At 34.3% G+C, this 72,089-nt stretch overlaps 4 protein-coding genes across 4 annotated transcripts; all 4 read left to right on the plus strand.

Moving 5' to 3' along the window:
• The first annotated feature begins 12,469 nt into the window (after positions 1–12,469).
• LOC133196167 (brother of CDO-like) lies at positions 12,470–23,561 on the plus strand. The gene is made up of 8 exons (XM_061332097.1): positions 12,470–12,716; positions 14,672–14,932; positions 19,487–19,780; positions 19,924–20,229; positions 22,813–22,914; positions 23,070–23,091; positions 23,216–23,304; positions 23,404–23,561. The coding sequence occupies exons 1-8, from the start codon at positions 12,470–12,472 to the stop codon at positions 23,559–23,561; spliced, it is 1,479 nt and encodes a 492-aa protein (XP_061188081.1).
• A 10,405-nt stretch (positions 23,562–33,966) lies between these two features.
• LOC133196168 (hemicentin-1-like) lies at positions 33,967–44,098 on the plus strand. The gene is made up of 10 exons (XM_061332098.1): positions 33,967–34,015; positions 34,170–34,478; positions 38,660–38,926; positions 39,740–40,009; positions 40,087–40,356; positions 41,017–41,286; positions 41,864–42,124; positions 42,772–43,065; positions 43,213–43,518; positions 43,971–44,098. Exons 1-10 carry the CDS (start codon positions 33,988–33,990, stop codon positions 44,096–44,098), a joined length of 2,403 nt encoding a protein of 800 aa, XP_061188082.1. The 5' UTR covers positions 33,967–33,987.
• Positions 44,099–50,969: 6,871 nt separating this feature from the next.
• On the plus strand, positions 50,970–53,691 carry LOC133196169 (membrane primary amine oxidase-like). The gene is made up of 2 exons (XM_061332099.1): positions 50,970–50,977; positions 51,068–53,691. The coding sequence occupies exons 1-2, from the start codon at positions 50,970–50,972 to the stop codon at positions 53,466–53,468; spliced, it is 2,409 nt and encodes an 802-aa protein (XP_061188083.1). The 3' UTR covers positions 53,469–53,691.
• A 2,205-nt stretch (positions 53,692–55,896) lies between these two features.
• On the plus strand, positions 55,897–58,065 carry LOC133196170 (uncharacterized). The gene is made up of 4 exons (XM_061332100.1): positions 55,897–55,935; positions 56,075–56,144; positions 56,645–57,316; positions 57,803–58,065. Exons 1-4 carry the CDS (start codon positions 55,897–55,899, stop codon positions 58,063–58,065), a joined length of 1,044 nt encoding a protein of 347 aa, XP_061188084.1.
• Positions 58,066–72,089: the final 14,024 nt, after the last annotated feature.

Raw genomic sequence — 72,089 nt, forward strand, 5'->3', positions numbered from 1 at the left:
CCTTAGTATAGCACTTTACATCTTTCATTTTCATACTCATTAAGTTCTGTTTTAAGTTTTTCGTATTTTTCAATGTCTACATTAATACCATCAGCAATATATTGTGACATTCTTTGTATATTGTTTTGAATTCTAAAATACTCTCTATTCCTTTCTCTAGCTCTATTCTGACTATAACTTTGTGATAATTTTTTTAATTTTGTACTTTAAATTATCCCACCAGACTAATATTGACTGTTCAAATAAAATACAAGATTTTTCTCTTTCAATTAATTCTTGGATCTTATTTTTATAATATTCATCACATAAAAGCAAATTGTTATGAATCCAAACACCTGGTCCTCTTTCAGACACATCTGAGTTAAAATTCATTACAACCATAGAGTGATCGCTCATTGTTGTTTCTACATAAAAAAATATTTCTCACATAGGTACACAAAAGTTTTGAAACCAAAATAAAATCAATTCTACTTTGCACAAGCACTTCTTCTATAATTATCTTCCTAGGAAAAACTTTTATTCTTTCATTCCTTCTTCTCCAAATATCGATCAGATCATGCGCACTCATCATTCCTATCAGTGATCTATAGCTCTGATCATACTTGTGTAATGTTTTGCTACATCTGTCTATTTCAGCGAAAGTATTATTGAAATCTCCTAAAATTATTAAACCTGTGGAAAGTGGCACTGTACGTGTAACCTTTTCAAAAAATAAGGCTCTCTCTTTCATTTCTTTTGGAGCATATATATTGACAATATCATATTTGTTATCATTTTTCTTGTATGTAATATGTAAAAATCTACCATCTAATCCATTTATACATTCAATGCTTGTTTTAATATTATTTCTTATCAAAAATGCAACCCCTTTGGATGACATGTCTACACTATCATAATAAATTTCACCGTTCCATAAATGTTTATAATTTTCTAAAAATCCACAAAAAAAGCCACAATATCATATTTTCTATCTTCAAATAAACTAAATACCATTTTCATTTTATCAATATTGCACAATCCGTTGCAGTTCCAAGAGGTAATGAAAACCATTATTGGTATGAATGATGTAATATTTATTCTCATCATTTTATTTGTTCTTTTTTGCTTTGCTCTTGATCTTTCCTCTCTTTTTCCTCTTTTTCTTGTCGATGATGGTAACTTCTGACTCAGGATCAGACTCTGAACTAGACAATTCCTTTTCATGTTCACATTCGCGCATTTCACTATCAGTAATTTCTAATGTGTCTTTTTCATGTGTGTCTTTGTTGATTTTCTTGTCAGTTTCGATTTCGCTTTGAACATTATTATCTGCTCCCTCTGCTTCTTCTTCTTTCTCGTTTCCTGGAATGTGCCCTTCAACTTGCTCCCCCAGGATTTCCTGTTCCCCTTTCTTGGCCTCAAGATCATCATCAATGTTTACGTTAGAATCGTCCTTGTTCTTCACCTCCTCGACCACGCCCCATTCACTATTGTCAACTCTGTCCGATTCTTTTTCACTGTGTTCACTCATCTGGCACGAACATTTATGTTGCCATTCTCCACATTCGTCACAGCGGACGGATTTACATGCCCTAGCATAATGTCCTTGACTTTTACACCTAAAACATGTGAATTTAGGACATGATCGAAACAAATGTTCACTGGAAAAACATAGGGAGCACACTTTGATTTGTCCATTATGAAGACATCTATAATAATCTTTCTGAAATTTTATTGTATATGGAAGTGAGCTTTTTTAATTTAATTTAATTTTTTTTAATTTAATTTTAATTTAAAATATAAATTAGAAAAATATGGGTTTGTGGGAGAGGTTCTTGCATGGTTAAATGATTATCTTTCTAGTCGATCACAACAGGTTAAAATAAAATCATCAAGTTCCACAGTGGGAAGAACCAAAGCAGGAGTTCCCCAGGGTTCTGTTCTTGGTCCTTTACTTTTTCTCGTTTATATAAATGATCTGCCGTGTGGACTCTTGGGTCTCTCTAGACTATTTGCAGATGACACATCTGTGTCAAACACCTCTAAAAACTTGCAGGACTTTTTTACTAATTATGATTTAGAAAAAATTAACGAATGGTCAAAAACTGGCTTGTAAAATTTAATCCTGATAAGACTAAAATATTAACATTTGGTTGTAAAGAAGATGATGTATCTAATTTACGGTTTAAGTTTGACAATCAAGAAATAGTCCCATCTTCTACTCACTGTCATCTTGGACTTACGTTTTCAAATTCTGGCAAATGGACAAATCACATCGATAACATTATTAAAAAGACTTCAAAAGAAATTGATGTTCTTCGTAAATTAAAATTATCATTGAATCGTGATTTTTTTAACTAAGATGTATATCACATTTATTAGGCCACTATTTGAATATGCATCAGAAGTATGGGATAACATTTCCGCAGCTGACTGTGATAGGCTGGAGAAATTACAATTAGAAGCTGCGCGTATTGTCACTGGTCTCCCTATTTATGCTCCTCGTAAGTCTCTATATTTCGAAACAGGATGGGAAACACTTGCTTATAGACGGGAAAAGAGAAAATTATGTTTAATGTATAAAATAAAATATGGCCTCGCACCAGACTATTTATTAAATCTATTACATCCTGATGTCTCACAAACTACCCATTATGATTTACGTAAAAGCAATAATATTTCTATTCCCCAATGTAAAACAAACTTATTAAAAAATTCATTCATTCCATCTACAATATCAGTATGGAATGCTTTGCCTACAGAGATTAGAAACCTTGATACTGTAAATACTTTCAAAAAAAAAAAGACTCTTTAAAGGTGAATCTCCCCCAAAGTATTTTTCTTATGGTGATAAAAAAACAAACTCAATTTTAACAAGAATGAGACACAATGTAAGCATCCTTAAGTCAGATTTATTTAAGGTTAGGCTTTCAGATAACACTCAGTGTTCTCGTGGATATATTAATGAAAACACTGAACACTTCTTCCTGTACTGTAAAAATTATGCCGAAATTAGAACAGAATTATTTCTCACCGTACAAAATAACAAAGGAGCAATAGACCTTGACATAATTCTATTTGGGGACCCAAATTTGGGTCAACAAAATAATATCATCATTGTTAAAGCCGTACATAAATATAATAAAAAATCGAAAAGATTTTTATGAATAACAAGCGTAACCATTCTGTATCTTTACAACCCCTCCTTCTTTCTTCGATTCTCTCCTTGCACTCCCATTACCTTCCTTTCTTATTTCTCTGCACCCTTTTCTTTCTTCTTTTTTTGTATTGTATATTTGTTGCTTGTACATCACGTGTATATAATTTTGTTATTTTGTTTGTGTTGGAGAGGACAATCTAAGTTGGTATAACTTGTGTCCAATCCCATTGATTGTGTTCAATAAAATATGTTTAAATCAGTGAGCTCATGTTTTCAGGCAATTTGACTTTTGCATATCTTGTGCCGTCAGCTATCGTCGTTCCAGGATAGAACCTTCTGTTTATTGGGGATAAAAGTTCAACTCCCGTGGATCGTAATGTCATTTCTATTTCCATGTTATCTACATAAGCGGGCAGGTGCATGAAACTTACATCTAATGAACTTGGAACTACCTCGTGACATTCGAATGTATTCTGTCCTATTTTTATCCCCTCTAAGAGGTACTGCAAGGGGGCTTTCCCATCCAATGTTATTTCATATAAATTTCCTGATTTTGGAACACAAGCTAACAAACTTCCTACACCACAATGAGAATGAATGTACTGAATAATTTCCTCTGGTTTAACTGAAGAGTTGTCTTTCACATTTACAAACAATGTATTCTCGCGACAGTATTTTCTGCCTGAAAACAAATTTGTAGATCCGCCAAGATGGCGACCACTTGACGTGGCAGCCATCCTCGCTTTTTGAAAGTTATATACACCTTTTGATAATTCAAAAATATATACAAACAGCAAAGAAAGTCAAAGTATATACAAATAGTCTTCCACTGGAAGCATAAATATTTCACTGGTTCACCATATAAAGTAAACACTAATGGATGTATTCGAACAGCCAAAATAATACGTGCTCACCTTGCCATAAGCAAACCCATTACCCTCGACCTTTAGATTGGAGGGCGAACGCTTTAACTATTGAGCTATCGGGGCTGTTGACAATAATGTGAAATATAACACCTTAATTTTTAACAAAACTTTTTTGGACTGTTACCTGTACATGTATTTTTTTTTCTAATGTTTATATTTACTAATCAATAATACGAATAATTATATTTAAATATTTTTTCAAAAAGAAATTTTTATTAAGTTTTATATTACGTTAATATTTCTTAACCGTGGACCGGAGTTCGGTGTGATGGTGTGAAACAACTTTTTGATTTTAACTGATTTCCTCATTCTGTTATTCGCAGATTTATAAGCATGAAAAGATTGAAATTCAACAGAAATAACAAAATTTTGTTATTAAAAAGGAATATATCATTGAAAGAAAATGATTGAAAAAAAAAAAACAAAAAAACAAACAGATTATAGTTCTTATAAAAATGCTGCGGATATTTCCCTTTTTTTTTTGCAATTTAATTGACAATCTTCGCGTAACATTTAACTTATAAAATATTTTTTAACATATCATCTTCAGTTTTAATTCTTTTTAAATCCTTATGGGTATCAAAATAATTGTCTTTTTGTCTACAATCATAATTTCTAATTTGTTATATGCTTGCGTAAATTTTAAGTTTTGTAAAAATAATAGATCATCAAAATCTGTCACTGTACGTTCCCGTGTATAGTTTCCTGTTAGCTGACCGGGACTGGTTGGGACACCTAATTAAGGTCTATTGTCTAACCAGTCGATATACTGTACACTGTTTATTTTACCCCGCTTCCCAATGTGTGTAAATCTGGTCGAATGCAATGTTTAATCTGATCGGCTGTTCTTCTGAAAATTGATTTTGAAAAAAACAATCATTGAAGACCGACTATATTTTGATCAATTCTTACTTCTGCATTATTTTAAATAAATTCTTACTTCTGTATTATTTTGAATAAATTCTTACTTCTTCAGTATTTTAAAAGAAAAAAAAAATACTGGCACTTACATGTATAGCTAGAGGATTTTCTATGGGTAAGTACCCGCAATGTTGACACCTATAGTAAGCCACATACAAATTGGGTATTGAATGCCGCTTTCATGAATGCATTGGAATTTGAACTGAGAAATGTAATGCCTCTTCTCCATTCTTTTCCTGGGGGTGTGACTTGGACGGAACATTGATGATCCGTATTTACGTTTTTCTTACAGATTTTACATTGTTTCTGTCTTTCGCAGTGGTGATGTGGGAGTTAATGTTTTGTCATCCATTTCTGACAAAGGTCACAGCGGCCAATTAATCTATGCAAAAGTAGGGTTGTACTGGTTTTCTTGCTGTGAGGTCCTTTATGATTTTCTAGCAGGCCCTGTTCTGAGAAAAAATATGACACTGGCTACATTGAATATGGGTCCCGTCTGGAGCACTAGCTATAGGCGTGTCGGTTAACCAAAACGAACAGCGATGAGGACACTTACATGTAGTACGATAGTCTGTTATTTTCGTGTAGCTGACTTCGCAATGTTCACAGTAATTTTAGTTCTAGCATGGACAGAATGGCGTCGAAATGAATGTCGTGCAACAGAATATTTAAACAGATATTGTACCCATATTCTTTGTAAACGGGCTTTTAGGTCCATTGAGACAAAATGTATTTGAAATATTTTTACTCGATAGCGGGGCCCCCTGTAATTATAACCCGCTCCGAAGGAGAGGGTGGTATACTGTTTGATTCTTGTTGTCTGTCTGTGTGTACGTCCGTAACAAATTTTTGTCGCAGTTTTCTCAGGAAAATACTCATTGCAGATGCTTGAAATTTTAGCACACTCTTTGTTGTTGCATGCTATATTGTGGGATTCATTTTTGTAGGAATCCAATGTCAACTTCCTGTTTATCTGTGCGTCTGTCCATACTAAATGCCCGTCCTATTTTCTCAGCAACCACTAGTACTCATCGCATGTGCTTGAAATTTTGGTAAACTCTTTGTTTTTGCATACCATATGGTGGAATTCATTTTTGTACGAATCTGATGTCAACTTCCTGTTTATCCGTGCATCTGTCTGTACCAAATTTCCGTCGCAGTTTTCTCAGCAACTACTCAAGGCAAATGCTTGAAATGAATATGGCATGCCATATGGTGGGATTCATGAGAGCGTATATTCACATCTGAGCGAGGGTACTGCTAGTGAGCATAGGCTCACAGACTTCTTGCTTCGTTCATTCTTGAAGCCTACAGGGTCGAGTGATATCGAAGCTGCATTGTTCATATGAGTTCTAGCTTCTTTTTTCTGATCAACCATTTAAAATTCCCTTACAGCATAAAAAGTATGGCAATTGTTCTCCGGGTAATTCTTGGGATTTTCCTTTTTTTTTTTACAGTGTATCCGGATACTACAATGACATGGGGTAAACACAGGAAATCCCCAAAAATGTCAATCTGAACTATCGATCGTTTTGCCTCCTTGAAAATTTCCTTATTTACTATAAAGAGCTTGACATTTAGTCAACCACAATTTTGATGATATTTTACATGAATCCTGTCAAATTATATGTTTTTTAATATGACTTCATCTTTTACTTATTTATGTAGTAATATTCCACTATCACCTTCATGCATTTGATGTTTATGTCTCCCAACTTAGACGATACTCAAAAACCTGCTCTGAGTACGATCAATTTTAAATCGAGGCTGGTCACTGAAAAATAAGTTGGTATTACACGGATTTCAACAATATCGGTAAAATAAGCATTTAATAACATTTGACATATGTCGACTCAATGTATCCGAGTAAATTTGAAATAAGACACCACAGAGTCTGCCACATCTGTTTCAAAGTTGGACGTTTTACTAACTATAGACGATTAAAGCCAACTAACAACTAAATGACAAACGAGATGACTTCAGCTTTAACCATCGACAACTTTCCTTATCTATGTAGTAATGTTGCACTATCATATACTTATGGCGTTTATGTCCCAACTTATTCGCTACTCAAGCGCTTACTCCGAGTACGATCAAGTTTTTAGGCGAGACATGCTTCTCACTGATAAGTTGATTTTACATTAATTACAACAACCTCGTTTAAAGTAAGAATTTCGTAAATTCTATGCTTGTTATTATGACCTTGTTAGCAAATATAACCTATCATTGGGTCTTTTTTTGTTTGTTTGTTTTTTGTATTTTTTTTTTTTTTGGTATATATTTTTTTTTTTGCTGACATGTTTCATACCAATTGTTAGGCCTTTGTTTTTATACTGAATTTGACTACGGAAAGTTCTGTCTACCTGATCAATAACTATTGGCAGGTGTGACCGGTCAACAGGGGATGCTTCCACCTCCAAGGCACCTGCATGATCCCACCTCTGGAATTTCCAGGGGTCCATCTTCATATTTTTTGTAAAAATTTTTTTAGATTGATCAATGTTTGTTATCTTCACCTTTTACATTGTTAGCAAATAGAACCTATCACTGGAGTCGTATTTTGAAAGACATATCTCATTCCAGCTGTTTAGCCTTTGTTTTTAAATTTGACAATGGATAACCTCGTTTACCTGATCAATAAACAGGGCTCATGGAAGCCTCCTAAGAACCTGATTTCACCTCTGAAATTTCAGGAATCCGTGTTTTATGCCCTGAACACGTTTTTGCTTTGTAGATTTTTTGAGATTAATCCCTGTCCATATTTTTATCTAATTCATTTTAAATTGTTTCGCGGCTTCTCTTTTGTTTGAAATGAGATCCTCGTTGAGATTTTTTTATTTCTTAAACAATACTCCGTATATTTTTAAGCGACAAAATAAAGAAATCAAAATTATCTTTGAAAGATGATTCAATGAAACTTGTAAACATTGGACATAGTTATATATTTTAAAAAAAATTATTTGGTCAAGCGGAATTAAATAATAACCAAACAAAAATGCCTTATATCATCGATTCAGAGTAAATACGTTGCCTCAGCAGTTCGACACAGGCAAAATTGTGTAATGTAAATGGAACGTTTGCAATTGTGTTATTTTATTTTTGCTTTATTGAACTTGTTAAAATAATATTTACTCGCTCGGCTGTCGACCGAATGTACAATATATGAACGAGTTGACTGCCATGAAAATATACACTAATTCAACTATACTAATCAAAATTTCTAAGTACCCGGGCAAGACGCAGAAACGTATAAGTACCGTAGAATTTAGAAATTGCAACTTCAGGTACCGCATGTGTTCCCCATCCAATGAATAACTGCAAGTCATTCGATCCTCATAGAGTTCACATAATTTAAAAAAAAAATCTTTGTGGAAGATTAATCCATGTGTTGACGAGGTTTCTATCTCCTCTCATACATGCTTTATAGAGTTGAGGTCTAGATTACCAAAGGGGCTAACCGAAATTGTCTGTGCCTTGCCTCCAATGCCAAGCCTACTAAAAGTCTCCTTACACGCAATCCCCACTCCTTCATTTTTTTCTGTACAGTTTGGTCACCGAAAGGCCAAAGTGTGCCGTGCAGTTGCACATGCGGTTAAATTCCTATCACATAAGTGAGTAAGCCTTATGTAGTGGTCCTGTTCATGTGTCGTTACACGACGTTTTGGCCATCGAGGTCATTAGGTCGTATACACTTCCGATTCCATTGAATTTCCGGATAAACATTAAGATGGTTATGTAATCTTTGTTAAAAATCTAGAAATTTGTAATAATTTTAATGAATTTAAGTACTGTAAACCTACTATTATTCGCAACATCTTTTATTTGCAATTCTTCAGTTTGAAATCATCCGCGATTACTTATCTTCGCGACCCTGACAACATTTTACATAAATACACAGGTGAATTATTGGTTCGCGACGAGAAGTGTTCGCGAATAAAAGAAGGTCGCGAAACTTGCGGATATTTCTCGCTCGCAAATAAAAGCTGGTTTACAGTATGCTCTTTCAGACGGTATTTTTAAAGGTTGTAAGCAAAATACGTATATGTAGTGAAAGAAAACAAGCCTCTCTTGAACCATACCAACATCTCTTAAACGTTCTGGTGCGGATATGCGATGCATTTTACTCGATTTCTCTTTAATTTCTCCTTAACAACTAAATTTTGAGAACACGTGGAAACCAAAAAAAAAAAAAAAAAAAAAAAAAAAAAAAAAAAAAAAAAAAAAAAATGAAAAATACCCCTCCCCCGCAAAAAACATAATTATCTAACTTGCATTTCATGCTTTTCAACAAAAAGGGTCACGGTAGAGTTATTACACATTCTATTACAATTTAATTTTTTTTAGCCTTGGCAGTTACGCAATGTAAATACATGTTACCTGTCAGGCGATTTTGTTAGCCACAAATAAATTGATGCAAGGTTGTTTTTTTTTTTAAATTTTTAAAACAATAAAAGTGGGGGGGGGGGGGGTGAGGGATGAAATTTTGACCAGTATAGCTGAATAAAGCAAATTGTAAAATCACAAAATATGGGTACTGTCCACTAGTACATTTCCCATAAGCGACACAGCTCCTCTCCTTATATTCATTGAAGGGTGAGGCAACCCTCACATGAATCACGTCAAATTCTCTTCCACTTGTTAAAATCCCGAGATGGTGTGTCAAATTTCGTTTTTTCCGGCAAAATGCACGTGTTCGCTAAAACATCTGAAATGAAATATGAAGATAATGAACAGTAATTAACTATGGAAACAAAGAACATGTAATTCAAAAGTAATGTTTATTCATTCATTTTTATAAAGCCATACACTCAAAAATAAAAACATTATAGGTTGAAATTCAACCAAATAATAGACAAAGATCTTTGTAACATATACGAAGGACGAAATGTAATATTTCTTATTGGTTGGCAATGGTTGCCATAGTTTTAATATCGAAAAGGGATTCAAAATTTGATATCTGTATGTTTTAATCTGATCCTTTCGTTTTAAAAAGCAGATTTCTATACAATTTGTGATAGATTTTTAAAGGCATTGGTAATATCTTAATTTTAACATTTCAAAAAATCAAATTGAGTTCTTTAATAGAGCGTTGCTATGAAAATAAGCAGAAAAAATATGTGTAAAAAGCTGAAAAATATTTTGTTTCCTTGGATACACACCCCCTGTATGCAGATTCCAAAACTTTGATGTTTGATATTTTTGATCAAGTAACCTGATTTTCAATTTTGACTACCATACAATCTCTAACTGGATGCAAGAAACTACCACACTGGGTTTAAGACTGCTATACAGTGAACAAAATCAAACAGTTTCTTGGTAACCATAGCAACAGTTTTATTTTCTTCATTAAACTTTACCAATATATGATATTCAACTTAAGTTCTATCAGATAAGAATTATTCAAATTGAGTCAAATAATGTTTCTTGATTAAATGGTAACAAAATTTCTAAACAACAAAAATATCACTTTAATCCACTGGTACATTTCCATGGTTACACCGCAAAGCAGCAATTAATCCATTTTCAATGTTATCTATGTAACAAGGTCCTAACGATGTATAGTTGCAAGTCTTTCATTTCCATGTTTTTCCTTAGGATAGTAGCATTGACCAAAACTTAGCAGAAAATTTTGTATGGCTACACTTTGTTACCATGGCAACCATGAAATTTATTTTCAGAAAAATATTGCCAATATCTTATTATTATCTTATTATTATTGAAAGAAAACTATTTTTATTGTTTTTCTTGAGTTGCTGATCGAGTTTGATCATGTTACACCTATAATTAGTGAATTTTGAGCATCTCACAGCATTTTTCTGCATTTAAAATGTATGTCAAATGTACCCATGGATACCACTTACTTAGAGACATTTTCTAAATAGTTTCTTTTTAGCATAAGTGGCAACAAGGTGCCGTGTTTTTGTGAGAGTTGTTTGTTTGTTTTTCTTAGTTTTTCTTTGTAAAGGCTCCTAAAAGACTCAAAGGAGCTGAAAATCTCAATTTACCAAACTTTTCCGGCTGTTACCATGTCAACCAAGACACATAGCAACCAAATTGAAAATGATTTTGGACGTGGGATTTTCTCTTGTTTCATATATTATAAGCACTATAGTTCATATGACCTTTTTACTCTATATACTGTTTGCAAGTTCAAGAACTATTCGTTTTAGCGCAATGCTTTCTTTCCATACCAATGATAAAAATGATAAGAGGTATGTAATCATATAGATTTCCTCTTTTTACAGTTGAAAAATAATTATTATTACAGGTATAATAACTTCAATGTCACGGTAATAATCGGACCGGGGAGAATTCAGAATTGACTTCCGTTTAGCGTAAGCAAATAATGGTCTTAAATAATCTTTTCCTCAAAGGGAGGGGGTTGTAAACTTCATTTAATGGGAAAAAAATGAAAAAAAAAAAATTAAAAGATATTCAATACCAGGCATGTTTTTTCATCAATATATATTTGATTTTCTGATTGACAGTACACTTGTAGTTTTTGGAGACTAGGTCTTTCAACAATCTGTCGGAATTCCCATTGGTACCATTTGCGTCCCGTTATTAGTAGACTTATTTTTGCCTTCATATGAAGCAGAAGTTATTCAAAATCTTATACATGAGAAGAAGAAAATACTTGCTGTGGCCTTCAACTCAACATTTAGATATATCGACGACGTCTTATCAATTAACAATAATTACTTCCATTCATATGCTGACTCGATAATCTAGTGAGCTTGAAATAAAAGATACAACAGTTTCTGACACATCTGTTTCATATTTAGATATTTTAATAGAAAAAGACTTGATGGTAAGCTAACAATCAAGCTTTATGATAAATGTGATGACTTCAACTTTTCAATCGTCAACTTCCCTTCCCTATGTAGCAGTATACCCATATCACCTGCATATTGGGGTTTATGTCTCTCAGTTGATTCGATACGCAAGAACATGCTTAACTTACGAACAATATTAATTTCTAAAAGTAGACAAGCTATTGACAAACAATCGATGAAACAAGAATATCAACAGTCTTGTTTAAAGTTATCATTACGCAAGTTCTATGGTCGATACAATGATCTTGCCAGCAAATAAAATCTATCATCAAATGATTTTTCATTTACGTTTTTCATACAAATATTATAGTTAAGATATTATTTCACACTGAATTGTCTGCGAATTTATCCGTTTTTTCCTGATCATCTGATCACGACACGGTGGGTGTGACTGTTCGGCAGTGAATGCTCACTCCTCCATGGCCCTTGATCCCACCTCTAATGTTTTAGCGGTCCCCGTTTGCCCTGCTCCTGATTTGAACTGTTTAAATAGACTTATGAGCTTGGACACTGTTCGTTATTTCTATATTTCTTAGTTTTATAACTATAGTTTAAAGAACGCGGGTCAGTTATCTTTTCTAGGCCTAATAGAGAATCCCTTGTATATAATATCACTGTTGATTTTAGATCCTCCATTTGTGTCTACAATGCATGAACTGAAAGTTATTGAGGGTCAAGATATTTTGGTCACGTGTTCTTACACCGCGGGAAATCCGCCATCTACAACAGTGTATTGGACCAAGCAGAATTCATACTTCAGACAATATCAACAAAATCTAACTATAACAAACGTTTCGAGGAGTGATTCGGGTACATATGTGTGTTTTGCAGAGAACACTTACAGTAGCGGAAGGAAAGGAACCTCCAATAACACATTGCAGCTAGATGTACAGTGTATGTAAGACTAATTTTTGTAAAATACCGGCTATATAGTATCAAGTAATCTTTTGGAAAGTATATGTTTAGATAAATTATATCGCGCATGTCTCAAATTCTTTATGTGATTTAATCACCATATTCGATAAAACATTCATGTAAGTTTCCTTTAGATAAATTTTAAGTATTCTGAAAACTTACATTAATTTTTTCCTAGAAATCAAATTATGTGGTTTAGGAAAAAACAAATTAAAACTGCAAACAAACGATAAAAACAAACAAACAAAAAAGCTATGATATCCAATATATAGCGTGTACAGTTTCTCGAACTACCGTATACAGGGTTATTTTCGCCCTTTCACACTTTTAAATAATTTTGCCCCGTTTTAAATTCGCCCAGTCACAGTTCTGTTTAAGAAATTATATTGTCTTTTTGAATTCGTCGCGTCTTAAATTCGCCCACTTGTGTCTAGGGCGAAAATAAAACGGAGGCCAAAATTTCCCTGTATACAGTATATTAGAAAAAAAATTTAAAATATATTGCAAGCAATTTAATTCAATTAAATATCTTTAAGACCCTCCTTTGGTTTCCACTATTGCTAATATTAAACCAGTGGAGCGAGACAACGTCACAGTCCAGTGCAGCTACATCAAAGGAAATCCGTCCTCAACCACTGTCTACTGGAGCAAATCAGGAAATTCTGGTCCCATACAGTATGGCTCTACTCTTGTATTAAATACCATCGAAAGAGGTAACTCGGGAACATACTCTTGTGTCGCAGAAAATCGGTATTTTGATGGAAGAAAAGGCAGATCACAACAATCATTTTTTGTGGATGTTTTGTGTATGTTGATCCTTTTCACCCATAAATATCAGTTTCACCCCCCCCCCTCTCTCTCTCATACACACTTACACATAAACACCAGCACACCCTAACTCCATCAGACTCTCACACTAGAGACTTTATCCCTCTTTATTCCCATGAAAAAAATTACCCCAAATAGTCTCTTTACAAAGGCTCCAAAGGAATATGATTTACCATAATTAAATCAACACATCATGGGAATATTATAATAACAATATAACTGATATGGCCTTATAAATTCAAAAGAATTTTCCCTCTACACATGCAATATGTAGAATTTGATATTTAACACAAAGCCACGCATCTTTGGAATGCTTATATATCAGTATAATTTAGTGCAGCACTGCTAAATTTATGAAGAAATTTTTCCCTGTCTTTTCCAATGTAGAAACATGATCGTTTATTTTGACCCCATCCTATTCCCAGGGACTACTATTTGGACAATTAGCCTACGACTTATCGTGACCCTCTTGTTCTTAAAAAGAAGATTTTGAAAGATGTTTCCATGTTCCAATGTAAAACGTTTACCCCCCTATGTATGCTTCATTGATAATATTGTATGTCTATATATGACCCTGTTGTTTTTAACAAGACGATTTCAAAGATTTTTTTCCAATTTATTCCAATGTTTACATTTAATCCCCTGTTGTGACCCTACCCTATCCCCGGGACCACAATTTAAAAATTTTAAATCTACACTTTTTCGGGAAGCTTTCACTTGGGTTTCTTCTTTTCTGACCCAGTGGTTGTTGTCATAGAATCCTTTTCTTTGTTTCGCTACCTGTGAGACTGAACAACCTGATATATATCCGTTGACAATGGGTAATACCAGTAAACCCGACATGTAACAAAGTCAAGTCATTAACATAATAACATTTATTATTCTTAAGAAATAGTTCATTAAAATGAAAGAATATTATACACTTTAAATCTAATTCCTGAAATCTCAATGAAGCAATTGAATTGTCATCAAAATACATGTAACATGTATTTACTTACTGAAATGTTCCATTCTTAATTTTCCAGCTGCAAATAGAAAAGGACATTTCAAAAACGATTTACAATTGAAGAAAGCAAACCTTATAACAGATGATTCATTGCTTTTAGATGGACCTACTGTTAATGGACAGACAGTGATGGTCTCTGAGGGACAACAGGCCAGAATGTCTGTCACGGTGACCAGTAACCCGGCCTCAAACGTGTCCTGGTTCAGGGATAGTAATTTACTCTATACCCAGCGGTTCGTCAATAAAGTTTCGACTTACAGCATATCCAGGACCCAGTGCAACGATACCGGGAGGTTCAGGGTAATAGCCAGCAACGGAATCCGGAACAATTACTCAACACATGTACTTCTTTATGTTTACTGTACGTATATTAACATGAAACGGGAACTTTTTAGTTATTCTGAGTCAAAGGCTCAAAAAGCTAATTTTGCTGTGGCCATTTGTGCGATGTGCATCAAGTTTTTGGAATATGGTCCATATCTCAAGAACCCCTTGGCCAATTTTTGTCTTTGTCACAGGATATCCTTAGCCCAAGGGCTCTTTTTTATACTAAAATAGGGATGTGACCCTTAAACAAGGGGGGTAATTAGGGATTTAAAAACTAAAGTAGTGGTTGCTAAAAGTCTTCTTCTCAAGAACCACTGGGCAGATTATCACCAGCCCTCCCCTTCAGAATCAAATGGTCGTTCCCCTATGAATCTTGAAGGCAATATTGCACTATATTCCTCATACAGACATAAAAAAATCTTAGTTACAAGTAAGCAAAATTCGGAGTCCCTCTGAGTTTCAAATAACCGAGTTTCACTTACTAGTAGTTTCTTTATTTTGATGACAATGATTGTTTAAAATTCAGAATTTGAAAGGAAAGTACATTAATTTAGTATTCTCCTTCCGTATGTGCCTAATCGTTGTCAGGGAATAGAACAAAAAGCAGATTCCATTAAAACAAATATTTTGGAAGAGGAGCAATGTTATATATTTCCGGGTGTTACGGAATTTATATTTTATTTATTGACTGGATTCCTGTATATTACTCTGAACTAGGTCTGTAAATGTAAACAAACGTTATATATATATATATATATATATATATATATATGCCAGGTTTTAAAACATTGCTGGATCTAAACTACACGGGTAGGGAATTATGGGGATAGTATCCCCTTGACTTTGAGAGAGGAGGGATGCTGTACAGGTCGCCCCTATGACAATTCGCTCTTAGGACAATATACCTTATGCAGCCGAAATTCATCCTACATTTGGACAACTCGACATATTCACAAAGATAACTCACCCGAACTATTTTACGTGATCAAACACGAAGTTTAAACGTCTGCTAATCGAATGATAACGGCAATTCTGAATACCGTAGAATAAAAGTATAATATTAATTGGCTTATACAAGCTTCAAAGCTCCATTTCATCATATAATAAAAAATATTGCTACTGTAGTTACATGGTTATATATTTCAATAGTATTTAAATATTGATAGCCACCAATTAAGATGGAGAATGTCTTTGGCACAAGTAACCTATGAAGAATGTGGAAAGGGAGTCAGTAGATTTGTGACGGTACATATTGTCGTTCTGTACATATTGTCGTCTGCGAAAATATGTACCTACCCTCACTGCACATATGGTCGTCCATTGGTACATATTGTCGCCGGCTGAAAAGTAACAAATGTACATTTTGTCGCTGGCGACAGTAAGTGCCTACCCTCACTGCATATATTGTCGCCCCACAGTAAGTGTTGCTTAAGGATTTTTTTGTAGTTTTGTGAATGCAATTGGTGTGTAAATCACAGACTTGTCTCTTAGGCTATTTCATGCAGTGCGATTGTGACAGTACATATTGTCGTCCAACACACATAATGGTACGTCCGTTGTCGGTATATATCGTTGCAGGCTGTACATATTGTCGCCGGCGACAAGTTTTATCCTTACTGCACATAATGAGATAATGAGGAGGAGAAGGAGGGGAAGGAGGAGTAATGTTAAAGAGGCTATGTTGCTCAACAACAGATATATTTAATTTCATAGTTTTATCCTAAATATTTCCTTATATTAATTTAACTAAAAAAATATCCAGTGCACTAAAAGTTGTAACCAATTTCATACAACTTCTGTTTAAGCAGGTTTAACGAGAAGACAAAAGAGGCTCACAGTAACACTTTTGCCCTGCTGTGTTGCATAAGATTTTGTCATAATTTACACATGTACATGTATTCGTATGTAAAATTTTGATCGCCTTTTGTGACTCCATCCTAAACACAGGGGCCGTGATTAGAGCAAAAAATGAATCTACTCTACCATGCAGAGGATGCTTTCACTTTCATATGATTCATCATGACTTTGCTGTTCTTAAGAAAAGGAGTTTTATAGATTGTTCCCTATGTAATTCTGATTGTGGCCCCATCCTACCCCCGAGGACAACAATCTGAACAATTTACAACCTAGACTCTCTCAGTAAGCTTCCCAAGTTTCATCTTTTCTGGTCCAATTGTTCTTGAAAAGAAGAGATAAAAACATTTTTCTTACATGTTTCAATGTAAAACTTTGATTCCCTATTGTGGCCACCCGCACCCCCAACCCCCCGGTCACCATGATCTGAACAGTTTACAATTACACATCTTAGGAAGCTTAAACAAAAGTTTCTTCTGGCCTTGCGTTTTTTAAATTTAAAAGATTTTCCTATATATTTCAATGTTGAACTATCATCCCCTAATGTGGCTCCATCCTAAATCGTGGTGTCATGATCTGAACAATTTACAATCTATACTACCTCAGGAACTTTCATCTAATTTTCATCTTTTCTGGTCTTGTAGTTCTTCATCAGAAGTTTTTGAAATATTTTTCCTATATATTTCAACATAAAACTTTGATTCCCTATGGTTGCCTCACCCTACACCCGAGGACCATGATCTTAACAATTTAGAATCAACATTAAAATCAACACTACATCAGGAAGCTTTCACCTAAATTTCATCTTGTCTGGTCCAGTAGTTTTTGTCACAATCAAACCCTGAAATACAATCACACCATGAAATGGTATGAGCTAGTCCAGGGCAGGGAGCAAAATTTAAAAAAAAATGAGAGTGTTTAGAAATTCAATTCCAGTGTAAAAATATTGTAGGGGATAAATAAAATTTGTTTACGTCTCATTTTTTATATTAAAAAAACCTCCAACATTTTTCCGATGTAATTTTAGAAACAGATTTTTAGTCAAAATCTCTGCTAGGGATGAGCACAAACCATTTCATGGTGTGATTCGACTTTTCCACTCGGCTAGCAGAGTTCTGACGATGTTTACGGAAAAATAAGAAAATAAAGACAAGCATGCCATATATATGACTGTATAGTAGTGTAGATAAATTATCGTAGGAGACAATGGTAATAAATAGTTTGCCAGTGCATTTCCTCTGAAAGTGTAAATGAGAGCGATTTTGGGGAGGGGGATACTCCATGTATTTCAGAGTTGGATACCTTGTGTTATGATTATACTTCGGGTTGAAAAAATTATTACCGAATTAAGTGCCTGTGGTTTTTGTCTCTATGAGATTTTTTTTCTTTTATATTTCAATGGTAAGCTTTGTTTCCCTACTGTGGCTCCACCCTACCCCTGGGATGGAGTGAGCGGGGTGTATGTTTTGAAAAATTTAAAACCTACACTACCTAGGGTAGCTTCCACATAAGATTAAGCTTTTCTAACCCAGTGGTTCTTGAAAAAAGAATTTTTTATGACCCTACTCTATTTTCGCCTTTTCCTGATTATCTTCCCTTGGAAGGTTGTTTGGTCCTTCATTTCTAAAATTTAGGTACCCTTTTACTCAGGGATATTTTGCACCAACATTGGTCAAAATTAGCCCAATGTTTCTTGAAAAGAAGTTGAAAATGCGAACAGTTTACAGATGGGTGGACAGACAGAAGGACGCCGGACAACGGGTGATCAGAAAAAGCTCACTTGAGCTTTAAGCGCAGATGAGCTAAAATGTAGACCCCCAACCACAATAATATCGGTACATGTATAAGAAAAACACAAGAATATTACCTAAATAATTATTACTATTGAAGACAAAGAGTTATTCTGATTTATAAGTTTAATTAAGAATTCCGATATTTTATATACCATAGCCGTGTACACCTATCCAACTTTCTGACCAGAAAGTTTTCTCCCTACAGTATTGCGATTAATGCTGTCTCTCCGTGCGTGTGTTTGTCAATCTCTCTCTCTCTCTCCTGGGGTAAATATTCGTCAAAACAATATATCGACGACAATATGTGCCGATCTTGACTGTACATATTGTCGCCGACGACAATATGTGCCGGTGCTTGATTGAACATTTTGTCGTTCATTATGCAGGAGGAAAATAAGGCTCGTCTCGGCATATGTTGTCGTTTTGTACGTACATATACGTACGACAATATGTACGTACAAAACGACAATATGTACATGTACAGTCACAAGATTTGGGGGCTAGTTGTCCTGATACCTGTTTATCTTATCATAAAAGTTCACATCTGTTATGATACATGAAACCCTCTTATGATTCTGAGGATAATTTTAGGGCAACAATACAATTATACTGAAATATCTAAATCTGAATTTAATATCAATGACGTTATTACATTATTGTATACACCAATACAGCAAAATGTAGACTCCTTACATCATGATTTCAAACTAAAAGAAATATACAGTATATTTGATTATACATATTTTAAAAAACCTATAACCTTGTCTTCAGATTTCTTAAAGAAGCACATGCATATGGTCATAAAGTCTTCTTTAAGGACATCAACTTATCATTATTTAATTTTGTTGTGCATCAGTACTCGTACGTGTATTAATGTAATATAGAGGGGAATTTAATGTATTGCACTAATTCGTCTCCAAAATAAAGTATTCTTATTGTAGGTTCGCCCCGTTTAAATCCTTTAGGGAATTCAGTTGACATTCCAGTAGGAAATAACAAATCCTTGGACGGTGACGTCACCATCTTATCGTATCCACAGCCTAACTACAAGTTGACACTTCCAAATGGTGCTCCGAATACTCACATTGGTCTCAGTATATCCACCAATACAACGAATATCTTTCGCATCACACTGCGCAGGTCAAATATTCAACCAGAGGATTATGGGTTATACAAATTAGCTGTCTCAAACGGATATGGAACATCAACAGTAGACATCAGAATTTTTCCTAGAAGTAAATTCAATACTAGTAATTGCAAGAAAAAACAGCTACTATTGAAAAAATAGATCATTATAAACCAAAAGCAGAACTGTTTTGAAAATAACAAAGTCACTTTTTAAAATATTTTTGGCTTTAAGACCATTTTTTTTCTTCAGGTAGACCTTTAAAGGCAGATCAAGTACTTGCTTTTTGTGGAAGCAGAAAAGCTCACGTAACTTGGCAATCCTCTTACTTTGGTTACGAGGATCAAAAGTCATTTGTTCAATACTCGACAAATCTTAACAGTGTAGTCTATTCCAACGATTCGGGCATTACTTCTGAACGAATTAAACAAGAACTTTTACATGTCACAGTTTCCAGTCTACAAGACAGTGCAAATTACTTCTTCAAAGTGGTCACAATTAATAGATACGGGTTCTCTCTGTCATCGGTTGTCAACTGCACCACGGATACTTCAAAAGGTTATTATCATCCGATTCTTCTATTAATGGCATAAATTTTATAAATTTTGAATTTACTATATGGGGGTCAATGCAGAATTTACGAAGCGATAACTAGTAATCATGTTGTAAATTTTGCATTTACTTCCATAGTAAAATCAAAAATTAAACATATAACCTATGGCCAACTACGTCGATTGACTTAAGTTGTTTATCGGTACAAGTTATAAGTTCTCTCATTCTTTCCAAAAGATCTTTGTCTTAAAAAGATTCATTGAAAAGTTAATTAAATTTGTACCTTTAATATTGTAAGGAAAATATTTAATTTTGATGTGGGTCCATGCACTCCCATTATTTTGTTAATTGAAAAACAAGGGGGGGGGGGTAGCCCAGGTACTTTTTTCTCTTATTTTTTTTTACACAAGGTATCTAACTACGAGTATTATATGGAGTATTCCCTCCCTAGATTCGCTGTCATTTAGACTTTTGGAGAAAATACAATGGTAAAGTGTTGATTACATGTACCATTATAGTCTTGGATAATTTATTTACAAAACCGTATACGGCATGTTTGTCAAAACTGCTTGCCGACTGGAATATGTTTCACAGCATGAAGTGCTATGCACTAATCTCTGAAGGAATATTTTCATGGATTTTGATTGGATTAAAGACCGTTTTTAGAATTACATCGGAAAAATATCGTTATATTTTTATGAAAAATAATAAGGGAAGTTTTATATTCATTGTAATATTGATTTTTTTTAAACAAATGATTTTAAAATTTGCGCTCTGCCTAAGGTACCTGAATGTACATTTCACATCATATGAGAAGAAGTTTGCCTGTCATTCGTACGGAAGCGTATTAGTGCCATAGTGCCACTCAAGGTATCTAAATATGGAAAGTGACAAGAGAGATAACTCGAACTTGAATATAAATTCATCTTTAAAAAAAAAAGGGGGGGGGTGTCCTCCCGACCGACTGACTAAAACGGTCTGATTCATCTGATTTAAAACGCTTATTTACCTCAAAGATACAATTATTGTATTTTATTCATTCCGAACTTTTCTCATCCCAGAAATGACTATTTACACTTCATATTCGCAAGATATAATAAACTGGGTTTTTTTAAATTTGCAATGAAAAAGGTGATGATAACAAACAGTGACCAATCTCAAAAATCTATAAATACAAATCTGTGAAGAACGCAAAAAACAGGTACCCCTGGAAATTCCAGAGGTGGATTCGGGTGCCTAGAAGGAGTAAGCATCCCCTGTAGATCGGTCACCCCCGCCCTGAGCCCTACAAATTGATCAAGGATACATTTATTAATCTAATTTAGTATAAAAACATAGGCCAAACATTTAGTATAAAACAAGTCAGCCAAAATACGACCCAATGATAGGTTATATTTACTAACAAGGTAATTATAACGACTAAAGAATTTACGAAACGCCTACTAAACGAGGTTGTTGAAATCACTGTAACACCAACTTATCTTTAAGTAGCTAGCCTTGGTTTAAATATTGATCGTACTTAGAGCAAGTGTTCGAGTAGTGAATAAGTTTGGAGACATGAACACCGTAAACAGGTGATAGTGGAAAATTTCTACATAAAGAAGGAAAGTTGACGATGGAAAAGCTTAAGTCATCTCGTTTATTATACAATTTAGTTGTTAGTTGGCCCTTATCGTCCATAATCATTAAACCATCCAAATATGAAAAAGATGTGTCAGAATCTGTCGTGTCTTTTATTTCAAGTTCACTGGAATATATCGATATATATGAGTGTTAATTGATAAAACGTCGTCGATATATCTGAATGTCAATTTGAAGGTCACAACAAGTGTTTTCCTTTTCGTATGTAGAATGTTTTAAATAAATTTTGCTTCAAAGGAATATAAAAACAGGACAGCTAATAAAGGAGCACAGTTAGTGCCAATAGTTTTTTTCCGAGTTCCGTTATTATTCAAGAAGCAGTTGCCTATGGTATCAAAAAGCCTAGATTTTAATTTATCGTGATGAATGGTTGTATAAAATGTAGAAAAGTCTTACCGGTACGTTTTGATTTTATAAACTTTTGAAAAATTACATATAGGTGATTTTAAATTTTCTTAAAGTTCTTTGAGAATCCACATCTAATTTACATCACTTTTAGAATATGCTGTAGCACACTACGTCTGAAGTTGCAAAGAATCTTAAGCGAAATAATTGGAATTGTAAATAGATAAAGATAAATAGATGAGATTGAATGCTTTAGTTGGATGTTAAATTTATTTTAAGAATGGATCAGGATATTTTTATAGCAAAGTGATTGTGAGATTTAAAATGTTTTTTAAAATACATATTTATAGCAATTTGGAGGAACTTTGGCACTTTTAGTCGGTGTCAGAATTGTTTCTTAAAAAGGGAATATTTTTCTCTATAGCACTCTTCTTGAAGGGAATAAAAATTTTTGTTTTTGCGACACCTTTAATTGATACTTTCACAGTAAAAAGATATCACTTTATCTTTCAAAAATTATTTCGTCTATTAAGTAGATAAATAACAATATTTTACTTCTAAAAATTAATATCAATATCAATGTATATTTTTTCTTCATTCTAGAAGATACGTCGACCGCACACGTCACTGTTGGAGCTGTTTTAGGAATCCTGCTGGCTCTGAGCATCACAGCATTGGCCTTTATGTGTTATAAATACTTGAAAGGTATCACGGACCATACAATAATTTTAATGTTAAAGCACTTGTCCTGGACTTTTTTTCGGTAGTTTTAGACAATAAAGAAACTCACAAAAATAGTTTAAGCACAAGAAGGGCATGCAAAGGAAAATATTTCTTTCTTTTTTATTATTTTTTTCTAGAGAGCAAGGCCAAGAAAGGGAGGTATGTAATTTTCAAGCAAAATTCTTTAGTAAAAAGATGTTTTCATAATATGATTCAAATTCAAATTTTATAATTTTTGAGCAAATTTAAAAAAAAACAAACTATAAACTGATCTTCTATTCAGATCAGGGCCATATGATGCAATTGAAAAAGGAAAAACTGATGACACCAACCCGTATGAAAAATACCAATACAGAGAGACTGAAAACCATGGTATATAAGCTAAATTGAGTACATTCTTAGTTATTTAAAAACCTTTTTAAACATCCAATTAACGACTATATATTTTCTTTCTTTTTTTCTTTATTACAGAATTGTCAATGAAGAATTTGTACTCTCCAGAACCTAAACAAAAAGATCAAGTCATAGAAAGGCTTTATGAAAATACAGATCCAATCAAGTCCCCGAAAGACAAAATAAAACCTAAGATAAAACCAAAGCCCCATAAGATACCGAAACCGATATCTTAATACTTAGTTCTCTAGAATATTATTTTTTAAATAATGCATCTTTTTTATCCTTACATTGAGTTACTAAAACTGTCATCTAAATAATTCAAATATTCTAAGAAATACTCAGTACATGTAGACGCTATGCTTGATTGTCCTTTCTTTCCATCTGTAACACAGTGCGTAAGGGAAATTAAAAAAATTGAATATATGTTCTCGTATATGGTACCATTGGTGTATAACAAAAAAAAAATGATGTGATATACATGTATGACTGATCTATCCCACTTTTTCTTCCGTCTTCACTTTCTCAAGCTACATCTTCTTATTTTTGTCTAAATACATGTAAGGTTTTTCGGCAAATAAAGCATAAAAATGAATGAGCATTAAATTAACTTATTCTTTAAGGATCAGTCACATTATCCAGTGATGGGGTATACGATGGGTAACCGATGCGTTTTTTTGATAAAAATGGCGTGGTTGCCGGCCGGACACCCATAGTAATCGGACGGTGACTGAGGCCATCGGGCGAATCGGTGGGGGTTATAGGGAAAAAATAAGTTGTACTTAAAAATCAGCGATGACTCCACCAATACCCCCACATCGGCCCTCATCGGCAACCCATTATTCACACATCTTTCAAGGATCGGCCAATGTATGGCCGAGCATCGTCCAGTGTCCATTGAATCTGAGGACAGTGGGGGTACATGTAGGCAACAGACATCGGCCGATCATCGGTCGATGATCGACCAAACATTGGCGCATAGTCGACCGATGTACGAACGATGTTCACCAATGTATGAGCAATGTAATATACATCGGCCGATTACCGCTCGAACTTCGGTCTATGATAAGCGATGCATCGCTGGGCCTTTATAAGCGCGTAATTTTTTGCATGTACAGCATTCATTCAGCAGACAACAATGCCAATACCGCAAAAAGACAGCAAGGAACCACCAGAGGGGTGTGACAAAGGCAAGGCGACTGGTAAGGGCAAGGCGGGTGACAAGGGCAAGACGAGTGACAAGGGCAAGGCGCCGAAGAACCCAGCCCAAGCACCGACCAGAACCTCACCCCGCAAGAAACCGCGACAGGACCCAGAGAGCACAGACACTGACCACATCAATGAACATGACGAAGATTTCGATGATAACGCCTCGGAAGCCTCCACTGCCTCGTCCATAACCGGCTCCAAGAAGAGACAGCCTATTGGGATGCCACTAGATTGATTGATTGTATGTTGTTTAACGTCCCTCTCGAGAATTTTTCACTCATATGGAGACGCCACCAGTTGCCGGTGGAGAGCTGCAAATTTTGTCCTATACTCGGCACTTACGGCCATTGAGCAGTGAGGGGTCTTTTCCGTGCCAGCACCTACTGCGACACGGGACCTCAGTTTATACGGTCTCACCCGAAGGACCGGTCTCCACGTCCCACAGTGGGATTCGAACCCGAGACGTAAGGATCAACTCCTTACTTCGCGACTCTAGAGCAGACGCTCTAACCACTGCGCCACGCGGGCGACGGGATGCCACTAGAAGAAATATTGATGGACACCATGAAGAGTATAGCCAGCTGGTTCGAGGGCATGCCCATGTTCTATGACCAGGCCGATCCAAACTACAAAAACACTCAACTACGAGACAAGCAGCTGACCGAATTCGGAAATTGGGGAATTAGGGAAATTGGCCTATCTAATGAGCCCTTTATATATTATCTCTTGTATGAAAATTGTGAATAATTGAAAAAAATTTTGAATAAGATTTCAATTACAAATGTTTCTTTTAAATGTCATAATGTTCTTTTTTCTTTTTTGTGTGTTTTAGCTGCGGCCATCAACCGCCAATTTGTTTCCATGAGGACCGACCACCACAAGCTGAAGAAAGATACCAAGAAGAAAAGCGGATCTGGTTGCAGGAAGAGGTTGACTCCTCTCCAGAGTTTCAAGTTGGCAGCGTACGCTTTCCTAGACCCCTACCACAAGCCTCGGACACAATCAGAGACATGCGGAAAGGTAAGCATCTGCAAGTAGAATTTGTCGAGTTGTTATGTCTTATCCATTCTTATTATATTTTTCTTTTGCACTACAATAATGTTTGTCTTAGTGCAATTGTTATCCATTCTTCTTATACATTCTTATCCATTCCTACCATTACAGTATCTCTTGTATAACAATTGAATATAATTGTAATAATGCAATTATTATCTATTTTTATCTTATGCATTCTTACCTTATCCATTCTTGCACACAACTCAAATGACATTTTTTGCTTGCCTATGCTTCAGGTCGGAGGCGATGCTGGTGGTGACGAGTCGGAGTCGGGTGACAACATGTCAGTGGCAGGTGAGCAGGGTCCCATCACTCCGGCAGTGGTGACGGCAGAGACGAAGAAGCCAAGTCGTCCAAGAAGGTGTTTTCGGAAGTCTTGGTGCACTATTAGAGAAGAGTGCCAAGGAGACCAAGGAGGCTGAACAGAAGGCAAATACATGACTATACACTTGCAACCTTGAGCATTGTCTTATACTTGCATTACAAGATGCAAACTTGTATTTCTTTTGAATTTACAAGTAAATGCTATGTTACATGTTCTGTTCACAGCTGCAGGCTTTCCAGATCACAATTGCAGCCCAGAAGGTGGAGCGGACGGCCTAGGCAGAGTGGCTGGTATCGGTGCAGAGCGAGATAACCGACTCGTTGAACTTGGCCACACAACAACAACTCCAAGCCTTCCAGCCGGTGACGCAGTTCCTGCCTCTTCACCGCCCACCCTGTTCCGCAGCAGCAGCAGTTTGCACAACTACAGGTAGTTTTTCTTTGCTTGTGACATTGTTTAGTACACCTCATAGTAGTTATTTTGCAACATGAACGTTTTATACATAAAACTTATATTTTTCTTTTGCATTACAATAATGTTTATCTGTTACTATGTTTCAGATGTCCTGTCCAGCCAGAGCACAGTCTGTCCCCACAAAACCTGTCACCTCCTGGGACTTCGGAACAAGTTTGTCGTTGGGAGTCTCTGCCAGCAGCAACACTTCCATGATCAACCATGCATGGACCTTGTCTGATTAACTTGCCTCGCTGCTGTGCACCCCGCATCAACCTACATCATCCCTTGAATTCAACACCTCTGTCTGTGGAGACGGTGTCACAGACTCTTTGAGAGGCCCGTGGGACACTCTGCAGCGAGGATCCGACACCCGAGGAAACGGTAACCTTATTCGGAAACATAGATGAACCCCCTGGTCTACGTCACTCAAAGAGAAGGAATGCGACATCAATGTCAGCTGCGTCAGATAATGGACTTCTACTGTTCTATGGATTAAATGTTACGCCGGACTTATTTATCTTGTAGCATGCGTTTTATATGTACCTCAGTCACATTATATGTCTTATGCTGTAATAAAGCATCCATGGTCTGAAAGAAATTTGTGTTTCTGTCTTGACTATAATAATTGAATGATTTGAAGGTCAAAGAAAAAAACAACAACAAATTGAAGTTGATAAAAGTAAGGTCACTTGAAAGAAATTAAAGATCAAATTATTACAAGGTCAAATGGTACAGGTCAAATAATTTAATTGTTAAATTAGTATTGATAGATCACAAAATTTAAAGGTCAAGAGACCAAAGAAAAATATATAACAAGTAAAAACAAAAGTAAAAATAGACTTTTCCTGATATTTTTACAATGCCTCTTCTTGTTAAAAGGTCAAAGACTGGAAATGAAAAAACACTTTGTGGTTTTTGACAAGTTTTAAGTGCGCAGGTGTTATTTCAACCAAATTATTATAAAAAAAAATACAAAGGAAATGTTTTTAATTTATTAAACAACTCTTTTTTATTTCAATGTAAAAACATCTTCATCAAATCTTAAAAACATATTTATACACATGTGAGAGGACAAAGATATAAATGAGTCAATTGTCTATCACAAGCATGAATATAATATAAAAGTCGATTGTCTATGGCAAAATCCTGCCTGGGGAAACTTCCTGCAGGACTATTAAAATATTTCTTCAGATAAGCCCTTTGCTCCTTGCCAGCCGCATTGGTCTTTGGTCCGCGGCCTGCAGCCTGCACGTCATGCATGACAGCGTTGTCTCTCCAAGCCCCTTGGAGGAGTTGACTCTGGTCGTCCTCGCGGTCGAGGTCCGCATACTGGATCCGTGGGTAACGTATCCTCATTATGTTGTGGAGGGTCAGGCATTCCTTGGCCACACACACGTTCACCGGCCTCAGTTTCAAGGTGTTCAGCAGGCATCTAAATTGGTTGGCCAGGATCCCAAACACGTTCTCCATGACGCGGCGGTTGCAGATCCTCTCTTGCCTTGGCAGGTAGCGGTGCGAATACGGTTTCGCTCTTTGTCGGCTTCTGAATGGCGATATGCTTGCCGTCCAAGGCCCTGCAGCAATGAGGGAAGTTCCACTTCTTCTGGAACTGTTGTGCCACTTCCCCCCAGGCGTCTTCAGTCGACGGAGTCTCCCACACATCAGCCTGGTACTCTTTGAGGATGGCGTGGCAGACCTCCGGCACAAACAGTGAGATGGTGTCGTGGGAGACTTGAAACGCGAAGGCCACGTTGTGGGTACTGGCGCCAGTGGCCAGGAAGCAGAGGGTGATCGCCAACTTAAGACTAAGTTCCAAGTGAGCCCTCTGCCTGAAACACGAAAAAGAGAACAAATACCATTAATAAATTAAATATAAGTATAAAATAAATTTGGAACAGATGTGTTTGCAAAATTTGATGTAAATTCACCACATTTTCATGTAAACTAACGTTGTCTTCTTGGCGATGCGTGGCCCCACTCGTGCCAGAAGCTCGCGGAACATCTCCGGTTCCATGCAGAGGAAAGACTTGAAGTCTGACTAATGCTCCGCCTCAAGCTCCCTCCTTAGAGTTACGTACTGCCCAAACCGGGCTATTTTCAATATCCAGTCTCGGGTTCACACCTTCTTCTTCGTCTTGGGACTCTTTGTCGCTCTCGTTCTGCTTCTTCTAACAACGTCGCCAAGATAATATCATGTTGAAGCCGGGCTTGTGCGAGTTGTTGCTGCAGCATGACCAATCTCAGATGTCTCGGTCCCAAAGCCATTGTGGTTGATTGACCATGCTAGGAAGGGTGGTCATTTTACACTACTTGTCAGAAAGAATCGTCATCGGCCACGAAAGATCAAGTTACTTCGGCCGACCATCACCCGGGCCTCCTACAATGTCTGTAAGATGGCCGGTCACCGGCCGAGCATTGTAGAATGATCGGTGAAGATGTGTCTGACGTCCGGACGATGTCCGGCCGGTAATCGGTGCAATGCCGGTCAAAAATGTTTTCCTCTGGAGTCCCTTGCCGTACGATCATCGGCGGGGGTATGCACGGCCTCCGTTCGATGCCATTTACATTTACACAGGCTTAAAAAAGCCTTGAGTACGAATTGACTCTTTACATTTGTAATCTGTCATTAAGTCGAATGCTGACTGACGTTTTTCATACTAATTGTTAGCCCATTATTTACACAATGAATTGTCTACGGATTTTTCCTTTTTTCCCGATTATGACAAGGAACACACGGCGGGTGTGACCGGTAGGCAGGGGATGCTTACTCCTCCATTGCAATTCATCCCACCTCTGATGTTTTTGGAGGTCCTCTGCGCTGAGAGAGGATATTACAACATGTAGTTATACGTTTTTTGAATGATTTCCTATGATTTAAAATTTTGTGTTGAGCCTGAGTGATTTTAAGTATACGTATATTTTAAGTTTTCATACGAAAAGAAGTGTTCAGAATACTTTTAACACCATTCTGAAGATCAGAGCAAGATTGACGCTACATTGTTTTTATGATCAAATATCGGAACAAAGCTTCGGTATATCATCACTTTTATATTACTGTTAAACACACGTTACTCATATAAATGTATGTATAAATTGTCTGGAAATAAAATAGTTCGTAATTAAAGATATTGACGAAAAATGAATGGGGTATTTGCAACCTGTTAGACCCCGGATCATGTATAACGCCTACTTTTATGAATATCTTGGGACGAAGTATCATTAAAATATAACATATACAAGTGATGGTTGTGATACGAGTTGCACTATTTAATGTTTTATGTTATTCGCCGGCTTTGTAATATAGCGCAACCCATGGTACATGAAATCGATTTACAGAACGAATTTGATACATGTTTGTCTCCCTTTTACTCATTCTATTTTGCTTTGCAGATGGATGTAGAGATTGACCTTATAGTGAAAGTTTATGATGACACGTATCAAATGTAAAGGTAAAAAGGGACCTTAATTGTTGATGAACAATTAATATTCAAAAACATACTCAAATACAAAACAAACCAGCTTATAAATTATCAACAGACCCAATATGATGACCAACAAATCCCCCCATTTTTTTTCAATTTAAAGGCATCTCATCCAGTTCTTCTTCTAATGATTGTTTAATATGAATCATTTTAACAATTAAAATTTATGTCTTTCATGATTTATGCTTAAAATATTTATTTATATTAATTAATGACTTTGAATAAACAGGTTTTTTTTTATCTTTTTGCATTGGCAAAAAATACTGATTATACATATATGATTTTCCAGGAGTCTGTGTTCACAGATTTGTATTGTTTGAAGTTCTTATGAGATCGATCACTGTTCGTTATCTTTACCCTTTTTTCACTTATTGAAAATAAAAAAAAATATTCATACACAATTCATGCAGTGTTTGATGTAATTTTTTAACTGAGTCCTTTGAAATTTTAAGCTTGTTTATTTAGTACTTCAATATGTTTAATTTTTGGAAATTAATTCTTGGTTCAGCATTAAGGTCTTTTTTATACATTTGTATGTATTATATTTTCGATGATATTTCGCACTAACAATTGTACTAACATACACCCCGGGTCCAATTGGTTGCATGCACCCCTGGTAGAATGTTCATTTTTCGTCAATATCTTTAAATACGAACTATTTTATTTCAAGACAATTTATACTTACATTAATATAGATAACATATGTTTAACAGTAATATAAAAGTGATTACATAGCAAAGCTTTGTTCTGTTATTTGATCATATACAATGTAACGCCAATCTTGCTCAGATCTTCGGAATTGTGTTGAGGTGTTTGATGAAACTAGTGTACAGTATATTCATAGGTATCCATATGCTACTAAAATGATGCTTTCTGGCGAACTGTGTCCATAAATTGAGAAACTCAACATAAAACGTACCTCGACCCCCTTTTTATCGCTTCGAAAGAATAAACCCCGTACACGACATAGTATACACCCCGCATGTTGGGATATACACGGTGGATTTTGACAACAGGTTAAACCATCTGTTTTTAAAGCGAGAATAGCTCAAATGGTATTACCATTGACTGGAACAGAAATGGAAAGGCTTTTTTAAACACCAAAACCAATCCCGGCCCAATTATTTGGCACTCCATTTATAACAAAGTGTTGAAGTGTTCCTTTTGGTATTTTTGATCATTTTGACTAGAGATTACACCCCCGGTTGTTTTTATAAAGATATCATTACTATTTTATCATAAAAAGAGATTATTAATACTCGTCGTTTACCGTCACTATAGCTCAGTCGGTAGAGCGCTCGCTCTGTGATCAGAAGTCATGGGTTCGAACCCCGGCCGCGATAAAAAAGTAGATAGCAACTGTTCCTCCGCCAAGCGCTCAGTACCACGAAGTGAAAGTTGCTGGTCCCTCGGATGAAACCTTAAAAACCAAGGATCCGTGTCACGGCAGGAACTCGCACGATAAAGACCTTCACTGCTTGATGGCCCCGAGTGCCGAGTAAACAACCTAATTTGAAGCCCTTCATATGCTGACGTCTCTTTATTGGTAAAAATTATCGAATAAGACGTAAAACATTATACAGTTAATCAATCAATGAACATCGTTATTTTTAATAACATATCACGAATACCAGGGATATGTCTGAGTTAGCAGTCCTATCCATGTTTCCTCATTGTTTTCTGCACTTGTTGTCTCGATAAACTTCTGAATGTTTTGGAGCAGGACTCTAAATGATCTTCATCTCTAATTCTATGACACACACACAGAGGGAGAGAGAGAAAGAAAGAAAGACAGACATGGTTCATGGCAGAAAGATAAATACAAAAGTTGTATTTATTTTAGTATTATTTAATTAGCAATACCGTAGGAAGAAAAGATTTCGATCAGAAAATTGGGTCCAGGATTGGTGTACATCACTATAATATGCCAAGATACCGTAATTCTTGATATACATGTATGCATATATGCATCTTTTTTTAGCGTTATATGTACATGTACTTCGAGACAATGTTTATTTTTGTGTTCAGTAGTTATGATTATCTGGAAAATATTTTTGCGTTATCCCTATTATAAGAACAGCAAGCCCATGATTAGCCATATTTATATGGAAATATCCTCAGGTAGCGTAGACTGTAGATTCAAATTTGTTCAAATCTTGAGCTCCGGGGCTAAGGAGGGGCCACAGTGGGCGATCAACATTTTATATAGGAAAATTCTTTGAAAAGATATTCTTCTCATTAATAGTCATTGAATTTTTATATAGAACCATTGTCAGGTATTGTCAGCGACATGTACCGATGGATGACAATATGTGTAGGAAAGGTAAACATTGTCGCCGGCGACAATATAAACAAGACGACAATATGTGTCGTAACAATCCCCTTGCATGAAATTGCATACGAGACACGTCAGTGTGATTTACACACCAATTACCTTCACAAAACTAAAAAAAAAAAAAACCCGCAACAAATATCTGTGGGGCGACAATATGTGCATTGCAGGTAGGCACATAATGTCGCCAGCGACAATTTGTGCTGTGTAACTTTTCAGCTGGCGACAATATGTACCGATTGACGACAATATGAGGTGTGAGGGTACATATTATCGCCGACGACAATACGAAGAGAAACAATATGTACCGTCACAAGGTCCATTAATTGATTTTTTAAATAAGAAAGAATGTTTACAATTAAACATTTGTATTATGAATACTCATTTGTTAAGTTATTTAATCATTTCATTATAAGTCACCTTTATTATGTTTCTTTTTATATAAACGATGTTGTAATTTTACAATACTAGTATTTAAAAATTATCCTAAGAATCTTAAGAATTATCTTAAGAAGTCTATCCTAGTTTGGACATTCTTAAGAAAGCTTCTATGTCTATCTTAAGAACTCTCTTAGGACCATACTGAGTTTTGTCATAAGACATCTCTTCAGTCATATCTTAGGACTAGTCTTATGACACATTTGATAGCATGCCTGCTGAATGTCAAAAGGGTCTGCTGTGTCCTGCGCGCAAAGGGTTACTCCTGATGTTATCAAATATGATCAATCAACATGATTATTTTATGAAATATATTGTTTAAATAACACTTGTAACTGTTTTTTTTTTGATTGAGCGGGGGTGGGGTGGGGGTGTTTGTTCCCGACCCCCCCCCCCCTGAATCCGCCACTGTGATAGTCCACAGCCACTTGATACTTGCATAATATATGGTGTACATGTACCTTATTTTAAAAATATTTTCTTATTTGATCTCTGTGAATATCTTTCTAACAAAAGTTTTATGGGTGCATTGATGCATATGCAATTCATTTTTTAAAAGGTTATACAAGGAAAACAACTTTGAAATAATTGTTTGAAATGATTGTTTAATGAATAAAAATTAAAGATGATCACATTCTATTTATTTCCTGTTCTTCTCAATGCATTGAATGATTTTTACCCGATGCTCAGTATTGTTCCTGTTTTGTTACTTCTGAGCTCTACTTTATTATTCTTAAGGAAATTTTTTTTCAAAAATAAAATTCCAACAAAAGTCGGATAGTTCGACAGAAATTTAGTACGAGTAATAAATGATAGATGAAGCTTACTAAAATATGTTGTTTTTGTTGGATGTCATTGTCTGCAATACTTGTATAGTGTGCATGCTAAATCCAGAAAAAAAGTCTAGCTGTCTTATACCGAACTACTGATCATTTTGAATTATACCTTATCAGGTTGTTAAAAAATATGAAAATATTTTCGATACCGACTTATCTAGAGCATACACATTGACTGTAACTTCAAATTAAATTCTTTCAACTACAATGTACTTCGAGGGAACATCCATCATGCCCTAAACAAACTTGATAACTTATTTATATTATTAAATATAAACGATTGAGAGTTCATGTTCATTTGTTGTAAAGTTTTACAATGTAAACTTAATTCGCTGTATCACATATGTATTTTAAAGTAAAACACAGTGAAAGGAATGTTTGGGTATAATTTATGCACAGCGATAAACACCATTTCCAGTCATTTAAAAAAACACCTTGCACGCAGCATTAAATATAGTAGAACTTCATACCGGAAGTAGAAGAGTCCCACGCAGAAACAAGATGGCAAAGATTGTTGTTACTGTGCTAATGATGTTGGAGTTCCTTAAATTTCTCAGTAAGTTGATCCTAGATCTTCAAAATTTGTCTCATCTTTTCCTGTGGGCCTTTGTTTTAATTATTGTTAAAGACTTAGAGTTCAGTTCTTTTTCACATTAGCGAAAAGAAATATGTCACTGACGTTACTGACAATGTTAATTTTTACCTTACAGGTTGCCAGAATATCGTTACCTCTGAAATTGGATCTGATACCTGCATTTCGTTTTGGAAGCCTTCGATGACCTATGGAGATAAAGTGATCATTATGAGAGACAAAGCACAACTCTGTGTAAAATATAGTAATCAGAATATATTACTAGATTCAAATTATTGGAATAGGAATCCGATGTTTTCTTGCAACGAGAGCAGTGTGCAATTAGCCGTTTGTTTTACAAACACCCAGATCTCCGATGCCGGTGCATTTTATATGGCCAATGAAAGCAGCAGTTTTCCAATAGAAAATTATACTCTTAATGTTGAATGTAAGTATCCAAACACAAACCGTTGAAAACAAATCCAAATACTAAGAATTTTGAATAATATACGTCATTTATCAACAATAAATAGTGTTTCATAACTAAACAATAACAAATCTGTAAAGTATCCGAAGATATAAAATATTTATTGTAATCTTTGAGTCAATGCAATTAAAATTAGATGTTCCGAATCCTCTGTGTAAGCGGATTCGGAACATCTAATTTTAACTATTGTCTTTGATTGTAAAAAATGTTAAACAAATACAGGATGCCACGCGAAATATATATCAATCATTCAACCAAATGAAACTCGTTGTTCATTTTTTTTCCTTTTGTTTTTAATTTTTAAAAAAATTTATTCATATATTTTTTAAATGATATTTTATTATTATTAATGCTCAAAATATCAACACAGATTTTTCAGTCTAAATCTTATCATATATATTGCCTTTTTTATTCACAAAGTAAAATGAAACAAGCATTCTGAGAGTATTGCATTAGCAATACTAGTCCCCTACCGGCAAGTGTAACCTGGTTCCCGTTAAAAATTGAAAATGCCATAAATCCGTCAAAAATCAATGAAGCGGAACGAAATTCAAAATTGATCTATAAATCATCAAGGTAAAGTCACATACCAAAAATCAGCTCAATATCTGCAAGCATTTAGAAAAAAATGCGGAAAACCCTGAAAAATTGAAAAGGTCATAATTCCGTCAAAAATCATTGAAGCGGGACGAAATGTAAACTTGGTCTGTAACTCATCAAGATACACTCATATACCAAAAATCAGCTCAATATCTGCAAGCGTTTAGAAAAAAAAGTGCGGAAAACCAAGTGGGACAGACTGACAGACAGACAGAGGGACAGACAGACAGACAGACAGACGGACGGACGGACGGACGGACGGACAGACTCAGAGGAGACCTATAGTCCCCTCCGGTTTTACCGGTAGGGGACTAATAATGAAGTGATGAAAAAGCAGAAAAAGATATTGAGGTTAAAATATACCTCATATTACCATAGAATTTATTAATATTAAGCCTGTTTTCCTCTGCAGAAGTTAAGTATGACAAAAACAAAATTCAAGGTATTTTGGTGCAGTTGCAAACAAAAATATGCAAGATAATCATGCAAGGAAAACAATTAAGTCACGATCATAGGCATTCCCGATCTTAATTTGCTAATAAAAATATAAACGTAACACATAAATGTTAGAAAACGCGAGATTGCGACGGACATTCTGCAAGATTCAACCTGATTTCATTTTGTTTAACTGAGAAATATGTACATAAGAATTAAATCTATGATTAATTTAAATGACACAATTACAGATTATTTTAACTGTAATGTTGGTGTTCGCCAAGGTGATAACCTTTCACCTTTTTTATTCACCTTATATATTAATACAATGTAACCTGAAAAAGTTTCTCTTAGACAAAAATATTTTTGGTTTGCAAAGCATAACAGATGCTATTGAAGAAGAATTATATGTATATCTTAAGCTTTTTATTTTGTTATATGCAGATGTTACTGTTATCATGACTGACACAGATGTAGATCTGTAAAATGCTATGAATGCTTCTTATTTGTATTTTTCACAATGTAAACTTGATGTTAATGTTAGTAAGACAAAGATTTTAATATTTTCTAAAGGACCTATGTCAAAAAGGTATTCTATCATAAGTATCTATGGATAAAATTTTCACATTCAGGCTCATTTGGAAGGCCAAAACATTTAAGTAAACAAGCACAGAAAGCAATGTATCGTATTATAAGGAAGATAAGACACAAATTGACAATTAACTTACCAAATGAATGTCAATAGATCTTTTTGATAAACTAATTACTTGTTGTACCAATTTTGACTTATGGCTGTAATATTTGGGGGTTGAAAACCTACTGTTAAAATTTGGAACTTCAAACCACCACAGCCCAATTGAGATTGGTAGATGGTCAATTATTCCATTGGATGAAAGGCTATGTATCAAGAATTCAGGGCAAATAGCAGACGAATTCCATTTCATTGTAGAATGTAAAAAATTGAGTAGTATTAAGAAAGAATCTTTTACACCCCATATTTTGTAAAACGCCAAAATCCACTTAAAAAATTACTGAAATTATGTCAATTACAAATTATAAATCTTCAAAAAATCTCTGTATATTCATATCTAAAATAAACGATATAGTTTGTCCTCCGTAATTTGTGTCCCCATTCCTTTCCTTTCTGTTTTCATTGTGTTTGTTGCTATATTTTGTACACATGTATGTCTCTCATTTATGTTATTATATCATAATGTATTTGATTTTTTTCACAACTGAACCATGACGACTTATATTGTACATCACATATCACTGTTTGATAGTTTGAGTGTATAATAAATGAACTCTAAGAGCTTCCGATGTCTGAGTAAAGCCCGAATTAGGCGAGAAATTCTCACAACTAGTCAGTAAGTGCCCCTAAGCGACCAAAAGTAAGTACCCCTTATTGTAACGATTTAAAATTATGTTTTCTAAGCTAAAAATACAAGCACCATATACAGGTCATATCCTTTCGGACCACTATCTCCGGTTTTGGATATTGTCAGTACTTTGGTCAGACACATTGAAAACCACTCAGAAAAAACAATAAGCCGACTTAACGGACCAATCAGCTTCAGCTCTAATTGGGCAACTTAATTCAATGCTGGCTTATCGATTGTAAGGAAAAACTTTTTTGTCACCCAAATTTTTCCATTACTAAAATAACCTCAAATTCATTCCATGTTTCTTTATAATAATATAATGTTTACTTGTCAACGCGTAACAACCACTTTTGATCTCAAATGACTGAATAAATGACAATAAATTTGCAAAGGTGGGGTTAAAAAGCCGCCAAAACCGAAACGAATGGCTCAGTATCAGAGCGTGCATATTTACATGTATTAGGGACAATACAATACGCAAGTTTCGAGATTATCTCCCTTGGTGCGCTCTTTCGTTACGGAGGGGAGTTTTGTTTCCGCGTAAGCAGGCAGATGGGACAGTTATTTATATATTGGATACATTACATCATCGATGTGCCATCATAACTGATTGTCGGGATGCACTCTTCAACTCGAAATTTACCGAATTAAAGGCTTCAATTTTTTTCTACGAACAAAGAATCGGAACAAAAGAAAATAAAAATCGGAACAAAAGAAAATATCAGTGCATTAGACCTTATTAAACGAGGGAAGAGATACGGATCTCTAATAAATACACACGCATCTGATCATTGTATGTCGGCATTCTGAATGACTATTTCCCTTATTATAACTTCAAAGAGCGCAGTAACTTTTTAGAAAAGGTTTGTACAATCAAAGAATTATTTTTCTTGCAAAGACTATGACGGTTCTTTCGTTTTCAAGTATCCTAATTGAAAGCAAATTGTGTACATATGTATAGTAGAGCTTTATAAAAAAAATCAAAATGATCATTGCTTAGCACTATCATCTTTCTATAACATTAAATGAATTTTAAAAGCCATACCCATCGTTCATTTATTTATGCACTTTTGTATACATTAGCAACCTATCCCACTTCCATGCTGGTATGGATACTTTTTGCGCCTCTATCGTAGGAGAGTTACAATCTCGAAACTCGCATATTATAAGGTGTCTCAGGCTATCATGGAAATTACATGTAGTTTCTTTGAATAGACTGAAAATAAAACACACATACATGTATATAGTAAAAGAACTTGTTAAATCTTGATCCGTATCACTGTAACAATTATGTAATTTTACTTTTGCTTGATCTAACGAGTTAAAATGGTGTATATATATTCGCGAAGTGAAAGTGAAACTATACCACTGCAATGAAAACACCTCCAGACATTACTCACCGTTAACAAGAGTATTTTTATGTGCTTATCTTTCACTTCTGCATGTAGGTATGATCACTTTTGGGAAAGGTATCACAATTTTTTTCAAAAAAAGACTTTTTAAATTTTATTTAATAGCTTTCTTATTAAAAATAATGATCAATTTTCTCATTGTACCTTAGTCATAAAAGAATGATTTTAAACCTTTCTGAAAACTATAAAAAGATACTCCACTGCTGGTCTTTCAAAAAAGACATATCTTCTCAATTCTTTTATGCTTAGAAAGGAAGCACATATGTAAATGTATTATAAAACTAAGTTATTATGATATCACAATTAATTCTAGATCCTCCAAATGTGTCCACAATGAATGAACAGAAAGTAATTGAGGGTCAATATGTTTTTGTCACGTGTAATTACACCGTGGGAAATCCGCCATCTACAACAGTATATTGGACCAAGGACGAGTCATACTTCAGACAAAACCAAAAAACCCTCAGCATAACAAACGTTTCAAGAAGTGATTCGGGGACATACGTGTGTTTTGCAGAGAACACTTACAGTAGCGGAAGGAAAGGAATCTCCAATAACACACTGCAGCTAGATGTACAGTGTATGTTGAATAAGATTTCAATCCAAAATCCCATTTTTTGATATTATCTTTTTCTTTTAGTTCTACTTGTCAGAGACAAGAAGAGCTTATGTGATAGTAAGGTGTCCGTCGTCCGCCCTTCTGTCTGTCTGTCGTCTGTAAACTTTTTTTTCAAAATGCTCCTCCTACAGTTTTGGACTGATTTCTATATATAACTGGACACACGAGTAGACTACACTGAGATACATAATTCTGTCTATTGTTTTTCGTAATTTTATTTTGATGAACAGTGGTTACCATAGTTACTAAAAGTAGAAATTTCTGTGGAATTCATTCAAAAGGCTACTGTTACAGTTTTGGTCTGATTTCAATATAACTTGCCACAAAAATGGTAAACCTTAACCAAGAATCATTATTCCATTTATTGCTGTTGAATAGTTTCAAGTCCAAGTGCTACTTTTTTCCTTTCTTATAAGTACAAACCAGTAGAGCTACAGTCTCGTCAGAGACTTCTGGTTTTATATTATTGTATTGTGTCAGTTGTTGGATACAATTTTTAAAATTTAAATTAATCAACTTATTCGAAAAAATAAATTCATGAAGACTTACCAAGAATTAATTGAGTATTATGGAAGTTTCATTACCTTTCCTGGTGATCAAGTTTTGTAGAGTTGGATAAAAATACAAATTCTATTGACATGTATAATTTTCAGAAGCAATTGTAGTGCGTTGATCGCCTATTTTTGAGGTCTAGCTAAACCAAGAATTCAAAAGAAAACTTGTATTCAATGGAAAAAATGATGAAATCATAGTATGAAATAAATGTTTTTACAGATCCTCCCACAATATCTCTACTTACAACTCAGAAACCAGTAGAGGGGGATGACCTTACTGTGGTTTGTAACGTCACTGAAGGGAATCCCAGCTCTGTCACACAGATAAGATGGACCCGATCAGGCTACGGATTCTTACAAAATGGGAAAATATTGAGCTTAACAAGCATACAGAGATCACAATCCGGAAGCTACACTTGTACAGCTGAAAATACTTATTTCAGTGGAACCAGAGGGAGAGATACACAGTCCATGACGATTGATGTAGAATGTAAGTTATGGGCTCTTTAAGATAATTGTTTTAAAGACGATAGAATTTACTATTTTTCAGGCCTTTATTTTTTACAGATCCTCCAAAAGTTTCAGCATTTTCTAGTCAGTATCCTGTGGAATATAATAATCTAATTGTAAGCTGTGTTGCAAATAACGGAAACCCTTCGAGCACACTCTACTACTGGACAAAATCGGAAGACGATGATTTTCAACAGAATAATACCAAATTAAGTCTGTACAGTATAGACAGGAATCAGTCGGGAACTTATATATGTACTGCAGAGAATACTTACACGTCTGGATCAAAAGGCAGCGACTCTAAACAACTTGTGGTCGATGTTCAATGTGAGTGATGTTTTGCAATAATCTGTTAGGTATCATATTGACATACTGAGCCAAACCTGTAAGGAATATAGATTTAAATTGCCGTTGCTTTAGCATCACACATCTCAGATTTTGTATTTCCTTTCCAAGTTGTACCTTTTTAAAAGAAAAGTTAAATTGTTCAAGATACGTGCACGTGATTCTAATTACCAAAGTGAGCTCTTTAAAAAACCTTAAAAAGCCAGTCATTGTGTTTTCTATGCAAACATATATGTTTCTTATCCTTATTGTTTGGCCTCAAAATGTTATCTCATTAATAAAATAATAGCGTTTTGATATAATTTTGATACCTTAATTGAACTGAATTTATGAAAATTTTGATATTTATAAACAATAAATAATAATAAGTTGGCGAAATATTGTAGTTATATTCTGATCAGTTGTAAATAACTATCAAGAAAGGTGTTAAAATTTGAATAAAAGTAATTAAATTCTCACCAATATTTGTGGGTTAACTTTAAGAATGAAAATTTATAAACAGTATTTAAAAACATTATTTCATTCTTAGCTAATTTTGTCTATTATAGCATATAGAATGCCCCATGATGTGCTAAAAAATCCTCTTGAGCTTTCTATTCAGAGTAGGATGCAATAAATTTCATTCGTTTACATGTCATTTAGACCCTCCATTGGTATCCACAATCGCTGATATAAGACCAGTGGAGCAAGACAACGTCAGGGTGCAATGCAACGTCATCAAAGGAAATCCGTCCTCAACTAATGTCTTTTGGACCAAATCAGGAAGTTCCAGTCCCATACAGTCTGGCTATACTCTTGAATTAAATTACATTAGAAGAGGGAACTCAGGAACATACTACTGTGTCGCAGAAAATTCGTATATTGGTGGAGGAAAAGGCAGAACAACCCAATCATTCCTTGTGGATGTTTTGTGTACGTTAATTTTGTTCCTCTCAGTCATAAATACCGGTATTAAGTATTGCTTAACGCTCTTCATCTCTCACACAAACGATCCCGCGCACATGCACACTGTACGAGTCGAAAAAAAAAAAGGGAAACAAGACTATTTATTTCAATATATTTAAATCAAGCATCAGTATCACTGAATATCCCCATATTTACTCCACATTTCCAAATACAAAGAATTCAAAAGAAAATTCCATTCGATTGTCGATATTACCTTACTGCTATTTTCAATTTTTCGGTAGTAAAAGGTATACGAAGCAAACATGAAATAAACACATGTAAAACAATACATGTACATGTGTATGATTTTTTAAAGCATTTTAAAATGTTAAATTACATTCTATATTCATTTCGCTGAAGCCAATGATTTGCAATAATGACTTAATCATGAAATGTATATCCTATAGAAAAAATAACTCAAGAGTAGTCCAAGCCTTCAATTTTAAAGTTTCATCTGCAATCATTGAATGATCATATTTTCAAAAAATCTTCCACGTTTGCTTTGAAAAAGACAATACATGTACATATAATTTATTCTGTATAGATGGACCTACGCTTAATGGACAGACATTGACGATCTCTGAGGGACAACGGGCCCAGATGTCCACCACGGTGACCAGTAACCCGGCCTCAAGCGTATCCTGGTTCAGGGGCAATGATAAACTTTATACCCAGGGTTCTGTCAGTGGGATTTCAACTTACACCATATCAAGGGCTCGGTGTACTGATACTGGGCAATTTAGAGTAGTCGCCAGCAACGGGATCCAAAATAACTACTCGACAGTCGTAAACCTCTATGTCTACTGTACGTACTAATATTAAATTAAGACTGATCTAACATTTTACAAAAGACTCAGTAATAAATACTAGTAATGTTTTCAAATTTCTGCTTCCTATATTTCCCGAATCCTGATAAAACTCTTTCTTGGCAAAGGTTTTTTAGAGCTAAATATTTGTTTCAAATATAAAGTTTCGAACCTTACTTATACGAAATTTGTCATCACATTCTATAAAAAAAAATCATGCATATACATGTATCACTTGACGAAGGGCGAGATCTTTTGTATCTATATTACCATTCAAATTGAACTTTATTTAAAACGTTTTTGGCTGAACACGGAAAAGAGACGCTGTCCTGTTTTGCCACGATATATTTTTAAACCCTTAGTATGCTTTTCCACAAGTCAAAGGTTTTCAGCGCACCCCCGCTCCCCCCTCCCATTCCATAGATTTCATATGTTCCAAAGATCTCGCTTGAAGGGAAAAAAGTGGTAAAAACTACGAATGGTCTACGGGGAGCATAGCTACCGAAAACCCCTGGTTTTTGAAAAAAAAATTAATCATTACCTTGGAGTACAGTAATACTTTTTTTTATTTTTAAACTTTCAAACGAGGAAGACTAGCTTAATGCATTTATAGGTCACCATTTTAAAATGAATATTTTTATTGTAGGTTCGCCACGTTTAAATTCTTCTGGGAGTTCAGTTTTCGTTCCAATAGGAAATAACAAATACTTGGACGGTGACGTCACCATCTTATCGTATCCACAGCCTAACTACACATTGACACTCCCAAATGGTGCTCCGAATACTCTCATTGATCTCAGTATATCCACCATTTCCACGAACATCTTTCGCATCACACTGCGCAGGTCAAATATCCAGCCAGAGGATCATGGGATATATAAAATGATTGTTTCAAACGCATACGGAACAACAATAATAAATATCTACGTTAATCCTAAAAGTAAATCTAAATAAATATCCACATTGTATGTTAATGTAAAAAGAAAAAAAAAACATTATAATAAATCAATTACAGAACTGTTTTGAAAGGAACACAGTCACTTTTAAAAATATTTTTAGTTCACGATCAATCTTTTTTTTTCTTTAGGTAAACCTTTAAAATCAGATCAAGTACTTGTTTCTTGTGGAAACAGAAAAGCTCACGTAACCTGGCAGTCATCTTACTTTGGTTACGAGGATCAAAATTCATTTGTTCAATACTCGACCAAACCTGATAGTGTAGTCTTTTCTAACGGCTCTGGCATCATTCCTGAAAGAATTAAACAAGAACTTTTGCATGTTACAGTTTCCAGTCTACAAGACAATACGATGTACTTCTTTAGAGTGGTCACCAGTAATAGATACGGGTTCTCTCTGTCAAAGGTTGTCAACTGCACCACGGATACTTTAAACGGTTATCATCATCCGATTCTTTGTTAATTACCTTCGCCAACCAGATTGGAAGAAGGTTATGTTTTGACCTTGTTTGTCTGTCTGGCTTTTCATCTGTTCGCAAGATCAAAAATATTAAGAAATTCTGGTACAAAGGGTACCTTAATCTCTTTTTTGAGTTTAATTCGTGCAAACACAGATGATGGGTTGATGGAGGAAAGGGGTAAGCTGATAAGCATTAAAAGAGAGATAACCCTTCCTTGCAAGCCCAGAAGGTTGAAGTGACTGCTGAGATGTATAAGAAATTATTTCATTTTTTTCTTTTCCGATTTTCTTTATTTTTAAAGACGACGAAATTTAAGTGTAACAATTATTTTTTACAATGCAGTTCTTTTAAACATTTAAATCTAAATTATGGAACAATAATTACAAAAATAACTTCATTGAACTAGTATATTTTTTACATAATTCTAGAAGATACGTCTTCTGCACCCATCGCCATTGGAGCTGTCCTTGGCACCTTGCTAGCTTTGAGCATCGCTGCGGTGGCCTTCATATCATATAATTACTTTCAAGGTACTACTCAAAAACTCAAACATTAACTTATACAATAAAGGATAAATAAAACAATAAAAAGATTCGATGCATGGATTGATATATTTTTTTGACTGATTTTAGATAGGAATTATATGCCCCATGTTTTTTTTTTTAAAAAATCTTACAAGATTTCTACGCTTACTCTAGCAAATATTATTCAAGTTGATATCTTTATGAACTTAATTCTATTAGATATATTCACTTCAAAGAATTTCAAATAATTGAATCAATCATGTATTATATTTAATTACTTTCAAGGCATTACTATAAAACTGAATATAAAGGATAAACAACACAATAAAAAGATTCGATGTATGGATTGATATATATATATTTTTTTTACTGATTTTAAAAACATGTATGTGTACATACTCCATGCAAAGGAAAAATGTTTTTGTTTTCATTTTTCTAGAAAAGAAAGTGAATAAACAAAGGTAATTTACCTGTGCATTGTGCAATTAATTGCTGAAAAAAAACTTTTATAATATGAAAATGTTTAAAATATCTTTAAAGATTTTAAATTTGATATGTTTGAGTATTTTAGTGTTGATCTTACATTCAGATCAGAAGCATATGAAGCGATTGTAAAAAGAAAAAGCAGCTTCAATAATCATATGTATGAAGAATACACCAGACAATATGTAAACGAAGGTAAAAACGTTGAATAAAATTAATTCTGAATTTCTTTTCAAGGTCTTTGAAAATATCCAATTTAAACAGCTACGTTTTTTTAAATACAGGAGATTTGTCAGAATTATCAAAGGAGAATGTGTACACTGCAGAACCTACACCAAAAGACCACGTGGAAGGAGAAAAGCTCTATGAAAACACAACTGATAAAAAGTCCCCGAAAGAGAAAATAAAACCTAAACCAAACCCAAAGCCTAAACCGAAATCTTAACATTTTTATCTCTGCAATAATTTTCGTAATAAGTGCATTTTTATTGTTTTCTTCGAAGTTCATATGTAAATATTTTTATCTTCTAACTTGAGAATTCTTACTTGATCAATTCAAACAAAAGTGAAATTCGGGCGTTTAAAGATCACAGACTTTAAACTACAGAATGTACAAAGATGAATAAAATTCAAAAAATATTTAGATGCAGTGTATTCTGTCCAGATATAACCCTGATACAGGAAAGAAAAAAAAATGATCAAAGCAAATACGGTTTAAAAATGTAATTACATTTAGAGAAATAATGAATTTTTAAATAATAATCAACTGTATATTTATTCAACATACTTCTAAAATGTGCTTCAGGATCTAATGAATCCATATACATGTACTATTTTTCATTCTCTATACTCACGCATGATATATTTATCACCAATCTCTATATACAATTGTACAAATTAATAAATTCAGTTCAGTTCTAACAATCAGGCTTTTTTAAAATGGTAATTGGATTTGTCCTATATCTTTTCATTTGTATTACGGTGCACAAGGGAATGATAAGAAACGACATAATTATATGTATATGATTATGAAGCTCAGGGTGATCGAAGGTGTTACTGGTGATGAAGAATTTGAAAGTTTATTTGATGGATGGATAATCTCTCCCAATAAGCTTGTTTATAGGATTTCAGAGATAGGATACTTTTAATTCTTACTCATTTGAATAAATTCTAGAAATTTCTGTTACGATCCTTTTTTCGAAGTTCTGATTTCACATTTTTTATATTCTTTGATTTAGTCAGATCGAATAAAAATGTTATTATTGAATATTTAATGTATTCTGCTTAGAATAAAAATACTTTAAATGTATTTATTTGGCGTGTACAGAAAGGACTACACTTGGTAATGGCTAATATCTGTCCCCAAAATCAAACTTTGATGGGGGAAATCTGACAGTATGTTCTAAGCCAGGAGAATATAGGCATACTTCCAATTTTTTAACATGTTAACGCTTATCTTGATTAAGCGCTTTCTGAATATGCTTTATATATGAATATAGCGATGTACTAGATTCAGTATAAAAGCTGCTTTCTGCGACAACATAAGCAGCCAAATGTAATAGGTTTCCAGTAATAGATGCGCAAAAGCTTTGAGTATGTATTTATAAGGAATAGTGGGTCCTTGATCAATGTTTTTCCTAATTGAAAAATGTGAATTTATACGCATACTTCAAGGATTAACTTTCAAAAATATTGAACGACTGACTCATATGCAAAAATTATGCCAGAGTATGAAGAAATTGTCATTTCTGCCTTCTTAAATTTGGAGATTTTACATAAAATTTACGTTAATTTTAAAAGAAATATCAAAGAAAATTGTGCTTAATTGAGATTTAATTTTTCACATTATTATTTGTCGCACCATAGCCATTTCCCTCGCCTTGTTCGCCCATCTCCTTACCGGATGACAGTAAATCTACAATGTAACAATACTGGAAACGTAGTTACTGTCATCCTGTAAATTCTTTACAATATGATATCAGGGTGAAGTAAATTCTTTCAAAATGATATAAAACATCCCAAAACCGAAAGTTGTCAGTGTCCTAGCATTGTAATTCATTGTATTCTGGAATGCGTGTACAGCGATGTTTCGTACTGTCACCCGAACTCCCTAGGCGTAGACCAACATCTCTGTTATTTTTGCCAAATCGCAATCGTTACAGGAAGAAAAATCAAGGCGAATTTTTATACTCTTTAGTGCGATCTGCCTGAGAAGGCAAGTGATTTTGAATTACTGTAATTAATTTTTAGCTTCGTTTTATTTTTGCTCTTATTGCGTCTGAGCAAAGGGGGAGTTTCGATAAGGCCCCTCACGAAATTTTATGAAATTTTGATATTTTGTAGAAAAACTCCTTATCTTCCTAAAAATATGACAATAATTTATGTTACGCATTTTCCGGTAACGTGATAATTGAAAATTCGAGTATACCGCCTGTCGTATATTTTTGGAGTAGACATTTTTATAGGGGGAAAGTGGATTTGTTTAAGCGTCAAAATCGTAAATGAAATAGAATTAATATGAATAAAGACAAAAATAAACCAATTTCAACATTTTTTTTTATACGGAAAATGGTAATTCTCTTATGCGAATGTTTTTTAAGGTGCGATATTTTTCTGATGTGTTAAATGTTACTTTTCTTTAAAGGAGGATGAATTTAGTATATAAAACGTAAACATATATAGAAAGTTTTAACATCATAATTAATCGACAGTTTATACATAAACTTTATAATCAATATTTAACATTTTCCCATACGAAAAATGCAAATAAAAGATATGTAGACATGAGATAGGTAAATGTAAAAACGTCATATACAGGTATATGCAATACATTTTCATCAATGAGGTTATACAACTACATGTTTTATGAAAATATACCTTAATATCATAAAATTAAAATTAAATAAAATCTTTTGAAATAAAAAGATTAAACAATGAATGCAACTTTAAATACATACACAAATAAATTTTAGTTTATTTAAAAGCATCATATTGCTACGTAAGCTGGTACATTGTAGGTGAAAGGAAAGAAAATATTTTATCTGGCGGCCGCCACATAATTATATGGCAGCCACTAGAAAAATATATCTGGCGGCTGCCAAATAGTTTTCTTGCGGCCACAACATAAATAACTGGCGGCGACCAGAAACTTATCTGGCGACCGCCACATAAATAACTAGAAGCCGACAAATAAGTTTCTTGTGGTGTAGACATGTAATCTAATAAAAAAAAAATAAATTTAAAGTTATGAGGTGAAGACCTTATGAAGTGAATTTTTGTATAAAGTGTAGATTTGATCTTTGCTAATAAGGCTTGAAACTCCCAGATTTGACTAAGTTGTTGATGTCGTTAAAGGCAGAGATTTTAAGCACCGCCTTCAAAAATACTTGGTCTGTGTACCTCTGTCAATCAAGAGCATTAAGGTATATCACTGGGTGCTACAACTTGATTGGCAAAAACACTACAATTTTATCTGGCGGTCGCTAGATATTTCAATGGCAGGCGCTAGAAACTTATCTGGCGACCGTCAGATAATACATTTTTTTACCTAGCACCTACCGGCTTCAGTATATTGCAATGTATTTGATAATTATGAAATGATTATATAATGATTATGAAACTTAGAAGTATTTGCCCACATAGATCAGCATTATATGTTTTCAGCATAACTGAGAGAATCCCAGCCAGGACTAATTTCCTCTCGCTTCCAAACTCTCCATAGATACTTAAGTTGCTTCACATTGATTTAGAGAGTTTTAGAATTCGTTATTTATGATTTGCTATACCAGAGCGCAGTTCAAAATACATGTGTAAACCCCAAAGATATGTGTTTAATCCTTAATCAGGCAGACATATGCGCCTAGACACCAAGACTTAAAACAACCCACGTTCCCTATATCAACCACACGGAAATATATGGGCACTTCTCTAGCATGTTGGAGCGTGGATTTCTATTTACAAGGAAATACATATTTGTTCAGTCAGTCGGAAAATGTAAGAAAGATCCAGCATCTGAACCATGCTTGGTAGTGAGCAATCCTAGATGCATCATCAGTGCAAGTTTGGTCACGATAGGGCTTATAGTTATGTAAGACCGATACCCGCTTCAAAATCTTTAACCTGCTCACTCATTAAGGAAATGTAGGTCATATCCAGCATCTGAAGCAATCTAGTACTGTGCATCCGAAGATGCATCATGAAGCAAGTCTGGTCAACAAGTGCTTACAGATGCTCTCTCCGAAAATTTAAACCTGCTTTTAAAACATTTACCTGGACATTCTTTGGCTGAAAATCCAGCATCTGAAACCTGACTGGTGACAAGGAAACACGCTGGATCAGGTGACTCTGATTAATATCTATTAGGGCATACATATATTTGGAAAAAAAATCTTCTTCAAAAACTTTAACCTGGAACACGGATGCCGACGGAATTACAAAAGTTCCCCCAACTTCGAGGAGGTGAGCTAAAAATGTGACGTTAACGTTATACGTTGGCGACAAAAGAGTATCGAAATGAAGATAGGATACGATAATGTTTTCTACTGTTAAAATAATCGAGAATCTTCTTTTATTTAAACAAATATGCTACTTCTGGCTTGGTATTTTAATACAGAGTCAGATCAAGAAACCAGGAGGTTCTAATTTTAGATATGCAAATTTTATGTAATTTTCAATTTTTGGATATGAAGTGCACACGCGACACTCATCATATGTCAAGAAATTAGTGTGCAGAGTATATCTAATTACTGAACAAATTTAGGTGAGTGTCCCTCATGCACTTCATATTCTAAACATCGATTTATAAATGCCACCCTCTTACATTTTCCCATAAGCCTAATGTTAACGGATTTGAGGATACATCTAAGTATGTATCAGCTACGGTGTGAATTCATCTCATATTAACTTTTGAAATAAAAAAATAACAAAAGTTAACATATTTATCTTGAATTCTAAACTAGTTTTGAAAAAAGAAATTGAAATTTATTTTTATGAAAAAAAGTGGGCCGCTGAGCGGCCTTATCGAAACTCCCCCTTTAAAACGGAGCGAATTCAAAGACAACAAGAGTGATCTCTAACACAACTGTGTCAGGGCAAATATTTAAAACGGAACAAAATCGTTCGCAAATGTGAAGGGGGGGGAAAATATTGTATACAGTGTATCCTTCATTCAAACTTTAAAAGTAAATGATAAACAAACTCGTGATGAGAATTTTTGATTTTTTTCATAATCATGAACTTCATTCTTATTATCCTAATTATACACTTTGGTACTCTATAAAACCAGGACAGTATACTGCTGTCTCGAGAAGAAGTTGGGGGTACGTCTTGAAAAATATGTAGTACATCTCCAGATCCACTGAGTTGGTATTGATTATTATTTTTTGTACTGAAAATACAGCATGGATTTATTAGTTTTTCGACTGAATCGTAAGAGTGTTTTATACGGATCGTGCATTCGGATGGACATAATGAATATTAAAATGATGGACGACAAAGAGAGGGTAAAAGTTTCGGGAAAAGTCTGTTTTTTGAGAAAGATTTCCGAGATATTCTTTACAAAATTTCAATTAAATACAACGAGGAGATATCAACGAATTTCTTTTCTTTCTTTTTTTTTGGGGGGGGGGGTGTTTGTTTCATTTTCTGTTCAACCTTAAAAATAAGATTCTACAGGCTCTTTCTCTCTCTGAAAGTAAAAGTAAGATTTTAAGATAATAAAATAAAAAATGAAATTTTTTTTCATTGAACTTAATGACCGAATTCAACAGATTTAAATTGCTTTCTTAAATAACACATAGTCGTCGGAACCGGGGGGGTTGAGGCTTAGCCCCCCCCCCCACTTTTTTTGCAAAGATAGACATAATATAGGCATTGAACATCGAGGCTTAGCGCCCCCCTTTTTTTTGTTGGTGTAGCACCCCCTTTCAATTTCCTTCCGACGCCTATCTACCATCATTGAGTATACATTTTACTTTTTAATAATGTTTTGATTTCATGGTATCCAGATAAAGGTGTTTTGTCATTAATAATATACATGCACGTTCAAAACATTCGGATGGATTTAATCATTTTTATAAAAATAAAACATGTTTGTATAGATCAAGTCTTACCACCCGACACAGGTAAAGTAAGGGTTTAAATTCCTTCAAAGAAAACCACATGTCATAAAATCAAATTTTTTTATCTACTGGATTTCTGAAATCTAAATGGATTAGAGAGAGTCTTATGCTCAGAATGAACAAAGATACAGGTAGACAATAGGCCTGTTAATTTTACCCACTACATAGATATGTTATAATATATTCTACCTCATGTTTAATCAAATATTCTGTGTATAATGAAGTATAGACTGCCGTGGGTAGTTGTGCATTTCCGTCAATTTGCATCACTCGTAGTGTTTGTTGACAAGATATACAAAGTATGAAAAGGTAAGCCTAAGTATTGAGTTCTAAAAATACTTTGTAAACATGTTTCAAATTCGGCATGAAAATTTACTTTTTATTTACTCTAAATTGAAGGAATGGTGTTTCAAAAGATCACAAAGAGGGGAATTCGGATAGTTTACCAGAAGTTACATTTCAAGATGAGACTTGTTTCTCGCGGACATGGCGATACATTTTGGTCATTTTCCTGTCCTTGTTTATAGGATTGGGGGCAGGGTACTTTGTAGGTCGTGCAATACACACCGAGAGAGATGATACAGTATTCGATAATCACCCCAAACCATTTCATGGTCGGAGGGATCCGCCATCAGTATTCTCCCCGCTTTCAGTGGATGAAATGAAATCAGTTGTTAAGTATTGTGTAGAGGCAAATATAACTAAAGTTTATAATTCTAAATCAAAATCATTCATACCATTTTTGAAAAGGAACAAAATTATTAGCCTCTCTGTTATGCTGCCAAGTAAGGAAGCGGTGCTATCTTATCTGGACGAAAATGGACCTTACCCTGGAAGATACGCCAGAGTTTACGTGGACAAAGCACAGGAAATACCTCCATATTTTGAGGAGTATCAGATAGGACCATTACAACAGCCAAAAATGATACATAAAGTTTTACGTACAGTTACCAACCACGATCGACGACCTCGAAGCTCTGAGGAAGCACTAATAGTCCAGAATGTGGCGACTATGGAGCTTGCAAAATTGAATGAACTGTTTACGAAATGTTTTGATGGTGGCACGGTGAATGCTGCACACCATAATGATAAACGTTTACGAGTCTTTGTTTCCTCGGTGAGTTCTCAGAGAGGTCGAAGCTCGGTTGTGTTTCTTGGTATTCCAGGAAGACTTTCCACTTCCGATATTCTCCCCGTATCTGCCACCGTGTCTCATGCAAGCCTCGACTGGGAGAATTGGAAAGTTCACGACATTTTCTTCTTCCGCCAGGGTCCTTTTGTGAGCACAGATGAACTTTTGGATGCATATAAGAACGGGAGTCTAACTTTATTTACATTGCCTAAAGGTTATAGAGACCAAATAAAAACTTCTCGAGATTATAAGAAGTATAGTAACCAACCTCTGCGTGAAAATGCGTCGAAAAGACCTACAAAGACTGTAGAACCACAAGGACCAAGATATAAAGTGACAGATTATCTTGTTGAGTGGATGGGGTGGTCGTTAGAACTATCGATGAACAACTATCACGGACCAGCAGTATTTAACATTCGTTACAAAGGAGAACTTATCGTTTTCGAGAATTCGTTAAACGACCTTACCCTTCTCTACTCGTCTTTGAACCCTGGAGCAGGTTCAACATTGACAATTTTGAGCGATATGATATTTCGATTGGGTAATTTTCCGAATATCATTCAGGGTTTGGATTGTCCTGAATACGCGACTATACTGAATGTTACAACATTTAGTGAAGGCAGACAAACGCCTTCCTTAAGAGAAGGCATCTGTGTGTTCGAAGCAGATGGACAACGCCCATTATGGCGGCACAATGGGTATGTTAACAGTGGTATGAACGATAATTACCTCAATATCCGCATCCCACTTGGGCTTGGGAACTATGATTACATGATTGATTTCCAGTTTCATCTTGACGGAAAGATGTGGACGTACGCAACTGCCTATGGGAGTTTGTATACTGCTTTCTGGTTCAAAGATGACGACACAGTTGGCTCTAAAAAGTCCCGGACCCAATTTGGCAACAGAGTAGCAGAGCATTCATTGGGAAGTATCCACGATCACCTCTTTGCATTTAAGGTCGATATTGACGTAGTTGGTCGTAATAATACATTTGAAAAGATTCACTGGAGAGGAGGGACGATTTCTGAAGGCATCAGAAGTCAAACAGACAGAAGATCGTCGGATATACCAGGTGTTACCTCTAAATACACAAGATATCTAGAGTATGAGAGGTTAAGCAAAGAAAAAGGTTTAGTGATTGATTCAAAGCCAGTAATCTGGTCTATAATTAACGAGAATAAACAAAATAAATGGGAGAACTTTCGTGGCGTCAAAATCGAACACACTCAAGAGTATCAGGAAGTGCTACCTCCTGATCACCCTGCGATTGTTGCTCTTCCTCATATGAAATATAACTTGGCAGTATCAAAACACCATGACGATGAACAGTTCATTGATTCTTTTCAGTACGACAAACAGCGACTTCATGACCCACTTCATAATTTAGAAAGTTTTCTTAATGATGAAGACATCATCAATTCTGACCTAGTCACGTGGATCTCTGTACACTTTCTTCACCTCCCGAGTGCTGAAGATTTTCCCATGACAACTGGAGCGACACGTGGATTTTTAATCCAGCCAATGAACTTTTTTGGCGAAACAGCTACCTTTGACATGCCACAATACGATATTTATAGAAATGGAACGATTGTGAATGATCCGTATTCAATACACAAACACCATTATGTCTTGCCGGACGACATCGATCGTCCGGACTATGCTTAAGTACATAAATATACGAACGTGGCGTTTTCCCCGAAAACAAATTGCTAATGCACTATTCATAAAAAAAAGTCAGTTATTGAATGCATTAGCAAAGCAAATATTTCCTTCTATATTTTAAGCCATAAAAATGGGATGTTCTACCATGACCTAAATTTCTGAGGATGGGCAGTCATTCAGTATTGTGCTAAACATTTTAGACATGTTCATTTTCAATCAATCAATTCAAAAGCGTACTTAATTTCAGAAATACAAACTTATTCATTGATTTTGAGATAGTTAATTTAAAAAAATACATTTTCGTGTTTTACTATCCATGCAAGTTTGCAGTGGTTCAGTACACAGAGGTCGTATTAGTGCCGTCTATTGATCAATGTCGAATAGAATAATCGTCCATTTTCCTCTTTATTCAGTTCCCTACCGGTAAAACCAGGAACTGTAGGTTTCCCTTTCGTCTGTCTGTCAGTCTGTCCCACATGGTTTTCCGCACTTTTTCCCCAACGCTTGCAAATACTGAGCTGATTTTTTTTTTTTTTTTGGTATGTGGGCGATCCTTGATGAATTACAGACCAAATTTGCATTTTGCTCCCCTTCGATGATTTTTTAATTTAGGACCTTCTTAATTTTTTAGGGGAACCAGATTACATTTACCGGTAGGGGACTAGTATTGGTTATGCTTGATTTCATACCGAGTAATAATTTTTATTTCTATTTTTCTCTCTCGTCTTTTTCAATATTATCAAAGTAATACGCTTTAAAAAATGTGTTTGTTATTTCTTGCAATTTTGTCGTATATTTTCCTCGTTCAATTATTATATTATGTGCAGAATGTTTTATTCTAGCAATTAATTTGCATTCTTCAGATTACACATAGGATTACGTTTACCCTACCTCTTCTCCAAGTGGGATCCAGAAAGGAGATGGGTGAACAAGGCGTGCAGAATTCCTATATCTTCAGATATGTAAAAAATGAAATTCAGTTTGTGAAATTAGTATTTAGAGTAAAGTTCTCTTTATTGAAATTCATGAAATTATGATAAACAAAACTTTTCTGAGGAAAATTTTCTCGGCAAAAATTATTCTGTTATTAAAAAATAATGTGGCACTCGTGGGGATCGAACCCCCCCTAGCAATAAAAATCCTGAGTATCATTTTCCTTTAAGACCAACGCACTAGCCACGACGCCACACAGCTCCTGATGAATAGTGGCATTTAAATCGTGTTTGTGATATGACCCTTGACTAAATGGACTTAAGTATTTCTCAGAAGATGCGAATGTTATGTCATAAAAGTGTATTTTTAAGGTATAGTGGGTCTTTGCTCCATGTTTTTGTTTACCAAAAAATGTATAGTTTGACACAAACTTTGATAATAACCTTTCAAAAAAATGGAGCGAAGACCCACTCATATCAAAAAATTGTGTTATAGTATGAGAAAATGATCCTTTTTGCCCTCTTTAGTGTGTGTATGCTATTTCATAGGCAAATAATGACAATCTTCGTGGGATTTTTGCAAATTGTGGAAATTTTACATAAAGTATACTTTAATGTTAGATGAAATATCAATGAAAATTTTGTTATTGTTGAGATTTAATTTTTCACCTTCATGTTTGTTGCACTATACGCTCGCCTTGTTCGCCCATCTTCTTTTCGAAAAGGTCAGCTCACCTATTTTTTTAATACCCCCCCCCCACTTCCGGAAAAAAGAAAGAAACAAACAAAACGTATCAAACGCAAAAAAGCAAACAAACAAAAAACATGTGGAAGAGGGATGCTGGACACCTCATGGACAAGCCACTTTACTTATATACATATGCATAGGACTCTTCTTATTTACTTACGAGGAGTCTTGTTTCCTGGGGGAGAGCGGTCCAAGGACATAAAAAATTTAGAATATCATCAAAGTTTGCTGCGAATTTACAACTTTTTGCAGAAACTTGGATTTATGACCGACAATCGACCATTGATTGTTTCTTGTGTAACTTTCGATACCTACCGGTATGAAATACACATATCAATGACCTCGAATCTGGAAGAAAATCAAGACCAAAATTGACAATAACAATGGGTTTGAATTTTAAAATCTAAATACGACCTTGAAAGAAACGCATCGAACAATTACGTAAAAGAACACACCAAGACAATAACTGTTGTGGACACATCTTCAGAGAGGATCAAAAGCTAAATAAACATGTTTCCACTGTCTGAGGAAATATTGTAAATAACATCTTGTTTAGTAAGAAAAAAAATCTGTATGTTTTTAATGACGATCTTCTTCAGCTTAACATCAAGTTATTTTTCCTCTTTAAAATCATTGCACTTGTTTGGATAAATGTTAATGAGTCCGTTACATATTGAACGACCTTAAACAAAGAAAGAGACTCACAATGGAGCTGTTATGAAGCTAGGCACAAATATTAGTTTAGCTTAGGATGAATCAGAAGTTGTCAGATTCTCACGACATGGTGCCAGTAAAGGCACTCTGGTTGATATTTCTTGGAATTCTTTGTTTTTTATCATGTAAGTATATTAAATCGCTCGATTTTGTTAAAAAAAATCAAATCTTAAAATAATTATTGCAATTTGTATTTAAGAAGTTTATGATTGTAGCAAACCACACTGTTATCTGGATATTGGTCTGGAATTGGAAAATTGAATGTGTTGACATATATTCAGAAGAGTAAATCATAATTATCATACTTTTTTAATTTTTATTTGTTATTTTCACGGAATTGAGTTTTTACTTTGTATACGGGAACTGATATTGATCTTTAATTGAACTTTACATGTACAAGTTCACATCGAAAAGTTCAATTAATTTATGAAATAGTTCATAACGGTATTTATGAAAATAAAATTATTATTAATTGATAACGATTTCTCAGTCCCATTGCAGTGGTTACCCGGAAAATGTTTTTTTTTCTTCTATATGAACCGCTTCACTTAGATGTAGGATCAGTGTATAAGGAGCACCTGTTAGTGTAGCACTGAGTTTAATCTGTGCATGCAATATATTGTATAATCAAAAATTAGATTCGTTGTTTGTCAACAACAAAATACTCAAAAATCCAAACTCGATGGAACTCCATAATTTCCATGAATATTAGTTTAAGGATTACATACATAAAAGTAGAATGCCCTAGATGAAAACATTTATTTTTATTTCTACCTATAAATCAGGTGTAGAAGCACCATGTTCCACAAAGACTGTAATGAGATGGCCTTTGGTTCCAATGATATGCACACAGGATGTCTTATTGAGCACAGGCGGGAGGTCAATGACATCGTGTCCCCTGACTTTTGTCGACGATTACCCTTACCCCTCCTCCCTAATGCCCTCTGTCAGACTGTCAGGAGGGTCATATATTGACATCCGCCTACCCAGAATACTTAGTAACTCGGATTACGGATTCTCCGCCTTCGTAAACCCTGCCACTCACAATCATAGCTGCATCCTACACTACAAGTCCGACGACGGTCTTTTCGATATGAAGTTCGTTTCCACATCCACAGAAACTCGGGCAACCGTTAGCAAAGTGGAAAATCTGACTGTAACCCATAATACTCTACAGTTGGGACAATGGCAGAAAATCGGCATGGGAGTTGACATATCTCAGGATAAAATCCAGCTTGCAGTTGATATTTCCGTTTTCGATGATGATGATGCGAGTGAAAAGTCCACTTCCGTTAGTGCTACTGAAGATCTTAGCTTCCACACCCCAGGAACTTTGAGAGTGGGTGGATCGTTTGACGGAGAAACATACAGTGGTTTGATATCCTGTGTAAGTCTCATCGAGGAGAAAAAGTTGGATTGTTCTACAGGTTGCTATGATGATGGAACCTGGTCTGGAGGTAAGATTGTTGCATGTTACCAATCATTTTTAATGACAGTTCACAACATTGTGGCATAAGTTAAGAGAAATTTGTTATTTGATATCAATTAATTCACAGAAATTAAATCTAATTTATTAGAGATTCTGATACATTTATAACCAATTAAAGAAATACGTTTCTCCCACTGACTTTGTATGTTTCATGTGATTATTTTCTTAGTTCTCTTACATGTTAAAGAACTCCTAACGAACATTGGTGGTCATGATCTGCGAAGCATTCGATTGGTTAACGTTGAATAAAATACGTGCTCTTTAGTTACCGGATTTGCACCTTATTTCTTATTTTTTAATTGTTAAAAGACACTCGGTAAGCCTCTAAACAATCAAGAACTCGAGTTGGAGAAAAACTCGTAACAATTCAAATTACGAGCTATGGAACCTACTAGTATATAGAAATATTGATGTCGATTGTTGCTTTAAGTATTTCTTTTCTTTTTTGTTACAGTTAATAATATTCGGGATAAAAAGCACTACGGCACTTTCACACCAATTATTTCTGGAAAGGAACCAGTGCAGTCTCCTTTATTCGTTACTTCCGCCGAGACGCTAACCCCCTGCGCATTGCTGTGTTTGAAAAATTACTTTGATTGTGCCTCTATAACATATGACGTCATCACGAAAATATGTTCTCTTTTCTCCGGTTACTTTTTCATTCAGATGCAGAACTGCTCTTCGAGCACCACCCTCTATACACTACAAGCGTATTAGATGTATTATGTTGGGCCTTAGTAGACTGAGGGGCAATACCCCTATTGTACGGATGGTAACCAATATATTACAAATCTGTTTTGTTATCTGTAGTTTTTAGTATTTAATGACATTTAATAATGCAAAATATGAACCGAAAACGTGTCTTTGATGATTTTTCCCCTCATGAGCAAATTATAATCCTATATAAATGTTTTGATATGTAAAATTTGTGAACTAAAATTATGTAAAATATTTTCCTAAATTATATAAAATTGTGCTATACAAAAAATGTATGTACATGGAAAAAAGAATTAATAAATTGATTTAACCACAACATTATTTTTTTTTTAATTATTCAAATGCCTTTCTCACTGAAAAGCTATGCGGTTACCGCCACTTTTTTTTTTACCTAAGCCACACCAATTTAATTTCTTGGTCTTCGGATTTTCGACAGAAAAAATTGAGGCGAGTGAGCGATTTGAAAATTTTAGAATTAAAAAAACTGAAAGAGGGTGTTGCAGAAACTTGTGATTATTCCCTAAATCGAGAAGGACATTTAAATACCCACGACGCATAAAGAGTTATCTCTAAATATAGATAATGCTACGTACATGGCTTTATTTATACGACGGGTATGTCCAGCTTGTTATAACGAAACATTTCACATTTTATGTTAATATCATGTTATCATAGTTTTTCCTAAATAGACTCGCACATCGAAAAATGTACTGTAAAAAGCGTGCGTTAATATTTTTCAAATTATACAAATGTGTCCAATAATTACGCTATTTATGCAATACCCAAGAAATTCCATTGAGTCATTTCAATTTAGTTGTTTCAATTCAAATCTGAGCCACTAATTAACAGAACAATAATGAAATGAATATGAATAAATTAAATTATTTTAAATGATAGTACTTTATTTTTTAAGACATTGCCACTATATAACATTAAATGTATGTATTATTTGATTTAGATCACAAAATCAAAGAAAACAATTTAATTCTGCATGCATTTAAAATATTACCCATCAACTTTCTGACATTCTCTCCCTATCTCTTTCTCTCTCAAGAGAGTTGTTACATTGTACTTCCATTATAGTGTAAAAGAAAAAAATGTATATACCAGCCATTCCAGGACTCGAACCCATTCTCAGGTAAAAGGAATCCTTGCTTAAAGTCCACTCGCTTTACCACTAGACACGCTCCGAAACTGAAAAATCGTGTGCTATTTTATGTACACACTTTGCATTAATAATTTGATAATAATTTTTCTTCGATTTTTATGATTTTCAAAAATATGCCTCTTTGAAACAAAAATCGGAAATGGCAGTCTTGAAGAAAAATCCTGTCTCTTTATGCGTATATCAAATTCATTCTGTTTCGAGGAGGCAATTTTTCAGAACAAAGGGGATTCCCTATGTGAAAAACAGAAAACTTGACTTATTTTGCTATGTGACTAATTTACACTTCTTTTAATGGCAAATTGGTAGTCGATATGCATATTGCAAATATTGTTCTACATTGTGCTGTATATACTTTTGTATCTGAAAAAAATTAAGACCGTTTTCTGTTACTTAATTTTTTTTTCTTTTAAACTGCTACAGCTTTAGGGAAAATAACAAAAGAACTGCAACACCCTCTTTGAAAATGTAGGAGCGATGTAAAATGAAAAGAGGCGAGCGATTATATTTTATTTCAAAAAACTTTTTATTTCAAGTTAAAGTGATTCAAGCAGGAATCATACATGTAAATGTCCAGTTCACAACATTTTATCTTCTACACTTCTTGAGCAGAATTTTTTCCCCTCACGTCAACAGGAACAGTGCCGGGTGATCCCTCTGTCATCTCCACGACAACGCTGAAATCGACACAACGAACCTCTTGTCCTAAACAATCAACCAAAGGATCTGCAACAGATTAAATTCCACCAATACATCTGTATTGTAGGAATTTCTTCTAAATCATACCAAAGTCATAAAATACATTTTCAGATGATTAAATTCTTAACTATGGAGTATATATATATATATATATATATATATATATATATATATATATATATATATATATATATATATATATATATATATATATTAGATCAGAGTCTTAAGATTACGGATCTTAATGAATACTAGTATTATTCCATGACGACATTTTCTAAATGACAGAAAAATCGCATTGTTTAGATAGGGAGCAAATCGCAAATCAATTCAAAAGAGAGAGACAAGAAAACAACCCATTTGTAAGCGAGATCCAGTTGTTGATTCTTACTGGTTCAAATTCAATAGTTTATGTCCATTGTCGAGCTTTCTGTAATTTCTTAACCTTGCCGCTCTTTCAAAGTCAGAATGGGGGTTTTATACAGACAGAGAAATTGACGGAATGCTCAGTTCTTTGACATTCACACTTGGGGCTCAGAATGTTGATTTGTTAAGACTAAATCGTAGAGAGAATATTATCCATAATTAACAGAGTTGTCTCCATGCCTGTTGTGATTTACTGGCTAGAGGGTATATATTCATTATAAGTCTATTTCATAATTTGGTCGAATGTCTTATTTTCTTGCTCAGGTCCTGTATCAAAACTATTAAGTTGGGATTATTTTAAAAATATCCAATGTACAGTTACCAGTCGGGCCATTTGTGAAATTTTAGTATGAAGACGTTATGAAAAGAATGTGTTCTATATGACTTTCAGATCTCTTCGGGGATTTCGTGCTGACTAGGGACACGATCGCCATTATTTCTGTGTGCACTGTTTTTGTCTTCCTGTCCCTGATTTCCTGCTGCCTTCTGATTTGTTTGTGCATAGCTAGGCAGCGGGCAAAGAAGAGAGCGACAAAGAGAAGGAAGCTCCACGAAGATCTGGAGGAGAGTGATCGTAAACACTTACCTGCTGTACACAACAGAACTAATTGTATACACATGGATTTAATCTTGATCAAGAACAGAAACGAGTTGTCTTTCTTTGACTTAATGTTAATCTTCATATGTCATCACAAGTTTTTGTCATATGTAATAGATTTTGTAATAGGCATACAATGCCTAAATGCTATTAAATAACATTTTGAATACATCCATTGTACAACATACGTGTTTTAAAATTTTTAAATTGGGGTATTCAACGTTTAAATCAGTCGGAGCTTTAGTATATCTTGTAAAATGAAGCCTGTCAATACTGGTTCATCATACATGACCCCGTAGGAACAGGAGCGGTACCCCGCTCCCCATTTATCAATACAATAAAAAAAGTTATTTGCGTTTGTGTCCCATCAGTCATACGACTTGTTTTTTCTTGCCAGGAATTTTCTTTTCGGATTCCCTCCCCCCTTTCCAATCCCAACTGAGTTCTTGGAGAAGAAGGTAACTCTCAAAATCAAGTAGGGTAGGATGATATTTTGTATTCTTGTTTTCTCATTTTCACCCCAAGATCCTATTTTGTACCACTGCGAGGCATATGGTAAACAAATTTGTCAGATTTTCATAAGGTGGGGTGCGACCGTATACAAATTCACAAAGGTCTATCTCGAAATTAGAGAGAAAAGTTCACAAAGGTCAATCTCGTAGTGAGATTTTGAGAAGGTGGGATGCGACCCTATATAAGTTCAAGAGAGACACAAAATAATTAAATCAAATTGATCGCATTACTGCTCCCTTTCCCCATCCTCGTAATAGCTTGTGGGTGATTTTAATTGGTTACCCTTGGCATCGTGTTACATTCGAGACTGTCGCCAAGAAAAAAAAAGCAGTTTTGGTACAAATGAAGTCTGGAAATTAGATCTCCAAGCTGAATGTTAAAGACTTCTTGGATACACGATGAATGCATATACAACATATGACAATATATGCATGAGTTAAAGTGCAAGTTACATGTATGCTGCAGAATAATTCTTTGAAGGAAAACAATACCAAAATTGCAATTGGTTATTATATCAATTAACTAATTATGTAAAAATTAAGCTGTAAAATCTTGTATAGTTACCTTATATTTTAATTTTTTCAATTCACAACATCGGACGTATATATGATTTAAACCTAGGTATCACTCTGAAAGATTTTGATAGGAAATAGGAAACTGGGAGCTTATTCGTAAATAATCGTAAAATTCATTTGAAATATAGTTAACATCGAAACCAACGATAGTTAAGGAAATCTTGCAAATAAATCGAGAGGTACATGTATTTTTTTCTTTTTTTAGAAAGTTCCTTCTAAATGTGTGCATAAAGCCATCAGTAGAATTCTATGAATAAAAGTGTGAGTCGGCGTAAAAAAAGAGGAGTTTTTCTCCATTTTTTTAACAAGGGCAAATTTAAAGAACTTATCAGAATTTCCAAACCTTGATTAATACATCTATTTTAATCTGCTTTCAATTTAATGATCAAACCAAATACCTGTAATTTAATAATAGATTTCATTCTAAATTTGCTGAAATACTAATACAGAAATCTTTACCCCCAAATTATTCACCTGAAGCGCATTCGAGGATGGTGTAAAAAGGCAATGTTTCATGATAAAAGCCAAACCGTGAAGATCCCCCATATCTGGAAATTTGTGCATCGATCGAACACATCTGAATCAGAATAGGGTATTTATATATTCTGTATACAGATTCGTTTCCTTTTTCGCCATTTTACAATTGCAAACCATTTTGTCTTGTTTTAAATTCACCCAAACACATTTTTGCTAGAGCCTGAGAGTTAAAGCTGTCTTTCTTGAATTCGCTCCTTTTAAAATTCGCCCACTTGCGACGAGGGAGAAAGTGCGAAAATAAAACAGGTTTAAAAATTTCCTGTCTATAGTATTCACCCATTGTGATGTTTTAATAAGGTTATATACTTTTATTAAATGTTTCCCCTCCATTTAGTATTGTGGTTTGGAATCTAATATATATTGATTTATTCTTGCAAATGTTGAAAATAGACGAACAAAAAATTTCTGCTCAAGAAAAAAAACAACAGAAAAATCTAAAATCAGTAAATCCTTGTGTTTCCTTTATAAAACTTTCAATATCGATTTTTCACTTTGTTCCGTATGGTTTACTTTTGCCTAAGTTTTACTTCCATCTCCATTTTATGAAATCAAATTGTTATCTATCGTCTCACCTAAGGTAGGTGAAAAAAAAATAACAATACTGATAATGTTCATTTTAATTCCGCTTCTCTCACTGCGTTTGTCAAGTAGTCCAGTAGTCCAGCAAATGCAAACAAAGAGCTAATCCTTATGTCGCAGGTTCGAATCCACGGGACGTGGAGACCGGTCCTTCGGATGAGACCGTATAAAACGAGGTCCCGTGTCGCAGTAGGTGTTGGCACGAAAAAGATCCCTCACTCTTCAATGGCCCTGAGTGCCGAGTATAGGTATAAATTTGCAGCCCTCCACCGGCTGATGATGATCTTCCTATTGTGTAATAAATGTTTGACCATCCATAGAGTATAATATTGAATGAAAATTCATAAAGCAAACTTTATGCCTAAAATATGCTTAATTAATGACTTTATTCCGCCTTTGAAAGAAGATCGAACATCATAATCCTATTTAAACGTTTTGATACATGTGTGAAATTTACTCAAGATGGTTTTCCTAAACTGTTTAAAATTGACCGTACAAAAACGTATGTGCATGCAATTATTTTTGCAGGAGTAAATTTATTTAATAACCAACAGATAGATTTTTTCAGTCATTCAAATGTTTTAACCGCATTCTCTTTTTTATCTTTTTATATCCCTTTAACTTACGACACGTTGTAATTTTCCTACATGTTTAAACAAATTAAATGCAGGTTTTACTCTGGTCACTCTTGAGTTCATTAGCATACAAATCCACTGTTTTCTTCTTTCGCGACATTAACTTCGCGTATAAAATATACTCCAAAGCAATCACCATCCATTTCTTGCCTTAGCAATGATATTAGGTTTCTGCACACCGATGGGCATTCCGTCGGACGAGATCGACTCTCACGGTAGCCTAGTGGTAGGACGCTCGCTTTGTGATCGGAAGGCTCGGGTTCGATTCTCGTTCGCCGCGCCCCATCCAACCGAAGACTTAATCATGTGCAGTGGCTGTACCTTCGCCAAGCGCCCGGCACTAGAAGTGAAAGTCACGGGTCTTTCGGGTGAGACCTTAAAAACCGAGGTCCCGTGTCACGGTAGGCGTTGTCATGATAAAGAACCCTCACTGCTTAATGGCCCTGAGTGCCGAGCATAGGTCTAAATTTGAAGCCCTCTATATGAGTGAAAAAATTCTCGAATTGGACGTTAAACAACATCCATACAATCAATCAATCACTCTACCTAATTAGCGTACCAGACCATCGGCGGACTGGCTTAGATAGCACTATAGTGAAGTGTAAATTTGTGATTTCAAGATTTTAAAAAAAGTTACAGCGTTTTTCTGTATATTTTACTGTTTTTGGTGGTATTTTATTGGGTCCAGTTTATAGTAAGTTAATCATTTTTCTTACCTTCTTACTTTGTTTAAAAAACGGAACGATTTAAAGAAAGTGACGTTTTAATTGCATGACACCAGTAATCTGTTCCATTCGGTTATTTACATGTATAAGGCCAAGCCACTAACATAAATTCAAACCTCATATTTCCAAATCTTTTATATCTGGTATAACAATGCGCATACTCTTCTTTAATTCATATCAAATAAGACCAGTGTGAAGAGACTATGAAAGTGACGGCAGACATTGAGCCTCAACAAGTCACTTCCCCCGGATATGACGACGACAGACTCTACTCTTGGTTATTGACCCTTCGATTGTTTTCAAACAAGTCACATCGGGCAAATGGACATTAAGATGGCACCCGCGGTTAGATAGGTTGCCTAACATGATTCCTTAATCTTCTATCTAGAAAACGTATAGGATATTTTGTTAACAAAATATGATGAAAAAGTTCCGTTTAATTTCTTTTATACTTATATGCTCGCATTTGTGTTGCGTTAATCTCAAGTTTGTTCACATTAGCAATAACTGAAGTTTAAATTCAGATTGATCAACCAATGAAAAAATATTCTGAGTTTTACATATCCTTTACTTGTACACTGTAAAGTCCGTATTCACGCATAGATTTTTTTTTTTTTGGTTTCTAGACAATGAAACACATGTTTTGAGCAACAAAGGTAAATCCTTTGGACCGATGAGCTTTGGGAACTCCTTAATTTCGATTGTTGAATTTGTTTCGAAATCTTCGAATGCCATGACATTTTCGAAACAAGGCTTCCGCCTGTAGTATCTCTCTGCTAAGGACATTGCTAATATTCGTGACTTTTTCAGTTAAATATCAAAAATTGTCAAATTGCATATAAGTAAAAAAGAAACAAATAACGCATTAAAATAAGCTCATCTTTTTTTCGTTTTAGCTGGTAACTGTTGTCAGGGAAAGCAAGTATTAATGTCGGGGTATACACCACAGTATATTTTATCACCAACTTTCCCTAACCTTTACCCATCGTATGATTCTAATTTGTCTAAATTCCCATCTCTAATGAACACATAATTTCATAACTTTTTTATAACTTCTTTATTACAATATGGCACATGATTGCTAGTTGTGAATGGGAAGCCAAGGCACCAGCCGGATATGACGTCAACGTTTATATAGTGTTCATTGACATTGAAAGTGAAATGTTGTGCTGATTGAATTTTATAAAATTTCAGGATGGTGAGTCTACGCTGAGGTTGCTTCAAATAAACACGATGCTCTTAACATCAATTCTCTGTAAGGACCAAAAATGCTTGGCCACGCACTATCATGGAATTTTATTTTATCACTATAATATTAGAGAGTGCCCTATATAAAGACCATTGGTGGGTAAATTTTGGACAGTACCTCCTTGGTTTCCATAGCAACGACTTTGAAATATTTTGTCATGGCAAAACTGACCTGATTGTCATCACCATGTAAAATAATTCCGTGCTTCCTTAATGTAGGAAAGTTATGAACATAACATGGGTTTCATTTTATAGCTAAGTAATCAAAGTTTCTGTGCATCTAATTTTTATTCAATTTAACCCAAGGTTTTTAATATGATACAGATCAATTTACATGAATTTGTCATAAAAATGAATACAAAGGTGCCTATTTCTTGATATGCATATTAAATTTTGCAGGCAATTGAAACTTAGAAAAAAGATCTTTTTAGTAAGATCAAGCTTAGATCTAAAAGATGTAAAAAGATTTGAGGTGGGGAAATCAGTTAAAAGTCATATTCCAATCCCCTCAAATTATAACTTTTCCTAAAAATTAACCTAGAGTTATTTCCCTTTGCTGACTCTTTTGCACTGAAGACAAAAAATTAAACTGGTGTTATTTCCCTTTGTTGACTCTCCTGTATTGAAGTCTAAAGAAGTTTATAACAACATGTGGCAAAAACAGACGCCAGAAAAATAAACATGAAACAATAACGGAAAAATGATGTGTTTTTCAACTTTTTAAAATGGAATTAAGGTGTGAATGGCAAAGGAATTCATCAAATGAAGGAGACACTGCTTTCTCAGCATTCAACTTGATAATGATGTACAGGTCTTTATTATGATAATAGATTTTTAATGTCAAATTCACTTTGCAAAATATTGAAACAAATTTTATGAGGTCTGACTTGCGTTCCCATCATGTGGGATTCCATGTACTTTAAAACCCATGAGAAAAATGCAAGATGCAATTGGAGGAAAACAACAAGCAGAAGATAGGGCAGTCAGTGGGAATGGTTAGAACAACCCTAGGCACAGGTATAAATTGGAATGTTTTCAAATATTCATTTTGTATAAAAACTACATGTAAGAAGCTTTTTCAAATAAATTGACATAATTTTAAATTAAATAATTTTTTTTTATTTAATAGACTTAATTGGTCTATATTCAAAGATCACCATGTTAGCAGGACATTCCAGATATATATCTTATAAATATATTTGCATTATAGGAATTTTTGCTTGCTTCAGAAAGCAACTTACTTTGGCAAATCATAACTACAAAGTTTATCAAAAGGAGGAGAATATTGTAGAAGATGTTAGTTTGTATGTAATGAAAAATATACACAAGGCTATATAAAAAAAAACCATATTTTTGGTAACATTGTACACAGTGGCAGTTCCAGGAATCTTGAAAAGGAGGGGGGACCAGTGTGGTCTCAGGGTACTGGCTCAAGGCCACACCAAAAAATTGATTTATTAAATCTGATGTATATTTTGGACACAAGGGGGGGGGGGGCTGGGCCCCCCTCTAAATCCACCATTGGTACAGTTTAAAATCTAATTTGGCCAAAAAAGTAGTAGGTGGTGGGTAAAAATTAGAGATGGTCGACTTAACAGAAACACATAAAAATTTTTTTAGCCTAAAAAGAAGTCATATAATTCCGATTCACTGTAAAAGAACAAAACATATTTAACTGCAGCTATAAATACAAACTAATAAGATATAAATATAATATACCAATGTAAATGTATGGGTTCATGATTGACAATAAGAATGAATTTCTGTAATTTGAAAAAAAAATATTTTAAACATATTTTAGATGTACTAGTGCTTTGAAAAGAAAAAAGAAGATGAAAAGATACATAGAGAAATAATTTTCAGTAAAAAGCAGGTGAATTTTTTTTTTAATATTACAATTGTCTGGATATTGAATTTTCATTTTTTTTAATGCCACTGCCACCATGAATTTATCAATCTTTTATAAAAGTCATGATTTTGACAGATTCTGGGGGTGTAATAATTGTGAGAAGAAATACAAATTGGTTGATTATATATACTTCTGTGTATATATTGTTAACATTTTAGGACTGTGACACAGGAGCATCACTTATGAAAGGTTGCACTCAAATAGTACAACGATGAAGGATATGTGAGCAACTGTAAGTACACTATAATTCAATTAATTCAATTTTCTTTTTTCACTTGATGTATGTTTTATTAAACTTTTAAGATAATCTTAATTCACAAGCAAATTTATGGTGGGTATAATTTACAAATATTCAATCAGAACTTGTTTAGGAAAGTTTCCCTTGTGAGTACAAGTTCATACATTGAATATGTATAAAATTTATTTAATATGCAATTATACATACATACATACATACATACATACATACATATATCTATACTTATAAATTAATAAATTTTGCAAATAAACTCCGAAACGGGTGAACCAGAGTTCTTACTTACTCCTCTAAGAATATACACGATACAAGATGATGTCCGTAAACTATATTTAGATTTCACTTGCATTGTAAGTATCGTACATTAAATTAAAAGTCTACTTTTATTTTCTATAAACAGCCATGAAATAGCAAAAACGTGAGTACGGTGGCGTTTCCGGTTGGCGGATCTAAGTTACTGGCAATTTTTAATGAAACTGACAACAAGCAATCGTTTATTTATTTCATTAAACGTCATTACTGAGTTATTCAATCAAACTTGATTTAAATGATATAAAAGAAATAAGTTGTGATAACCGATTAAAAAGGAAAATGTGCAAATTATTTTCGTCATTCACCGATCGTAATATTGACAGAAACTTCCAGAACATCATATAGCATCGAGGCGATTATAGCTGCTTTAACATGAAAAAAATCTTTTGAATGAATGGTCATTGAAATAGTGGTAAATCATTGATAACACTGTAAGTTGTGAATGTATTTATATATCGAAAGGCTATTACATATATGTAGTAGGTTTTCCTAATAAATTTATCGGTAAAATATGTATATATTCCTCACTGAGGGCATCGTGGCAACGAACCCAAAGTACAATTTGTACTTCGTAATAAACTTGCTTACATGAAAAGAGAATATTAATGAATAAGGCATTATTCAAATACAATTATGCTGTAAAATTTTGCTTTTATCAATACATTTCAGTTTTTTTTTATACAGTCTTTTGTATCAAATACTCGGCCTATTCCAGTGGTGGATCTAGGAATCTTGAAGGGGGGGGGGGGGGCAACCGGGTTGGGATAGGGGCCCACGGACACACCCCAAAAAAAATTGATTTATTAAATTTTATGTATATTTTGGACACAAAACGGGAGGGGGGCTGGACCCCCCCTCTAAATCCGCCAGTGTATTCATAGGGCGTTATATAAAAGCTAATTTTTACACAGGTTCTTGGGTCTTGGATTATAAATATGTATGTACCTTATTGATATGTAAAAAAAGAGGTAAGGCACAGTTTTTACATATCAATAAGGTACATACATATTTATAAACCAAGACCCAAGTACCTGTGAATTTTTACCAAAAAAAAAAATCTATTTCTCAGTAAAATGTGCATATTCACTGCTTTTATTCTTGACGGAAATGAAATAAGAGCATCTGAAGTACAATATCCATAACATAGTATATACAATATCCATTACATAGTATATAACAGGTTTCTCAATAAACGTCAATTAATGATATTGTTATTTAAGTTTTACAAGCGGTGGGGGGGGGGGGGGGGGAGGTGGAGACGTACTTCTACTTCATGCGGGATTTTGAACAAAGTATTTCTTATTTCTTCCTGCTATAAGCCTGTAGGCTGTCAGTAGAAACTACAATATATATAATATTATTATTAGATTTTTTTCTGTCGGTAGTGGTATAAATTCAATTCCCCGCGCTTGCGCGGGATTTCATCTAGTATATATATATATATATATATATATATATATGAAATAGTGTTGATGACTTGTATGATTATCCTTAATGCATATGATTTATACAAGAAAATTGCATAGGCATACATGTATAAATTAACTACAAATAGAAATATCTAGTATACAGTAATGATCGATATAGTTGCAAATGCTTGGGAAATAACTGATTAAAGAGAACCTTTATTCTTGTGTTTTTATCATTTTTATTCAACACAAAGATAAGATATGAAGAACAGGTGCTTGGGAATGGGACCCCCTCCCCCGCGTTCCATACTCCAAGGGTTCTCCCCGACTTTTTTATAATAAAATATATTTCTATGACACATTCACAAAGTACATGTATTACAATTCAAAAATCCAAATATAATCTAAAACTAACCTTTTATTAAAATTCATACTCTCTGATACTAAAAGTTCTCTTTTAGTGTCCGAGAGTATGAATTTTTATAGGGGATGGGAGGGGGGGGGGTCCCGTCCCCAAGCACCTGTGATATGAAGCCTGCTTTTTTAAGTACACATGCAGGAATTTTGAGGCAATTTATTTCAAGATGTAAATACTAACTACTAGCTTAGTATTATATACATTCGGATAAAAATAGATATGCTTACATACTTGTATTTGTTATCACATGAAAAATGTAGTAGATATTAAACAATTGATTTTTGATTAAAGTATACATGTATGTTTTTTTTCCAGGGGAATAGATGAAGATGATTATTTCAAGTATCACTTTTCAAACCCATTTAAAATTCTTTTTGACTGGTCAGTCACAACACTGCATAATGGTCAACCTCTGATGTAAAGAGAAATCATGGAAACATCAAGCCTAGCTGTTTCTATTGTCTACAAAATTGCTATATAGCAGCTATTTTCTACATTTTGTTTATCTCTAAATACACATTTTGGATAATGTTTAGAAGTAGATTCTTGCTTGATTAATAATTTGAAAAAAAAAAAACAACTGTTTTTAAAAGTAACGATAAAATTATACATATTCACATGAATATGTGTATGTTTTCTGATTGTAAGACTATACATTAATGGTATTATTTTTAATGGGGTGTTAATTTATGGTCAGTCTAAATAATTCTAAATTTCTTTAACCAAATAAAATTGATATCTAAAGATTTGCATCTCGGAACAAGCAAAATTTAAAAGGAGGAAATTAACATTAGCTTATCAAATTTCAAACCTTCTAAATTAATACACTGTATCTACCTACCTATGCATGAAAAAGTAATAATTTACTATTTATTTATTATTTTTGGTTGAAAAGTATCATTAGAGTTTTAATCCATTATCTTTTTCCATTTTTTACCTAGTATTTGAAAATGTTGTTTACTGAAATAAGTTCCAGTGAAAAGTTGAATAGCTAATTTTCTTTAGATTTTGAGTTATCTGCCCTTTGTAAAGGATCATAGAGAAACAATAATAATTCATTTAATTTTGTTTTATCCTATTTATTATCTTCAATAATATTTACTAATCATTCCGTTTGTCTTATTTATTAGTGAGAAAAATGTTTGGAAAAGAAATTTTATAAAACAACCAGTGTCTAGTAACATTTTGAACAAAATATTATTTGGCAAAATGCCAATTTTCGAAGTTAAAAATACTGAGAACGAAAAAAATCCCCACTCCACTTTTCATAAAACTTAACTAATATTATTATGGTGTTTCTAAAATTTAAGGTGATTTTTTCTTGAATTGCCTGCATTTCTTGAAAGACTTCTTGAAATATAGGGTAAAAACGACCATTTTCAAAATGTAAGAATTTGGTCATCTTTGAGCCATCAATTGAAGAATTTGCAGGGTGATTTGTAGAATTTTTTTTATTGTGTTATATAGTGCTTCATTTGTTCTATTCATATAATGTATGAATTATCTCAAAATAATAAAGATGATTAAACCACAAGAAATCAAGTATATAGCATTTTTATGCTTGAATTGAGAGTAAATGGGGACAAAATCTATATTAGCCCGTTACCATGGCAACCAAGGTAGTAACTTTAATTTTGAATGTTGATTATGTCATAGTATATGGGCATTAATCACCTGAAAAAGTTTCATGAAAATCGCTCATGGTGTGTGCCACAGCCCTACAGTAAAATTTTGGTCCTTACAGAGAATTGATGTTAAAATTTAATCATTGCTTTAGGACAGAAAATGCATGAAAAGTTGTAGTAAACAAATTTAATGTTTTACTATGTTTTTTCTTTGATTAGCAAATGAACTTTTAGATTCCCATGATCTGCTTGCGCATATCAAAAACTTTTTTTTTTAGAAACAACGCAAAAAAATCCGATGCAATTCTCCGACGACTTAATATATAGTCCAATTTTGACTGATCAAAATTATTTGATTTTTGCTCAATATATGTCAATTCTAGTGAAGATTTCTT

This window comes from Saccostrea echinata, unplaced genomic scaffold, assembly GCF_033153115.1.
Source record: "Saccostrea echinata isolate AGI-Se365-2 ecotype Australia unplaced genomic scaffold, CSIRO_AGI_Sech_v1 ptg000030l, whole genome shotgun sequence".
NCBI classification, from domain to species: Eukaryota; Metazoa; Mollusca; class Bivalvia; order Ostreida; family Ostreidae; genus Saccostrea; species Saccostrea echinata.

Bases quoted from the DNA above. Each gene is read 5' to 3' on its own strand.
- LOC133196167 (XM_061332097.1), top strand. From the start codon at position 12,470: ATGCATGAACTGAAAGTTATTGAGGGTCAAGATATTTTGGTCACGTGT. The intron at 12,717-14,671 runs GTATGTAAGACT...CATTGCTTTTAG, and splicing joins ATTGCAGCTAGATGTACAGT to ATGGACCTACTGTTAATGGA. The intron at 23,305-23,403 runs GTATATAAGCTA...TCTTTATTACAG, and splicing joins CAGAGAGACTGAAAACCATG to AATTGTCAATGAAGAATTTG.
- LOC133196168 (XM_061332098.1), top strand. From the start codon at position 33,988: ATGATGTTGGAGTTCCTTAAATTTCTCA. The intron at 41,287-41,863 runs GTACGTTAATTT...TATTCTGTATAG, and splicing joins ATTCCTTGTGGATGTTTTGT to ATGGACCTACGCTTAATGGA. The intron at 43,066-43,212 runs GTAAATCTAAAT...TTTTTTCTTTAG, and splicing joins TATCTACGTTAATCCTAAAA to GTAAACCTTTAAAATCAGAT.
- LOC133196170 (XM_061332100.1), top strand. From the start codon at position 55,897: ATGAATCAGAAGTTGTCAGATTCTCACGACATGGTGCCA. The intron at 55,936-56,074 runs GTAAAGGCACTC...TTATGATTGTAG, and splicing joins ATTCTCACGACATGGTGCCA to CAAACCACACTGTTATCTGG. The intron at 56,145-56,644 runs GTAAATCATAAT...CCTATAAATCAG, and splicing joins GTTGACATATATTCAGAAGA to GTGTAGAAGCACCATGTTCC.